The following is a 72,089-nucleotide window of genomic DNA, read 5'->3' on the forward strand; positions in this document are numbered from 1 at the left end:
AAGATCACAATATTTCCCATATTTTTATACAAGGAGATAATTTGAATGTGATTAACATTTTAGAGGGCCATTTCAGCTTCCCATGAAAGCTTCAACTCCTAATGGAAGACATCAAGACTATCTTGAATTCCTTTTTGGCCTTAAATTCCCAGCACATCTTTCGTGAAAAAAAAATAAAAATAAAAAAAGCACATTATGTGGCCTCTCTAGGATACTCTACTCCGACCCACCAAGATATCGATCCGTTCATGGACAACAAGGTTTTTTTTTAACTATAAGACAGATTAGGGCACTGTCTTGTCGTTCCTAATTCTTTCTTTGTATCTTACTTTTAAACATAATTAAATAAATAATTAAATCTGCATATTTAAGGGCTTGTTTGGTTCACCTTATTTTTGTTTAGAATAAGTCTTGTGTACAACGGGTATACATTAATTTTATTGTAAAACGATCGGTTTGAGCGTAATTTTAACTATTTTTATTGTAACTTTAACCACTTAATCGGTAACTTTTAATTTGTTGTTGTTTTAAACTTTATTTTAATGTGTAATTTCTTATAGATACGTGATTACATACTATAAAGACTAATATGATTAGTAAAAGGCAAAATTGACCGCAACAACATGAACTATTGACAAGTTGCATTCGACAACACAAACTTTGGCTAGAAGCTTAAATCAAACAGCACGACCTATAACATAAGGTGCATGAAACATCATTAAAAGGGATTGTCTCTTGAGAATCTCTCGGAAACAACCCATACATAATATTTTATAATTTTTTTATTTTTTTTATTAATTTTTTAATGCTAGCCTTTATATATATGTGAGAATAAAGTCATATGTGAGAATTCATACTTATATGAGAACTGATCTATAATTTAGAACACGTGAGTAAAAATTTAGAACATACGAGTAAAAATTTAGAATATGCGACTCAAATTTAAATTTAGAACATATGACTAATAATTTAGAAATATGACTAATAATTTTGAACATGTGTGTGAGCAATAATTTAGAACATCTAATTCAAGAATTAGAACATGAGAGTAAAAATTTTAAAAATTTGCTTTATGAAATTTAGAACATATGATTAAAATTTAGAACATCTGATTGGGGAGGGATCCGGTGAGAACATGTCCATATGTGAGAATTCATACTTATATGAGAACTGATTTAAAATTTAGAACATAGTGAGTATAAATTTAGAACATGTGACTCAAATTAAAATTTTAAACATATGAGTAATAATTTAGAACACTTGTGTGAGTAATATGTTTAGAACATCTTATTTAAGAATTAGAACAAGTGATTAAAAATTTATAAAATTTGCTTTATGAAATTTTAAACATATGAGTAAAATTAGACATCTGATTTAAGATTATGGAAATATGAATAAAAATTTAGAACAAACTGGTATAGAATATAGAAAGTGTGAGTAAAGAATTTAGAACATACGAGTAAAAAAAAATAGAACATACGCTTTAAAATCTGGAGCATATAAATAAAAATCTTAAAACACACGGTTTAAAATTTAGAACATATAAGTTAAAATTTTGGAACAAGTTATTTAAAATTTATGACATCAAACTTAAATAATTTATGGTTTAGAACATGTGAGTACTAAATTAGAACATTTGATTTAATTTAGAACACCTAAGTTTAGAACATCATATTTAAAATTTAGAACATACGAGTAAAAATTTAGAACATAAAGAGTGTTCTCACATAAGAAAATTTCTCACGAGAGTGTCGATCGGAACACCACCTCACCCAACCCCAAAACTAAGGGCATGTTCTCTTACGTTGAAATTCAGTTCAGTTCAGTTCAGTTCAGCTCAGCTCAGTTTAGTTCAGCTCAGTTCAGTTCATTTCAGCTCAACTCCTAATTTCCTTCTCTTATAAAATATTCAGTTCAGTTCAGCTAAGTTCAGTCAATGAAAACAAGCCCTAAATTGTAAAGGGTAATTGAAGATGAAGCGAAAAGGTGCCTGAAAAGATCTCCAAGTAATCGAAAATCAGAAAGAAAGAAAAAAAGGTGATATTTGGTATGACTTTAGCTGTGTAATTGGATTGCTTCGCCATAACCAAATTCATGAAATAGATTGCTTGTTTTGGGTGGGTATTGAACGCCGAGAAAGGGGCGGGGAAAGGGTTGCGATTCGGTGGGGTACGATGAGGCTACTTTGGCAGGGAACATAGTTGATTTGTGGGTCGGGAAGAAGGAAAGGGGAAAATGAGGATGGTCGTTTAGGGGTGGCGAGCGGATTTCCAGTGGGGCTAGTTGGGTTAAACCTTGCCTAGGGTGGTCGTTGTTTAGGCAAGGGTGGCAGCAGAGCGGGGTCGTCTTTTTTTTATTATTATTATTTGCTTTTGTTTTTTAATTATTTAAAAATATAAGCCTAACTAAATGGCATTAAAAAAAATTTAAAAAAAAAGAAAAGGAAAAATAAAAATATATTACGTATGGGTGGTTTTCGGGAGAATCTCGGGTGGCAAAACTCACTAATAATATTTCGTGCACCTTATGTTATAGATCGTGCAACTCGTGCTATTTTGGCTACAAGTCAAAGTTTGTGCTGCTGAGTGCAACTTGTTAACAATTCATGTTGTTGCTGCCAATTTTACCTTAGGCCCCGTTTGGTTTAATGTAAAACATTTTTAATGGAAAATTAGTTTTCATGAAAAATATATTTTCAAAGAAAAACACAATTGCATACTAGTTTTCCTTTGTTTGGTTGCATACAAGAAAAGTCCAAGAAAATAAAAAAATAAGAGTGGAAATGTAAGGATGAATGAGAGGAGAGTAAAAAAAGGAGGTAAGGAGAAGAGAGGAAAATGTGGCTTCCCTTGTTTTGGAAAGGAAAATGTTTTCCATCATTAAGGATGAAATTTTCCATCCTTGGAAAATTGTTTTCCACCCCTTAACAAACCAAACAAAGGAAAATGGGAAAAAATGGAAAATTCATTTTCCATGAAAACCTTTTACATCAAACCAAACAGGGCCTTAATATAATACATTATAAATTTTTTTTAGATAAAATTTATTAATAGTAAAATAATAACTTTTTTAGTATAAAGCATAACTTTAAGTACTTTTAACATAACTTTTAATCCGTTTAACAATAAAAAAATGTACACTCGTCTATTTGGAGAATTTGTGTTTTGTTTATCTGATATGATCTAGTATGATCTTATTGTCAAAGTTAACCAAACTTTGACCTTATGTGTACAATAATCTATAAAGAAAAATGTATCAAATAAGATCTTGTTATATTTGTAATAATGTGTTTTTTCTTAATGTGTAATTTTTTCATGATTTTTTTATAACGAAATTATAAATAATTAATGACAAAACCGCATATAAAACAATGATCTAATTATATTTTTTATAATCTGATATGATATGATCTAAACTCATTTTTTTGAAATAAGTAAAGATAAGTAAAACATAACAAGACCTAAGTCCACACAGACACAGATTTTTAGAACAAAGTATGAAACTATCAATTTGCATTTGTGCTTCATTTATAGTGTTGAATTGCAACAAAAGAATACAAACAATATCACTTTCTTTCTTCTATACACTCAAGGTGAATAATACACGTTAGTACCAAACTTCAAGCACACCATATAACATCGTATAAGAGCTGGGAACACCTTTTGACGAATTGCCATTCGCTTCTCTAATCCCTATTATTGGTTTGATAAGTTTACCTCGGTTATGGTTCACTTTTCGAGATTATGATCTAAGGCTACAAAAACCGCTAAAGGAATTAGAACCACTCCAACTCCCTTACTGTCAAATCCTCGATACATTCCCTAATGTTTATTACTATTAGTTGCCTCTGACAACCTTCTAAAGAAAAGGAAAGAAAAAGAAAATAAATAAATAAATAAAAGCGCAAGCTCTTTTCCTCAAACCCTCACCAAGTCACCTCAAATCTTAGATCCAATACAGTACATATATATCCACTCACGGCTGAAGCAGCCAATTATCATCCACAAGACATCTGAGTTAGATGATTATATTTGATGCAGACAAGAATGAAAACAGGAGTCTTACTCGATCATCTTATCAGGATTAAACTTTAGGGTCTCCCGCCATACAAGCTCCTTTATATCTTCTTCATCCAAGGTTGATTGCTCAAAATCAAATTGAAAAGGTTTTGGGCAGGTAGGCTCCTCATTGATTTCATGAAGGCTCGATAAATATGGGTGATTCAATGCTTCGTCAACTGTTAGTTCACATATTCAAAAATCCATTAGCATACCAGAGGACAAACCAGCAATGGACTTGTTGGAAAATAAGCAAGCATTGAGATGATAACAGCATACCTGTTATTCGTTTGCTGGGATCAAATACAAGCATCTTCTCAGCTAGATCAAGCACCACAGGAGATACACTTGGAAATTTATGTGAAAATGGCTGTTTTGGAACACGTGGCAGCTGTTTAATGTACATTTTAGCATTTTCACTTCTCAAAAATCCAAGGTCGGAATCTTCAGGAGAGCCTAGCAGCTGACATATTAAGTTGTAAAGAAATAGATCAGATATAATATATTGGATATTGACGCAATTCAAGAGACATTCAATCTGCAAGACTTGTTCAAATATCCATATGCAAGCTGCAAGTAGATAAGGACTATTCCAGAAATATACTACCGACCTTGACAAATCTACATTTGAAAAAACAAAATCTCCAAAGATGCGTGCACACACAGAGAGCCCCACACACACACACACACAAGTACATGATACACCACGAAAATGTGGCGAAGATATAATCAGAAATCAAACTGAAATATTAATCCACTCAATGAGACATTTAATCTTCGAAACTTCTTCAAATTTCCATACATAAGCAGTTGATGTTCATTCCAGAAATAAACTGATCCATTTATGAGAAAGCAAACTAACCCACAATGACTACACTCACACCATAGAATTGCTCCAGTATTTAAGTATTATGGATAAAGGATAAAGATACATACATGCTGCATTTCCAAGTACTTATAGCTCATAAATTCCTATTCGTCGTGGTACAGTTCCACTTTAAAAAATAAACAAGCTTTCTCACTATACAGTATTCACTTCTCATATCAACCAATGCATCTATAAATACTAATACCCTTCAGGCCTTTAACACGTCTTCTACTAAAACTAAAAGCGTACAACCACCTTGAGTATTAATACTAACATGCTTTCTTTTTTTTTTTTTTAAATATGCCACATTTAATGATAACAAATACTGTAAACAGGGACTAAATAGAATAACCTCATTTATGAGCTGTAATTGCTGCAAGTAGTCTTTTCCAGGAAAAAGAGGTTCCCTCTTAATGATCTCCATCATGATGCAACCGACTGACCACATATCAATCGCTGCAGTATACTCTGAACAATTAAGCAACAACTCGGGAGCTCGATACCATCTAGTCACAACATATTCTGTCATAAAATCTGTCTCTGCAGTAGTTCTTGCAAGCCCAAAGTCACATATTTTGAGATCACAATTAGCATTTAGAAGCAAATTGCTTGGTTTCAGATCCCGGTGCAGAACATTTGCTGAGTGTATATATTTTAGCCCGCGTAATATTTGATATAAGAAGTACTGCCAAGGAAAACATACTAAAATTTTTAGACACATTGGATCATCTGATGCACGGGGTAAGATATATCACAAGACTTTAACTACCTGACATGAGAGTTGTAACAAACATAACTGATCAAATCGTAGCAGCAAATTTGTAAAAGAACAGCAAAAGGTGGCAAGAATACAAGTATCCGTAAGACAAAATGGTCTAGAACAGATAACTAAGCCCAAATTGTGGTCATTTCTCAAGTCAGAAATAGGATTATATTTTGATTGTAACAAAATACTATTACGGTCACCAATGTCTTTAATCATGTATCATTGAATTTTGGTTGTAACATAAAAGGCTGTTTTCTTAATTTTTTTTAATTTATTGCGACAAGAGCTTTTTTATGGTCACCAATTTACCTTTTACCAGCACTATCTTTAATCATGTATCAAATAAAAAAAATTAAGAAACACAACGTAACATATCAAAGATCACCTATGATGATATATTTTATCACACATTACCGGAAAAAGAAAAGGTCAAAACTTGTGAAGATTGACCACCAAAATCAATGTCCCAAAAGTTAAAGAATGGAAGGAGAATATTTTCACTTTACTCAAGTACAGGGACCGAATATAAAGAAGCAAAGTTCACAGAATTTCACATTACATTTAGACCATCCCAACAAATGTTATATTGAAATCTTGGTTTTAAAAAGCGTGCCTTGCTCCCAGGCTCTAGAAATGGGCTTTAGCTAGGCAAGGCTCTGTCACCAACGGAAGGTACGCCTCGTGCGCCTTTGGTAAGGCGCGCCTTTGAGCCTCAAGGAAAATAACTAAGATTTAAGTTATAAATTGAAGAATGATGGACATTTTTTCAAATTCTACCTTAGCTTTACATATATCAATATTTAATTTATTATGAATCTTTTTTATTGGTATTAAGTACAATCAAAGTAAAAAATAATTTGAAATAAATATATAAATACATGCGCCTTGCATAAAAAAGGCGCACGCGCTTCGCGCCTAGGCTGCAAGGACCATTTGCGCCTTGCGCCTTTTAAAACTAAGATTGAAATAAAATGAGCAAAATATCAACACTAATCCATCCACATTTTTATGCCTCCTAATGCTATTCGACTTTATTGTTTCAAGTAATTAAATTTGCCCCATCTATAGAACAAAATAAAAATATAATTTCTTTTTTTCGCTTACTATTTTCATTTGTTTGGAAGACAAAGTCTATCTAAAAATAAAACAAAATATCCATCCACCATTAAGAATCCCTTATAAAGGCCCCTTAGAAATTTCCACAACTCAATAATCGCATTATCACATGGAAACTAAAACTACCATTTCTCACAAACAGCATGTGATCTGACAATTTAAGAGCAACATAACCCCTTATCCACAAATTATATATCCATCAAATGGGTGGTTACAAACTCCTGGTTATAATTAATGTTTTCACTAATGGGCTTAACCATCTTCTTAACAATCCATATAGCCCCAAAATTATCCACTTTGAGCTTTTAACATGACAACACTAGTCCCCTTCATCACCAAAACTGGGCCCACAAACAAACACAAATCAAGAACTTTTTTCTTCTTCTTATAAATCCCAACAAAAACTCTGAAGGACACCACTGATTCCTAAAACTCACAACAATGGGATTCTTTCCACATTAGCTTCTACCTATTTTCATTATAGGTAACACCATATATTTGTCTTTGGCATTCTAGCCAAAAGTATTCCAATGTGTGCAAAAGCAGTAGGAATTAAGTCAGGTAGTTTGTATAATAAACTAAGGGATATGAATTATCAACAACTGGACATATTGGAGCTGGCATTTGGGTTGGGCTCTTAGATGCTTAGAAAATGTGTACTTTCAACAAAACTACCATGAATAGAAAATGTGTAGTTTCTACAAACCTACCTAATCAAATCCATAGAAATTGGACTAAGCTACATAACTGTTAGTATTGAATACATTTATACATGTGAATTGCATCAAACTAAAACAATATGCAGCACCATCTTCTAATTCATGCAGCCGATACCGGGTAGGCAGGTACCATGTTAATCATCAAACTCATATACATAGGCATAACCAAGTATGGTCAATAATATCAACTAAGGACTTCATTTCTCTCCCTCTTGAACCATAAAGATTATATAGGGAATGAATTAACTCATCATCCATTTCGAAATGAACAATAATATATGAAACACAATTGTGAGTTCCTTCAGGCCCGCTTTGCTGCAAATGGCAAATAGCAATGAACTATTAATACATTTTATGAGTCAAGGATCACCTGGCAATGATCTTCAGTGAGTTCCTGGGTGGAGCGGATAATTTGATGAAGATCGGTATCCAGTAATTCATAAACAATATAGACATCATTAAAATTTTCTCTTTCAGGTGGTCGTATAATGTCCTTTATCTTGATAACCTGCATTAGCAGCATATAAGCATATCAATTATCAATATACATTCAGACAGTATAGACTTAGTAATAAAATTTTCTCAAAGAATATTGAGGAATTCTGTTATTTCTAAAGTTCAAATATAGACACCATATTGACCATAACTACAACTACAAGACTGGGAAAAAGGGGAAAAGAACTACAAAATGAGACAGTGTGCTGAAAAAGAATCAATCTGAAATAGCAAAAGAAAGTTAAAACATGCTACCCCAATAAATTATAAGCAATTACTGGAATTACATTATCATGGTCCATGTGACATAGCAGTTTGATTTCCCGCAGAGTCCTTTTAGCGTCAATTCTATTGTTAAACGCATCTGCAATTTTCTTAATAGCGACATCTTCATTTGTCTCTGAATTTCGTGCACAACTGCCATCAAGAAAAGAAATGAAGCCACACAGTAAATATTGTAGACAAAGAAATCTGCAAGCATCATGCAGAGCCACAACATACAATAAAAGCTTATCTTTTTCCAGCTTTTTCATAGAAGGACAAGGAAATAGAATATCATCAAAATTAACACTAATCCTCAAATACAACAAAGAACAGAAAATGAAATACAAGGAAAAGAAAGAAACCATGAGGCACATACCAATAAAATTATACAAGAAAGTGTCAACTCAATTTATTTGTGCACAAATCTGAAAAGAATGTAATAAACAAAGGGGTACCCAGGAAAATTGCAATTTGATCTATTCCAATAAAAAGAGACATCCCTACAGTTTTATTTATTCCCCCCAAGCTATCTTCTGATCATGTATAGAAAACTATTATGTTTACCCTGTAATTCAGGGAGTTATACCTTTTTTACATATAAGAAATCAGAATTATATTTGCAGCTGAAAAGAGTTGTACAAACAACAAAGACAAGGGGTCCTCTAAACTGATTAAAAAAATTACAGATGAGCCCAATTTTATTTAAATCTCCCAAACTGAGTAATTCTTATATGCCCTAGCTGCATTGGCCCATAACAATGCTGGATAAATAACCTAATATCAGACTATCAGGTATCACTACATACTAGAAGACAAAGAAACTCATGAAAAGATCGGGGAGTTTGCCCCAACTACACATTTTCATGAACACATTTTCATGAATATTATGACATAACTTCATCTCCATTACCTAACCAAATACCCTATTAAAAAAAAATTGCATACAATCCATATCCTCAATTTAAAAAAACATCACTTTGCATTTCTTTCTTCTCTTCATCACTATTACCACCATAATCCTTTTCACTCACTCCCTATCCCCCCCCCTCAGCACCTTCACCATCACCAAATTCACCGGCACAGTGAACCCACTCTCCCCCCCCCCCCAACACCTTCACCATCACCAAATTCACCGGCACAGTGAACCCGCTCTCTCTTTTTATTATATAATGCCCACCAGGCCCACCAGGCCCACAACCCTACAATTTGACCAAATTCAATTTCTCAACCAAAATATACAGACTTAATTCTATGACACCCCCCCCCCAAAAAAAAAAAAAAAAACAAAAAAAAAAAAAAGTACGACAGCATAATGAACTACTAATGAGGGACTGAGGGGTAAGGAATTTGGGTAAGAAAAATAGGGGAAACTTAGGATGAGAACTGATAGGTGTTGTGGCTAAGTTAGAGGAAAATGAGGAACAAACGAGGGAGGCAAAGGTGTCTAAAACTAGAGGGTTTTAAAGAGGGGGCAACGGTATTTAGGGTGTTGATGATCCAAAAAGACATGGGATAGAGGCAAGTGCAAAACAGAGAAGAGTTGGGTTGGAGATCTCTTTCATGGGTATGGACAAGGGAGGAAAAGAAAAAGAAAATAAGTTTGGACGGTGAGGGAGGAAAGGTCAAGGATGGCAGCTAGAAAAAGGAGATGATAGGTAAATAAATAGGACACTGGGGTCATCTTATTAATGAAGACGATCAGATAGTGATGGTGTTGATAAAGGTGATTTGAAGGTGATTAAAACGGTTTAAAAGCAACAAGATGGTTGTGGCGGTGACGGGAACGGTTAGTAGGCAACAGAGTTTAGAGGCAGCAAGATGGTTGTGGAGGTGGAAGTGGAGGTGGAGGTGGTGACTGGATAGAATGTAAGTTAGTAATGTTAGGATTAGGTGGTAATAGATGAATAGAAAATTATTAAAAAGAAAAAAAAAAAAAAAAAAAAAAAAAAAAAAAGAATAGCATAGAGAAAGGAAGGTGGAATAACATCAAAGTTATTGTCATTAACGTCATTAGATATTTTTGTCCAATTTAACAAGGTCTTCTTTGGGAAAAATCTGTGGATGATTGAGTATTGACCTAAGGAGCAAGGATATATGTGATAATTTGCCGAAAGTTACATGGTTTTTTATATCAGTTTAAACTTCTAAATCTCTCAAAATTTAGCAACCAATTGACAGCACGGAGATAAGAAAATAAGCTTCTTTATGAAATATGAGAAGAGAACCCATATCATCAGTTGATGGCAGAGTACTTCTAATTTAGCACCGCAATCAGTAAACCATTCTTATACCTCTACACATGCTCACAGCTCAAGCCTCAAAGAACTTCATAGCAAATGGAATTGGAATATACTCTTGACTAAACTATATAGAGAAGGAAGCTACTAAGCCTGCTATTTTAAGGTCATATTCTTGCTCTAGATTTTCCTGTCAGTTACCTGTCTTTCTAAAGCCACAAATACAGAACCTTCAGGTGGACACCAGCTGCCTGTATATAGATTAATTTATACCTTAATCAACTAAAACAGAAATGTGTGCACATGTCCAGCCGGTGATGTAGGATTCAAAGTTTAATTTATTAATCAAACTGTACCGTTAATGAATAAAAAACTCATCATCAAATCCCGTCTATTCAACCCTTCACGTGACTTTACAAACACCAAATTATTCCCAAGAATTCTGAAAAATAAAACTCAATGCCAAATCTAAATGTACCCTTAGTTCTATGTCTCAGAAGCAAAAGATGTTTTTTATTTGAATCCTCTTAGAAAGTCATTCTTGGTAAAACATTTTCCTGAAATAAATCTGCTCACAAAAACTTAACAGCGAAGATAATGGTATTAATTATACATTAAAAAGTTAAATCAATAACAATAAAAAAAAAATTCTTCTCAGAAAAATATATGAGCCCCTTTTCTAGCCTCGATCAAGTAGGATAAGGCCGAACACATTTAAACCTACCCAAAAACGGCAACAATAATCAATACTACAACGAATGTAACAATTATTGGCGTCATCATTGTTTAGTATTACTAATCATGCAGAATAGTGTAGTACTCATATCACAGAAAGGACAATAACTCAGAAATTCAAATTTCTGCAGCTCTTAAAATTTTGAAAACACCAAATCAAATCAGTTGATCATCAATAAAACGATCAATTTGAATTATTACAATTTCGTACCAGAAAATAAATATCAGAACATGCTATTCAATACAATCACGAAAAACAAAATGCATCAATCATTAGACCTTTACCAACCTAACAAAACAACTACTTCATCAAATTTTAGGTGGGTACAAGTACAACGACAAATCGATACAATCAGCTAGCAAAACCTCATCAAAAACACGAACACAAAACAATCAACAATAACATAAAACCCTAATTACTCAAATTAATCCATCATCATAATAAACAACAACAAACTCAAATCATTTCAAATTTGCAATCAAATTCAAACAATTAACCTTAATCAAAAACACAAATCCCAGTAAAACAAATCAAATTCCTCAAATAAACCCCAAAAATGAAAACGAAAGAGGAGAGAGAAAGTACCAAACAATGCCATAAGCACCACGACCGACGGGTTGAATAGGAGGAGCATACTTAGAAGAGACCTCGAAAAGGGTACCAAGGATATTGTACATGGTGTAAGTTCCGCCATAAGTAGGAATTCCTCGAACTTCCTTTGATTTTGCTGAGTTTTCCATGTTTGTGTGTTTGTGTTTCTCTCTCTAAACAGTAGAAGGAGTGTGAGAAGATGAAGAAGTATGTATAGTAGTGCAAAATGACGTCGGGTTTCTTTGCTTTTTTGGGGGATTTTGAAATTTGAACAAAACGCCTTTCTCTTCTTGTTTTTCTAATCAAACCTCTAACGGGTGGGGCTGGTCGTCGTTGAAAATTTTGGATACCAAGGCAAGAGGTGTCAATTCGGGTTGATGAGTCGAGTTAAGTTGATTTGGATTAATTCGGGTTAATGAGTCGAGTTAAGTTGATTTGGATTAAATTGAATCTATTTCAATTTTGAATTGTGTAGGGGTGTAAAAATTACTCGGGATTGAGCTTAGTTAAAGCTCGTTTATGTTCGTTTATTTAATAAACTAGTATAGCACCCGTGCGATGCACGGCTTACAAATCTTGATACTCATATTCATTTCACAAAAATTTTAAAATAAAATGATTTAATGACTAATAATGAATTTACTTATAAATATGTCTTAATCATATATTTTTAACCCTCAAATTAATGATATACGAAGTACTACTTGAAAATAACTTTTTTTTTTAAAAAAATTCTTAAATTGTATGGAAAGATTTGCAAAATAATTTAACTCAATGAACAAACAACCAATACCCACATGAAGTCATATTTTTCCCTCATTTCTATTTGCGCCACTGACCACCTCATTTTTAAATGGGAGGAATTTTTTGTGTGGCTAGTCACACCGTGTGGCCGAGGTTACTCTAGTTACTTGGTCAACGGTTACTCTAGTTACTTCTAACCAAGTAACCTCTTAAATAACCCCTGACCGAGTAACTCGTAACTCCTGACCGAACCCCTCGAGGTAAACCCCTGACCGAGTGACTCGAGTAACTCATGATCGAGTAACCTCTGGAGTAACCTATGACCGAATAACCCTTAATCTGTAATACCCCGTATTTTCATACGTATTTTCCTAATTAATTATTATCTTCTAAAAAGGGTATTTTAGTAATTCAACTTACTATTTAAATCTTGGAGCCAAAATGATATTTGAATTTTGGCGTCAAAAGTATTTTGAAAACTAATCATTATTTTGGGATAAGATTTATTATCCATTTATTCTATTTTAAAAACCGGATTATTTATATTTCAGATATTTTAATTAAGGCAAAAGCTATATATTATTATTATTTTAATAGGTCCAAAAATCCCAATTAATTAGCTAATAATTTCAGTTTTTCCTATGTGAAAATCTTATTTTTATTTAGTTAAATTATTTGGTGAATATTCGGTATTTTATTATTTTATTATTTATTACAATAAATATTATTTACACAATTATTTTTAATTCCTTAAAACTAGCAAAATATATTTCTAAATACTAAATAGGAGGGCTGAAAATATGAGCTTAGGAAAGCTCAAAAATTTCGGCCGAAGGGGTTATAGCCTCTGAAAGTTCTGCCTATTATTTCCTACGCAAATCCAATTCTTTTCTTCTCGAAAAGAATACGATTTATACATTGTTTGATGAGATTTCGATCTTTCTGTTTTGGTTGTGGAGTTATCGATAACCTAACTTGCTGAGATTTGGGACAGTTGGATTTCTAACTTAGGTGTGCATTTTTTTTTATTATATATATATATGATTATTATGATATTATTTTAAAAATAATATTTAAGCATTATAATTTTTTTTTCCCATTAGGGCCCATTTTATAGTTTAGAACAGGGCCCCAAAATTAAACAGGATGACCCTGATCTTAAGCTATTGTTAGTTTATAACTCTTAATTGATTTGCATGATCCAATAATATCTAGCGTGTTTTTCTTCAAATGAATTTTTTGTGAGTTTTGGCCATACAGAGTAATAATATATGAAATATTTGTTGTAGCCAGAAACTTAATCATGTAAGTTCTTTAATGTTCCACGACCATCTAATATCTATATTTATATCTAATACTAAAGCATTAACCACTTAGTTATATTTTTCCTCTTAAATTCTCTCCATAAATAATTCAGTTTTTGTTTTTTTTTTTTTTTTTTTTTTTTAATTTCTCTTGATTTTAAGTTTTTTAAGTGCTTTATACCTCATGATACATTTGCTCAAATATCACTATTATTTATGAATCTCATCCAAATTCTATAACGTTGATTATGTACCATCAAACAATGTACAATTCAAAAGCTAATAAAACTTAACAATAGTTGCAATTAAAGGACGATCAGATTGTAAATAAGAAGAGCAACCACGAAGGAGTAAAAATAAACAATCTCTTAATTATAAACAATCTCTTTGTACATACAATTTTTTTTCTTTTTAAATAATAATAATAACATATGAAGTATAATGTCTTATTAAAAAAAAGGCATTAACTTTGAATAATTGATGATGTGTTTGATGAAAAAATTATTAAATAGGAAATTTTGTCAAAAACTACCAATTAAAGCACGTGTTTTGAAAACAACTACCTATTAAGTTTTTTTTTTTTAAAAAAAAAATAATTACCACAAAGTTGTAAAAAGTTTAACTAGCACTACCACTCTAATAATTCCAACTTGAAAATTGGGCATGTAGGTTTTACTTTTTACCTTTACCTCATAAAATCACTATCTAAATTGACTAAATTACCTTTCATAAAGGTAAAAAGTGATAAAAAGTGAGACCCAAATGCCGGAAATTCTAGCCAAAATTGTTAGAGTGGTAGTGCTACTTAAACTTTTTACAACTTTGTGATAGTTCTTTTTTTAAATAAATAAATAAATAATAGGCAGTTGTTTTCAAAACACGTGCTTTAATTGGTGGTTGTTGACAAAATTTCCTATTGAATATAGTAATGAGAGTAAACATATTAATAAGGGTAAAAAAAAAGTATATACACATTTTTGTATATATTATATACAGTCTCTTCGTACATGCAATTTTTTTTTCTTTTTAAATAATAATAATAACATATGAATTGAAGTGTAATTTTTTTATTAAAAAAAAAGGCATTACAAGTTTTTTGTTTAAAAAACTTTGAATTAATTGATGATATGTTAAATGAAAAAAAACATTAAATATATTAATGAAAGTAAACATATTAATGAAGGTAAAAAAAGTAATACACATTTTTGTACACATTTTTTAGGGTATAATTGGTATCACACTATTTCTAAGAGTTATCTTCTACTTTTTGTAAGGAAGGAATGATATGTAAGTTTATAATTAAGATTTAAATATTATGCTACTTTTGAGATCCTCAAATTTCTAAAGTAAAAAAGTCGTTTATTATAAAGAAACACATTTATTATTAAGATGGTTCATGAAATACTCGTTTAATAAACGAGCTATTTATGAACACTACTAGAAAATGGCCAGTTTCCGACCGAATTATGCCGACGGACCAGTTTTTCCGTTGCAAAACCTATCATCAACGACGGAACTACGTTTATCGTTAAATTCCGTCGAAAAATCGTTGTTCCGACGGAAATTTTCTCGCAAATTTTCCGACGGAATTAATTTCGGTCGGAAAATTAAATTTCCGATAGAGTCAGAAATTTAATTTTCCGACCAAAATTAATTCCGTCGGAAAATTTGGAAGACAAAGTCAGGGTTTTCAATTTTAAATCCATTTGCTACTAAAGGAAAAAAAAGGGGAAGAGAGAGAAAGAAAGAAAGGGAGAAGCAGCAAGATCCGCCGCCGTCGAAGAGAAAACGCCGCCCAGCCCTAGGTCGAAGCCGGAGATCCGCCACCGGAGGTAAACGTCGACCAGCCCTTCCGTTGGTCGGCCGCCGGTAAGTGTAGGTTTGGTTTTTTTTTTAATTATAAAAACGCCTCCATTCACCACCGTATGCTTTGAACAGCTACCACTGCGCCGGTCAGAGGTCCCGCGTCGCCCAACCACGCAGTTCTCCGTCGCCGGTAAGTATTGTTTTGTGTTTTATTTTTTTATTTATTTTTTTTAATTTTAATTAAAAAATGCAACCTTTGCTTTGTACAGCCACCACCGCCGTCGGTATCCAGTCGGCGCCTTTACAATAGCCACCACCGTCGGTATCTTTTGGTTTTTATTTATTTTTTTAAATTTCTGGTTATTTATTTATTATTTTAAAAATTTCTGGTTTTTTTTTAAAACCCTAACCACCACCACCCTTTTTGGACAGGTTTCTCCAACATTGTCCTCGCTCCGACCAGAACCACCACCATCTTCACCACCCGCCGTTCTACAGCTAGTAATTGTACCTTTATTATTATTATTATTATTATTATTATTATATATATATATATATTATTTTCGAATAAAAATTGACATATTAATTTTTACTATTTGTAGGATTTGAACATTTACTTGCTTTGAATCTCAATAAAAAGTGCAGATCTTGAGGTTAGTGACATTATAAATTTAAAAATTCTTAGTTTAGTTTATTCAAGTTTTTATTTTAAGTTACTTTAGTTTGGTTTATTTTATTATAATAATGGTTGATATGTTAGTTTAATTTGGTTTATCATAATAATATAAGACATGACATGTGAAATTGCTTTGATTTAGTATAATAATGTATGACATGATATGTTAGTTTAGGTTGATATTTTATTATAATAATGCACGGGATTATATGTTAGTTTATATTGGTTTAGTTTAGTATAATGATGTATGTTAGCTTAGTTTAATTTGTGATAATTTTATAATGTATGTTAGTTTTGTTTTATTTAATGTAATGTTCATTAGTTTTGTTTAGTTAATGTAATGATTAATAATTTTTTGTATCAATTTAATTATAAATATTAATTGTTTTTATATGATTATTTATATTAATTTAATGATGATTATGATATATTTGGTTTACTTATAATTATTATTTTAATTTAATTAATTGTGTTCTTTACTTTATAATGGTTGTGTTATTTGCTTGGCATATTTTAAAATGAGCGTGTTATAATGATGGATGTGTTATAATGAATGTGTTATAACAATGGATGTGTTTTTGGCTTTATATATTTTTGAATGAATCATTTGCATAATCATTTGCCTAGATACCCGTTCAAGTCATACTCATTAGGAGTATGTCTTGAATAGTCCCCGGTTGGGACTGTCCTTAGACGTTTATTCTCACTTAGGTGGTGAATGTATGCCTTGTTATTGATTCTAGGGATTATCCTGCTTTTTTATTTCTCTACAATGTTCTCTGGGTACATATGACGGGTTATCTAATAGCCTTGATCGTGTACTTGGAGAACTTAAGGGAAATGCTGCCGGATTTTCATAGAATTGAAAACCTGGCATACATTCGCTAGTGAGATTAAATGTCCAAGGATGGGTTAGGTTGGAGTGATAAGGACCTTTGGACATCATTTACAATCTTATTTGCATTTTCATAACATTTTTATGGATAATGAATATTCAATACGCATTGTGACTAATGTAATTATACATATTCGTGAGTTGTGTAGAAGTTATAATCATGAAACGAACCGAACGTAGCTGGATGTATGAAAGGAAGGTTGGACATTCTATTAATCCGGATTTTGTGAAAGGGGTAGATGAATTCCTTAAATACGTGGAAGATCATCCCGAGAGCAGCAACCCGAATGAAGTTAGGTGTCCATGTTTTAAATGTAAGAACAAGCAGCTATGGGATGCGGAAACGATTAAAATTCATTTGTATCGCAAGGGTTTTATGCCTAATTACTATGAGTGGATGTGTCATGGGGAAGGGTTTCCGGGAGTTCCTGAAGGGCCGTCAAATGAATACCATGAAATGGTTTTCGATGCTTTTAGTCATAATGAAGATCAAGGGCATTCTGAAGAGGCAGAGGAGGAGCCTAATGCACAAGCTAAGCATTTCTTGGATTTGTTAAAAGCTTCCGAACAACCATTATACGAAGGGAGTTCATTGTCTATCTTATAGATGGCTGCCCGAATTACTAGTCTTAAGTGCGAGTATAATTTGCCCCATAGATGTGTTGATGGGTTTGCTTCTTTGGTCAATGAGGTTATTCCTAACAACAACCATATGGCCGGTACATTCTATGAGGTGAAGAAGATTGTAAAGGGGTTGGAGTTTCCTCATGAAAAGATTCATGCATGCCCGAAAGGATGTATGCTATTTTGGAAGGATGATGTTCAGCTATCTACATGTCGGGTGTGTGGTAGCGACCGATACAAGAAGACTTCCAAAGGTAGCTTAGTGCCTTTGAATGTTTTAATTTACTTTCCGATCACACCGAGATTGCAAAGGCTCTATGCAACCAAGAACATTTCGGAGGAAATGACATGGCATTCGAAAAATCCTCGAGTTCAAGGCACAATGGCGCACCCTAGTGATAGTGAGGCTTGGAAACACCTCGACAATTGCTTCCCAGAATTTTCCAATGAGCCTCGTAATGTTCGACTTGGCTTGTGTACAGATGGTTTTGCTCCTCATGGTAAGTTTGGGGGACAATATTCTTGTTGTCTTGTCATATTGACCCCTTATAACTTACCTCCCTCAATGTGTATGAAAAGACAATTCATGTTTCTTTCATTTCTCGTTCCTGGTCCTAAGAACCCTAAGGGCAATTTGGATGTGTATATGCAACCGTTGGTAGAAGAGTTGAAGCATTTATGGGAAGTTGGTGCAAATACTTATGATATTTCAAGGAACCAAAATTTTAATCTTCGAGCAGCCATCCTTTGGACCATTAGTGACTTCCCAGCTTACGGTATGTTGTCTGGTTGGACCACAGCGGGTAAGAAGGCTTGTCCTTATTGTATGGATAAAAGCAAAGCATTTTGGCTTGAACACGGTGGCAAAGTTTCTTGGTTTGATTGCCATCGCCAATTCCTTCCAACAGATCACCCTTTTCGAAAAAGCAAAATTGCATTTTGTAAAAACAAAGTCGAAAAAGGTTCACCGCCACACATCATGTCAGGTGAGGAATTGTGGGAATGTGTGAGACACCTTCCAAAGGCAACTGATGGACCGGAGGCATTGAAACACCTCAAAAAAGAAAAAAAAAAAGGGTGGTTCAAGCAAACCTCATTGTGGGAACTTCCTTATTGGAAGCATTTGCTCATCCGTCACAACTTGGATGTCATGCACATTGAAAAGAACTTCTTTGATTAGCTAATCCACACCATAATGGATGTGAAAAGGCATACATGTGACACGCCATCGGCTCGAAATGACATTGCCAAATATTGTAAACGGCCACAACTTCATATGCATGAAGATGATAGAGGAAAAGAGTTCATGCCAAAAGCCCCATTCGCTCTTGACAAGGATCAAAGAAAAGTGTTGTGTGAATGGGTTAAACAGTTGCGTTTTCCAGATGGATATGCCTCCAATTTGAGCAGATGCGTAGATTTACAAAGCTTCATGGAATGAAAAGCCACGATTGTCACGTGTTCATGGAGAGGTTGTTGCCCACTGCTTTGAGGGAATTGCTCCCTACCCATATTTGGGATGCGGTTACAAGAGATCAGTAAATTCTTTCGTGATTTGTGTTGTTACACAATCACAGTTAGTGACATGGAGCGATTAGAGAAAAACATAGCTGAAATCCTTTGCAAGCTTGAGAAGGTTTTCCCTCCTGCATTCTTCAACTCTATGGAGCATTTACCTATTCATTTGCCATATGAGGGCAAGTTATGTGGTCCTGTTCAATATAGATGGATGTATCCCTTCGAAAGGTAAATCAAAGTCCCATTAACTTCTTTCATACAAACCCTTCATAGTCATGACCTATTTACGCAATTAATTATACTATTTTAAATGCAGGTTCCTTAATCACTTGAAACGTAAAATTAGGAACAAGGCTCGAGTTGAAGGTTCAATATGCAATGTTTATCTCACCGAAGAGATAGCAAACTTTTGCTCAAATTATTTCCAGGCGTCAGTTGACACAAAAACTCGAGATCTTGGTCGAAATGTGAATGTAGACGTGGAATCCACATTGGACAACGCTGACTTATCGGAGTTTTTCTCGGTGGATAGCGGTCGTGTCTCATCTGAGGGTAAAACTCGGTACTTAGATGAAAAGGAACTCGAGTGTGCTCATTTGTTCGTTTTACGAAACTGCGGCATTCTTGGTGAATACGAAAGGTATACGTGGTCAGGATTGAAATTTATTCATAGTTTTGAAGAATTAATTTGGTTGAATTACTAATTTATCTCGTGTCATTGACCTAAAGGAAGTTTGAGGACTACGTTCTTAGTACCCGACCTTTTTTGCGCAGAGAGGAAGTCATGGAGAAATGTGACGTCGAATTCTCTGATTGGTTTCACCATAAGGTGATAGAATTGTTCTACTTGTTCTTTAAATATGGCTTTTAGATATTGCAATTCTCTTTAATTAATTCTTCTATTCTTACGTAAATAGGTTGTTGAAGAGAAACCAAATTCGGATGTCCTCCAAGCATTGTGCATGCGTCCTTTCAAGCGTGTTCGAACTTGGGGGCGGATTTTTGTTGGTGGATTTAATTTCCATACACATTCCTATGGTAAACACAAGTCTAAGATGAATTACGGTGTTTGTGTGTCTAGTGAGGACGGTGGAGAGTACTTTGGCATTCTAGACGATGTAATTGAACTTGTCTACACTGGTCCAAAAAAAGAGTATAAGACTACACTCTTTAAGTGTAGTTGGATGGATTTTGGTAGGGGTATGAACATACATGAACAGTACAAGCTTGTCGAAGTGAATCATACTAAGAAATACCCCAAGTATGATCCCTTCGTATTATCTTATCAAGTGACCCAAGTGTACTACACATCCTACCCTAGCCTAAAACGGGATCGAGTTCAATGGTGGTCTGTGTTTAAAACACAAGCAAGGCCTGGTTGATGCTCCAGTAGACCTTGAGTTTTTGAAGGCACCGTCCCCAGAAGTTCATGCAACGCTTTGTCCACCGAATGACATTCCTGACTACGACCCAGTTGAGGTTGACGACGAAGATGATGATGGCGACTTAATAATCTCAAGCGAATCAAATGATGAATCCAACGTCGACTCTAGTGATAGTGACGAGGATGATGACATCGATGTTTTTTTTAAATTATAGTAGTGATAATACCAATAGTGATAGTAGCGATGAAAGCCACGAGTAGGAAAATGTGGTTGTTATTGTAAAATAAATAGGATGCAGTTGCTTGTACTTTGAATGTAATTGTCGGTTTAATTTGATTGTTATTGTAAAACCAATTAAAGAGTTGGTCGTTCTATTTAATTACTTTTACATCTCATTGTACTTCTAATTTTTGTAATGTTAATAATATCATAGCATGTTACTAACGTTTTTTTCAGGTTGCAATGGTGGGAGGGAAAAAAGGAGAAACGTCGAAGAGAAGAAAGGGAAAGGAGAAAAGACAAGTTTTGATATATGATGATGACGAGGACATGGAGGACGCGGAGGACGCGGAAGATTTGGGTGACGACGAGGATCCTCAAACACAGATGCAGATTGAGCATCATGAGCAACAGCTTCAGGCGCAACAACTTCAGGAGCAACAAGCCTCACAGTCTTCTCAGAGGGTGGTAATAGACCCTGCCACGTGCTGGTAGACCTGGAAAACGGGTCATTCGGGTCGGGTCAAATTCGGGTCATCAAATGTTCGGGTCGGGTCGGGTCATTTCGGGTTTCGGGTCGAGTTCAGGTCAATAAATTATCCGATCGGGTCGGGTTTCGGGTCAATACTCCGGGTCAACTTTGGGTCGGGTCGAGTTAGGGTCGAGTCAAGTTTGGGTCGGGTCATTTCGAGTCAGGTCAGTTTTTGAGTCCATATATTGGGTCAAGTTCGGGTCGGGTCATTTCGGGTCGATAATTTGAGTCAAGCAATTAAGGTGAAATTAGTAGATTTGTAATTTTTATACGGATTAATTATTAGTTTTGTTTTTTTAATAGGAAATATAGTTGTTTGTGTTAATATCATTGTTATTGTTGTCATAATAATAATAATAATAATAATAATAATAATAATAATAATAATAATAATAATAATAATAATAATAATAATAATAATAATAATAATATTATTATTATTATTATTATTATTATATATCAAAAATAGAAAAAATCATACAACCTACAAACAATTAGTGGGAAACCAAGATACAATATGGGCCCCTAATCCTCTAGGCTCTAGCTACATCAAACTCAATTATTATTTATTTTATTTATTTATTTATAATAATCCCTTTGTTTTTAGTTATATACTCCATTTTCATTGGACATTTATGCAATAATACAGATGAGTGCAAAACTTGGACATAAATTTTGTAATTATCAATAAGTATACAAATAAAATAGTTGAATCTTAACAAGCTATTCAATGTGACAATCTCATTATCTCAATAAGTATTTACAAAGTAGAGTTTAGTAGATTATATTTTTTTTCTTATGAGTAAATCACTAACATTGATTATAAACTCAAATTATAATATAGTATGAAATCCCAATTTAGATGTAAAAAGAAAAAAGAAAGTTCTAGTTAAGCACTTAAAAAAAAAAAAAGCAAAGTGGGTAACAATAGCAATACACAAAGTCTTATATGTGGTTGGTCACACCGTGTGGCAACTGGCAAGGGTTACTTGGTCAGTGTAATAGGGGTTACTTGGTCAGTGTAAAGGGGTTGCTTGGTCAGTATTATGGGGTTACTCAGTTAGTGTTAGTAATAGGGGTTACTCGTTAGCATTATAGGGGTTACTTGGCCAATTTTATAGGTGTTACTTTATTCTTTTATAAGTGGTCACACGGTGTGGCTAGCCACACACAAGACAAGCTGATAACAATAAGCATCAACTCTAATAAAGTGGAACTATTTATGAATTAAAAATAAAAACATGTTATCGCGTAAGATGATGTTTTTGTATGATTTGAGTAATAATAAAGCAAATTAACACCATTAAGGTATTATTAGCTTATTGTAAAAACCTATTCAATCAATCTAATTCTGTTTATTTATAACGAGTCAAAATCATAATAAGATTGTTAAATTTAGTTTAAGTCATGTCTTCAGTATAGGTTACTTCATAGGTTGTCGGTTGTCCTATGCTCAGTTCAGTTCAGCTCCAATCAGTTCAGTTTAGTTCAACTCCTAATTTTCTTCTCTCATAAAATATTCATTTCAGCTCTATTCAGTTCAGTTTAGCTCCAATAAGTTCAGTTCAATTCAGTTCATCTCTGTTCAATAAATGTGAACAAACCCTATATTACATTTTTAAATTTCATTTGCAAGAAATTCGAATATAAAGTTACAATTAGATATGTTTATCATTATAAACAAAAGTTAAAAATGAAAATTTAGGAGGGAAACTTACCACCATAATGAAATAATGAACAAAGCATCTATCTAAGGTTATTTTTTTTTTTTTTTTTGAAATTCAGCCCGCCAAAAGCAAAATTCTAGCGGTAAAACTCCCTCCTTGAATCCTTGTCTATTACTCCAAATTTACCAAAAAAAAAATAAAAAAAAAATAAAAAAATCAAACAAAAAAGAGTAAAAATATGAAAATATCTTACTCTAGTACTCCACTAACTATTACTAAGACTCTAAGAGAGGCAAAAATCATTGAGGCATGATGGACCACTACCAGGTATGGACTCCTTTGGTCCATACCTAGGGGCAAAAATGTACTTTCAAGTAAATATTTAGACAGTAATTATTTTGTTACCAGCTGTAAAAAAATACTCTCTCTCCTCTTTTCCCTTCTCTCTCCTCTTTCCCCCCCTCTCTCCTCTTTCTCCACCGGAAACCTTTTTTTTTTTAAAAAAAAATTCTCACCTCTTTTCCTTTGTAATTCGAAGACCTCAAGGCTAGTTTGTATCTCGACCAAAATTTTCACCGGAAAATCAATTTGAAAACCTTTAAGTGAGAGGAGAGAGAAATCACCATCACCATCATCATCTTCGTCTTCATCAACAACAATGTCGGTGGGTTACTACATCGTTCTCACCACCACCGCTATCGAATATGTAATAATAATATCCAGAGCTACAATAACAGTATAAAATCATATGATAACAGTATATAAATCAACCATAGTAGTATAAAAATCAATAACAACAGTATAGTCAAACCTACAATAATCATATACCCAAAAAGTATACAAAACAATTCAACAATAACGGTATACAAATAAGAATTAATAGTATACAAAATAAAATAACAGTATACACGTTAATGATAACAGAGCACCGACAAACAATTAATGTCGTCATCTTCAACTCCTTCACATCCAAATTGTTTCGAACTTCGACAACACCAAACAAAGAACTCACCGTTTTTCATGGAGAAAGTCGTAAATTTGCACACCAGTGGTGAATTCATCGTCTCTCGTGACCAAAACAAGATGTTTAAAGAGCTTGAAAATCCTTCTCCGCCCTCCATTTATACTACCTTTTATCAACCACAAAATTTGCTGCTCCGGTCCGGCGCCGGTCATTTTTTCACAGGAAACAACAACAAAGAGGGGAAAGTAATTTCTCTCTCCTCCTTTTTCTTTTTTACCCACCCCTCGTTCTCATTTTACCCCCTATTTTATTTTGCCTTTTTTTAATTCATAAATATTATTTTTTTTATTCAGGTATTGGACAGGGGGGTCCATACCGGGTAACGGGCTATAGTTTCTCAAAATCATTTTACGGAGTACATTTCTAAAATCAACCAAAACCCCTGATTTATTCAGTCCTTCTTGTTTTTCACTCCATTCTCTCTCTCTTCTATACTCACTCCATCTCACTTACCAATCTAAATCCTCACCAATTCTACTTCACCTCAAGATAAGTGTTTTCGTCATTTATTGTGGGGAAATCTAAGGTATTTTTTTCTATTTTATATCTGAAATTTGATTATTCTCTATAATTAGGTTTTTTAAATTAATTTTGTGTAAATTCGGTTTTTTAATCGGTTTGATTTTTTTTTAGTGATGTAGTATTGGTTTATGTCATGAAATGATATTGTAAATTGTAATGTTATTATTTAAAGTTGGAAACTTTTGCTTGGTTTAGGATTTTTTAAGTGTACTGTAGTTACGTTTTTTATTTAGCAATGAAATTGATTAGTTTTTTATGCTCCTATGTATGAATGGTCTGTGTAGTCGAATTCGTAGCTGATAGTATATATTGAGACGTTGTTATTGAAGTTGGCTGCCTTTTGAGAATTGGTGAATGTTTATGAATGTAGCATTGATCAATTTATTAGCTTGCTGTAGAAGTTTTGAGTGTTTAGTTGGAGTTATCAATGCTTCTTGGTGTGAGTGGCACAGGTTCATAGCCGAAGGAAATATGGATTTTAAAACTATGAAATTATTGAAATTGGTAGCTTTAAGGAATTCTATCATTTTTTGTGTTGCTTGAAACATCCCCTCTTACTATCCTACCAACTATAGTACTCTATTTTTGCTCCTATAATCTGTCCTAGTATAAGGTCTGAGTATTTTGGTATACCCCTGCTCTTGGTTTATTCAAAAATCATTTCCATTTTGTTTTTATGTGGATGGTGCTTAAACGCTAGTTAATTGTAATTACAAGTTGATTTTAAGGTTGTCTACAATACTCTTAACCAATAGCTAGCTTCGTTTGCGTTTCTTATATTTCTCGACTAAACTGAGTTATGCTTATTTAGTTATCTTATCAAATCATGGTTTTATTCTCTTTTAACTTGAATTTGTGGCAATATGATGTACTCTAAATATACTCACAATATATACTCTTTCTTTGTATCATGAAAATTTTGTCAATTCAATTAAAAGTGGACTAATGATCTTATTCTTTTTTTTTTTTTTTTTTTTTTTTTACAGCATGGATCATATTATTTATGATGAACCTCCTGTTCATTCACCAGACGAAATATTCTATGAAACTCCACCAGAGGAAGAAGCTGAAGTTCCTATTACACCTGTAGCTACAATTGAACGCAATAATGTGGATGATGACACTATACAATTAGCTTTTTGGAAAGAAAATGAACATCGATATAAAGAGCTTTCCCATCTTGCTAGAGATATTTTGGCTGTGCCCTTGACAACCGTTGCTTCGGAATCAACTTTTAGCATAGGCAGTCGAATATTGAATAAATGGAAAAGTTCTTACATTCCTGAAAATGTGGAGGCTTTAATAACAACTCGTAGTTGGATGTTCTCTTATGAAAGTAAGTATTTTTTACTTTTTTTTAAACACATGTATACCTTTATTGTTGCACTTATAGACTTACAGTGTTTAGTTATATTATTGATTTTAAGTTATATATTTTATGTTATATTTATAGTAATTTTTGTTTTTATATTTATGTAGCAAATGAAGATGATGGATTTGTTGGTTCTTATGTGGATTGGGCTCCAACCAAAACACTTGCTTGATGTCAAAAAATTTAAAGGGTGGAATATTGGAGTACGATAGTATCGGATAGTTAGAATATTAGTGTGGTTGCTATCTTTTTCAATGAGATCTTATAGTATTGAACATTTTGTTATGAACAAGTTGATGTAGAAATTATTGTACCACTTTTATTTCAACACTTGTGAAAGTTGTGACTATTAGTAATTAGCATTAATTTGCTATTGAAAATGTTTTGGAGCTTAATTTCAAGTTAACTTATGCATACAATTATTCACTGAAATTTTAGTAACTTTTTATTAATCTTGTGGTGAAACACTGAAACTCCGCAAGTTTGGTGTATGGATCTTATAGTATGGCCGTAAATTTTCAATAATTTTACCAATTTATTATAAGTTTAAACACAATGGTGGAAAAGGAATGCAAAATATATGTAAATTATTTACTTACAATGTTACACATTACTAACAAAGTTTTAATAACCAAGTCGGTTGGTTCAAGCTATTTCGATTTAGTCATGTTCGGGTCACACACGTAGTAGAGGCTTAAATCGATTTAGGTTATTTTGCGTATAAGGTAGTTTTAGTTCGGGTCAGTTTAGGTTTTGGCCTTTTGGGTATGTTCGAGTCAATTAATTCGGGTTAAATCCAGGCCAAGTTGATTCGGTTATCAGGTCGATTATGGCCGGGTCATTTCGGGTATCGGGTCAAATTCGGGTCGGGTCACTTAGGGTCGGGTCATTTCGGGTATTGGGTCAACTTCGGGTCGGGTCATTTCGGGTAACGGGTCAATTTCGGGTCGGGTCAATTTGGGTATCGGGTCAACATTGAGTCGAGTATAATCGGGTCGGGTCAACATCGGGTTTCGGGTCAGGGCCGGGTCAACTCCACATCGGGTCGGGTGTGGGTCGGGTCGGGTTAATTCGGGTTTCGGGTCATTATTTTTGGGTCAATTTTGGGTCATGGGTCGGGTCATTCGGGTCGGGTCATCGGGTCTGGGTCAGGATTGCCAGGTCTACGTGCTGGTATGTATTTAGTTGTTATTTCAATCCCTTTGTATCCATATTTTATATCACGACATATGGATTACTCTAACATGAACTACTTATTTTCTTTTTGATCTTGATGTACATTAAAATAGGTTTGATGATAAACCCGTGGTAAAGGCCATCTCCGGTACCCTAACATGCTACTATCGAAAGCCTTGGAGGACTTACGGAGAGGTTGATGCTAAAACAAAGGAGCATTGGTGGAACTTGTTTTGCGTATGAAATTTTATACTTACAACTATGTATTACTAATTGCGAAGTTTGAGATTTGGTTGTTAACTTTAAATGTTTGTCAATTGCAGAAGCAATGCACATGGGCACCCGATTTGGAGGACCATGTGAAGAGAACCTTCGAATCCAAGTTCGCATATAGGCTAAAGGACATGTTTCTTACAATCACACACAAGATGAAAGGTGAGAAGCCGAGCTGGCTTATCGATGATGTCCACCGGAAGATGATGCACATTGTTGCCAATGATGATACGTACAAGAAACGGTCCGAACAAAACAAGAAGAACAGAAGAGGCGGATCGATGGACAATGTGGTTGAACCAACCCACTACCAGGGTTCAATTTCATCTGTACAACATGCAAAAAGGATGGTTAGTTTCTTTATAAGGCAAGTAAATAGGTAACAATTGTGGTTTACAATGAAATGACAAGTTTTATTTGTTTTTGTGCATGTACATTCAAAGACGGCGAAAAACAAAGGGCAATTACCTACTGCACATGAGCTTTTCATGAAGACGCACTTCAAGGAGGTCCCTAAGAAAGGAATGGTGCCTTCAAATGCCAAATCCAAAAACATAGCGGTAACAACTTTAATATAATTTTGTATGGTTTACTTATTATGTTGGCTTAAACTTAGAAATATGCTTCTTTTATGTGATTTAAACCCATAATCTGTTATAACTATGTAAATATGAGATGGTTTGACAAAGAATGAGTTCAAAAGTTAAGAAATAAAGAAAATAGGCATGTATCAAGCCATATTGGCTTGAAATGGCTTCATTTTGAGGATATAGACCCATAAACTTAGAAATATGCTTCTTTTTTTGTGATTTCAACCCATAATCTGTTATAACTATGTAAATATGAGATGGTTTGAGAAAGAATGAGTTCAAAAGTTATGAAATAAAGAATATAGGCATGTAACAAGCCATATTGGCTTGAAATGGCTTCATTTTGAGGATATGGACCCATAAACTTAGAAATATGCTTCTTTTATGTGATTTCAACCCATATTCACTCATATGTTTATTGCTTTACTTGTAACTGATGTTGTTGGTAAATTATTAAAACCATATATAACTGTATAATGTATTTCTTGTAGGAGTCCTACCAGAAGAAGGTTGAAGAAGCCACCACCCAAGGGATTAAAAAGAGTCCCAATGAGTTGTACTGGGAGACTGTGGGTGGTCGCAACAAGAAGGGTCGGGTGGGGGGACTTGGCCAAAGCGCAGAGCTGTACTATGGCAAACGGATGGGTCGGGTGTCTAGGTCTTCACAACAGTACACACCATCCGTTGTTTCTCAGATGTAGGATCAGATGGAGCATAGGGTCGAGGCTCTTCGTAGTGAGATCTGCAGTGAACTCCGGAGTGAAATAGGGAGTGAACTTCAGAGTGAAATGGAAGTTGAGATGCAAGCTCAAATTCGAGCTGAAGTGGCCCAACTGGAGAGGAGAGCCGAGGAGAGGTGAAATGACTTCATGAGACGATTCGGCAACAACACCGACACATGTTCCACCATTCAGCCTCAGCGTCGAGACCCTAGGGATGATCCGGGTAGTGGAGGAGCAAGCCAGGGTACCCCTGCAGTTTTTTAGCCTAGCTTAAGTTTGTGTAGTATGGACATGTACTTAATTTGAATTTATGTAGCGTTTGATTATGTTCCCGCTTTTGTAGAACTTACTATATATTATGTAGCTTTTGGATATGTTCTACTTAAGCATATAGCTTTTGTGAAAATATATTTATTAATATTTTCGCAATTCGATAATATTTTTAATTATCACAGGTATTAGGTGCAGGAACATACGCAATTAATGATATTTGTTATTATTGAAATCTATTGGATTTTGTTCGAAAGAAAAAACAATTTGCGACGGAAATGAATAGGTCGGAAAACAGCATTTGCGACGGAAAAACTAGCATAAAGTCCGTCGGAACGTACTACCATTTGCGACGGAATATATATCCGTCGCTAGCCTAACGACCGAATATTCCGTCGTAAGCCAGCGACGGATTTATATTCGTCGCAAGATACATCAACAACGACGGAAAAATTCGGTCGTAAGGTTCTTATTGCGACGGAAAAGTTCGGTCGTAAGGTTTCTGTTGCGACGGAATTTTGCGTCGTTGTGGTACAACCAACGACGGAATTTTCCGTCGTAAATTAGCGACGGAATACTCACAAAAGTCAGTATGTTCAGCGACGGATTATTTTCGGTCGGAAAATCCGTCGGAATACTCCTTCCCGACGGAATTTTCCTCGAAAATGCATAATTTTCCTACCAAAGGTTTTTCGACGGAATACAACGACGGAATTCCGTCGTAAACTTGATTTGCGACGAAAAATTTCGGTCGAAAACTGGCCATTTTCTTGTTGTGGAACCGTTCACGAACATATAATAATGTACTAAATGAGCTGAGCTTGAACAAATTTTTAAGCTCCCTTGAAAGCTCGGTTTGTGCTTAGACTCACCAAAGCTAAGTTAAATAAGATTGAACATGAACAAGGTAGTACTCAGCTCGACTAGGCTCATTTATTGTATTCATACATGTTGAAATTTGGTTATAAAAGTAATTAATAGTTTTGGACTTGTTATGATGTTATCTATAACTAATACGTACATAGTATTAAAATAGCAAGTGTTAACATCATCATAGTTTAAAATTAGACACATGTCGTGTCTTCATTAAGAGTTTTATTATTATTAAAAGTTTTAAAATTAGACACATGTGATGCCATCCTCTAAAACTATAAATGATCTCATGATTTTATGAATTTTATTTTATTTTATTAAAATTTTGGTAAGCTATATTATTATTAGTATTAATTTTTGAAAAAAATCTATTTTCTCAAACAATAATAATTTAATATTTCTTCCTCAGCTACCCCTTTCATCATTCAATTTTTGTATGAGCTCTGTTTTTTTTTTTTAATATTTCATGTATTATTTGTTTCGGGATTTTTTATTTATTTTTATTTTGTATATAAAAAACAAATTTAAAAAATTTTATTTGTTCAAATTGTGCATCGCACGAAAGATGGATCTAAATGCTAAAGGATGCAAATGCTAAGGTTTTTACAAAAAAAAAAAAAAAAGGTAATCAAGGTAGCAGATTGGGATGGAGAGCTGGATCCAAACATGACTTGCTTATCAATGAAGAATTGCTCCTTAAGAGTGGCCAAAGAGGTCTTAATTAAGGGAATCAAGGGGGGGGGGGGGGGGGGGGGGGGGGGAACTTCAATGCAACGAGATACTTTGTGGTGGAATGAAGAGTTGAAAGCAGTAATTAAGCAAAAAAAGGGAATGTTATCAAGCCTTGGGAAAATGTATGGGCGATGGAACCTTTACAACATATAAGGAGGCTAAGAGTAAGGAAAAGGCAGCGGTTTGCCAAGCGAAAGAAAAGGCTTATCAGGAGGTTTATGAAAAGCTTGAATCCAAGGAGGGACGAGAAAAGATCATTTATAAGATGGCGAAGAGAAAGCAAGATTAAAGGAAGGATATTGGCATGGTAAAGTGTGTCAAAGATAAGAACCAAGTTGTTCCAGTACAAGATGAGGTTATCAAGGACAAGTGGAAGAAAGAGTACTTCGATGAGCTATTTAATAGAAGTAATGAAGGGGTGATAGGAGATACGACCTCTATGAGTGATGAAGAAAGCAACATGGAGTATGTGCGGAGGATTAGGAGAGTAGAGGTGGAGACTGCACTGAAGAAGATGAAGCCTAAGAAGGCAGTTGGGCCGGATGGTATATTGATAGAGGTGTGGAAGTGCTTGAGTAAGATTAACATTGATTAATTAATAGATCTCTTTACCATGATTTGGAGAGCTACAAGGATCCTGTAAGGACGCAAGATTGGATGAAGAGCACTTTGGTCCCGGTCTATAAAAAACAAAGGAGACACTCAAAGATTGTTCAAATTATCCATGAGCCACACTATGAAGTTGTGGGAAAGAGTGATTAATTATAGACTGAGGGAATACACAAGCATTCCGGATAAGAAATTTGGTTTTATGCTAGGGGATCCACTATGGAAGCAATCTGTTTGATAAGACAAGTGATAGAGTTTGATAGGGTAAAGAAGAAGGATCTGCATATGGTCTTTATTGATTTAGAGAAGGCATATGACAAGGTGCCAAGAGTGGTACTTTGGTGGGCAATGTTGAATAAAGGTATCCCATGAAGGTATGTGGACCTAGTTAAGGATATGTATCGGGACGTGTCAACAAATGTAAGGACATGTAGAGGGTTGACAAAAGATTTTCCTACTATAGTTAAGGATAGGTATGCGGAGGATTGCAACAAGGGTGTGCATTAAACCCTTTCCTTTTTGCAATGGTTCTAGATGAAGTATCTAGACCAATTCAAGATGAAGTCCAATGGTGTATGTTGTTTGCGAATGGTATCATTTTTGCAGATGAAACTAAAGATATGGTTAATGCCAAGTTAGAGCAAAGGAAGCAAATATTGGAATATAGAGGCCGGGTTTAAGCTAAGTCGGAGTAAGACTGAATATTTGAAATGTTGCTTTGGTACTTAGTGAAAGAGTTATGTCTTCGATAAGTGCAATTACTAGATCTATCAAGGATCACTATTATGGAGATAATAAGTTCATTCTTTAGGGTCGTCATTGTTTGTTTCTAGATATGACAAATGACCTTTGGGCTAGTTAAATAGTCCAAAGCCCAATAGAATGGATCCTATGAGGTCACACAACAAGGGTATTGAGTTAAACAAGTAATAGGCCCATTAATGGGCCTCATGAGATTATGATATACCATGTAGAGTGTTGGGCTAGAGTAGTGTGTTTAGGATAATGTGTTTGGGCTCGACATGGACTCTTATTTAGAGATATGATCTATAAATAAGATCCATGCCTAGGGTTGTAGTAAGTCATAATTAACTTACAGTAAATTTGACATCAAGGCAACCATGTTCCAAAACCCTTAACACTCTCCTCACCTCATGGCCCTCCCCTCTCCCCACACATCCGTACGGCCGGCGCCCATGGGTGGTGGTTTGTGGTGGTTCTTGGTTAGTTTGTCTCTTTTCTCCGTTGAAGGTTGATTGAAGCGTTCAATCACGACTAACTAGCGTTAGTGGAGGTTTAATTCGTGCTCATGGACAAATTAGAGGAATCACGCTTGGGGTTCTTTATCTCCCATTGTTCTTGCTCGATCTCACGTGGAATCACGCTTCAAAGGTACAATTATAAGTTCTTTATGTGTTATGCATTAGATCTTGGGATTAGGTACTGTATGAATATGATTCATGTTTTTCCACAATTAGTACCTATAAACTCCTACAGTGGTATCAGTTAGCCTATTGCATTAACGCATATTGACAATAATTCTTTGATAATCCACAATTTAAATTCAATTAGGAGGGAGATTAATTTAATTATGGTTCAATTGTTATATTTAATGTGATTAAACTTTTGGAATTAATTAAATGTGATTTAACTATGCTCAAAATAGCCATGAAGAGGACCGAATTAGGCCCTAAACCATTCGAAAATTTCAAACCCTAGAACCCTAGTTTTAGATTTTCAAAAACCCTAACCCTAATTTCAAATTATTTCGAAAATTACTAGCCCTAAAATGTGATTTTTGTGCTTGATTTTGATTTAATTCGATTTGTTTTATGTTTGTAATTCCTAGCCCTAAAATGTGATGTATGTTTGTAATCTTAGTACGGTCTACGTACCAATAAAGTATTTTTGTAATTTTATTTCATTTTATTTAAGTAGTAGTAGAATAAAGTAAAATTACAGGTTGCAGTTAATCCAAGAAGCCCATGAAGTGAAGGCCCAAAGGAGCAAGGTAGATGAGATCCATGATGATTCAAGTGGGAGCATTTACTTTATTAGTTTTCTTAGAATTAGGGGTCATGCTATGTCTTGTTTATGCATTCAGTTTATTATGCATGTTAGATTTTTTTGATGTTTTGTGATGATGCGTTAGAGTTCACTAAATAATCACAACATAATAAATCTAGGTCCCAGTAATATTGAGGTTGATTTTCCAATTAAAAACCCGATGAAACCTTTGATATTTATGATGGGTCATGCCAAAGCTGGGTGTCATATTATATCTTTGGGGAGTGAGGGTAAATTAAAATTTTCAATTTTAATTGGTTATACTCAACAAGGTTACCTAAAGAGTTTAGAACCTTGAAGAAAAGGGTAATAATTAAACATGTGATGGATAATTATTCAACCAAGAATTACAAAGAGTTGTAATCAGTAAAGAGTTTACTCACCTTGAAAATGGAATGGTTGATGGTATGGCCAAAGTCCGGTCAATCATTGCACAAGTAAAGGATCTTGGAATCACTTAATTCAAGTTGGGATCATTTAAATTGAATAAAGTGTTTTAAATTTACCAATTTAATTCGCTTATGGTACTTTAAATGTTATTAAACATAATTGAATTTTGCATTTACTTATAAGTAACATGTCGTTCTAATTTTATTTTATATATAATCTCCTCGATTGAAAATAAATTTGAGAAATGTTCTCAAAAGGTTAAAAGATAATCCATAAACCTATATTCCAATTTTGCTAAGATGATTCTAAAAGGCAAGTTTTAGAAATCCATGTCACATGTCTAAGGTTGGTTTGATTCATAATATTTGAGTAAAATGCCAACACATCTTCATTTTGAAATGTGTTTCAAGGGATATAATGAGGTAGGAGGTACAAACCCTATAAAAGACAAGTATAGAAGTCCAATAAAATCTCTTATCTTCAATATGATTGAATATAAGAAAGTGATTGGAAATCTTTATTATCAAAAGTTGATCAAATGACGCTATTCTTCATCCACTTTATATAAGAGTTAAATAGTTGATTAAAATCTAATATGAATAATGATAGAATAGACTTAGCAAAATCATGAAATGTGGTTAAAGTAATTAAGCAAAGCATCATTTTGAACCTAAGAGAAATGTTCTAAGTGGCTCAAATGGGAAAGGTTTAGGAATATATATGAGGATTGCATTAAAAAGTTATAGGCCAAGAAATGCAGACAAGGTTCTACTTCTCAGACCTAGAACTACTTACATGCTAAACGTTGTTATGAACAACAAATGTTTCAAAATTAAATGGACCAATTCCAATTGATTAGAAACTGCCTCGTATAGTTGGAAGGTAAAAGAATGGAAATGTTCCAAATTAAGAATTATATTATAGAAAATGATTTAGCTAAAGGAGGAATTAATCTACAAGTTTAGAAGCAAATGTTGATACTTCACAAGTAGAATCTACAAGTCTGTAAGCAAAAGTTGCAACTTTACAAGTAGAACCTATATTTCACCTTACCTTGTTATTGGCTAGAATTAAGTAAATTTTATTCATTCTTGCCATTATCAAAACACCATTCAATGTTAGTAATGACTAAGCATCGGAGATTTAAAAACGTGGAATAAATGTTATTCTATGCTTCATTGAGTCATAATGTGTTTTGAGATTGCTAAATAGGTTTAAAGTTCTATATGATATAATTAATTAAACCATTTCTATATATGAATTGTCTCTAAAATGTCAATTAATTCGAATAAAAATGAACATTGCATGCGGAAGATCCAAAGGGATGGACTTTCAATATCATTGGATTATGAATCCATTGATATATGTAAATATCATTCTAATTTGAAAGTATTGACAAAGTCACCATTTAGAGAAATGATGATGTGAACTCGAGGTCGAATACATATCAATGTAAGAAAACCATAAGGTTCAAAGGCTAGAGATGGACAATGAAACTTCATTTGTGATATGATCACTATTTATGCTTAGATGAAGCATGGTAGTGAAAATTTTGAAAAGTTCAAAATGTTCAGTATGAAGTTCAGTATCAACTTGATAAGATAATGTTTACATTACAATATGATTGTAATTGTGAAAATTTAAGTCGGGACATGTACTTGGCAACACATTCAAAGTATTGCGATATGATTGTAATAATGAGAATTTAACCAAGACTTTGATAAACATCCAAGAGTTGTGAAATCGTTTTACAACAAACTCCATTACAAAACCTTGTGAAGTGTCTATGAAGGGAGCTATCAATCTATATAAGATATATTTTGATAATGGATGTAAATTACCTATCTTCCAACCATTGTTCAAGGGATATACTTTTAAGATAAGCTACAAAACTAAACAAACTATATATGTCAAATCAAATGTACAAAGACTTCATATATGATATGGATAAAAAGAGTTCTTATAAAGTCTTTATACAAAGCAAGGAATAAAAGTTGTATTAAATCGTTTAATGCATGATCTATTCTAATACGGAGCACAGGGTACTACTACCTTATGAGATTTGGTAGATGGATTTCAAAACACTTTCTTGAAATTGTTCATGAAATAAGATTTGTATATGATACAATCAAAAGTTTGAAAAACAATAATCCTAGGGATGCATAAAAGATCCTTAATGGATTGAAGTTAGCATCAGGGAGTTAATGTCTTATTTTTGTGAGTTAATCAAATCGTTCGATGTTCTCGTAAAATGAAGAAAAGGTCTTGTGTGTACAAGATGTTTAGTGGGAGCTATGAAGTCTTCTTGGTCTAGTATAAAGAGCAAATTATTCATTGCTTGAAGAGTCAAGTTGTGGGTAGTACATTTTGTATGAAAAACCTTAAAGAGGATGATGAGTACATTTAGGATTCAAGATCTATAGAGATAGGTCTCGAAGGATGTTTGAGTTTGGTTAAGAAGCTTATATTGATAAGATCTTATAAGGTCCAACATTATATTGAAAGGAGTTTCAATCCCATGTAACATGACACGTTGCTTAATGATTCAATGCTTTGAGATTGGTTGATGAAATTAAGGTGTTGAGTGATGATCCTCATGCAATATTCAAAGGATGCATCATGCATGTTATGGACTATACTCGTCTATTTGATTCACGCGTTTTAAGAACAAGTGATGATAGATTTCAATCGAAATCCAATGTGATGGTGGAATACAAATTAGAAATTCCTAAGTTAGTTCCTTGTATAAGAACGAAGGAAAATCCTTAGTGAATGGAGATGAATATGATTATAAAATTTAGAAATTGCAAAAATTTATGTTTATGAGAATGTCTCATGAACTCTACTTACTAAACCCCTTCCATGACCAAGATATGAGAGTCATACTAAGATTCTTGGATTGTAGCAAGTTATGTAATTTGAGTTGTGTATGTTTTGAGAAAACATGTCACAAAAGTAATACATTAAATGCATAATTATGTTTATCAATTGAAACAAAGTTTCAATCTTTTTTAATTATGGTTTTTTGATATTAAATAAAATGTCCAAAATAGTTATGGATTGATGGGCTCATCAGGTTGATGACCTGGTGAATAAACCCCACAAGTGAACAAAACCCATTTATTATTTAAGTTCCTAGTTCGAAATCATTAAAATGGACATAAATGATTTCAATAAATGGACTAGCATGCTAAGATTGATTGGATAGCGCAGTTTCATGGGCTATAGGAGCGTAGTGAAGCTCGGTCAATCACATGGGTATGCATGAATGATGCATGATCGAACTATAGACCTACTTTGAAGTTCAAGTATAGAGCTTCCGGATATATTAGTGGATTCCTTTGACATGAGTGGAACACTGATTCCATTCAATGATTGATTTAGCTGTGGTACACTCAAACGTCTAGCCGTAACTGGAGATTATAAAGGGTGTTTCCCGGCTGCTTCATGAGTTGAGTAGGAGCTTTGGTTGCCACAAGATTGGATAGAGTCTACCTATTAATTAGGAATGTGTCTTGACCCCTTGAAGAGGGAGAATTCAGAAAATGCATGACCGTGCTCAAATACATTACATAGTAATCATTTGTTATGTGAATCTAACTCAGTTTTTTCAAGAAAAGATTTGTAGACTAATATGATCACGACATGAGATGCAATCATATTATCAAATCGACACACATTGACTTAAGGAATTTGAATATTGTGCACTTATCTCAGACATGTGGGAGATTGAAGGAGTTATGTCTTCGATAAGTGCAATTACTAGATATATCAAGGATCACTATTATGGAAAAAATAAGTTCATTCTTTTGGGTCGTCATTGTTTGTTGCTAGATATGACAAATAATCTTTGTTCTAGTTAAATAGTCCAAAGCCCAATAGAATGGATCCTATGAGGTCACACAACAAGGGTATTGGGCTAAACAAGTAAGAGGCCCATTAATGGGCCTCATGAGATTATGATATACCATGTAGAGTGTTGGGCTAGAGTAGTGTGTTTAGGATAATGTGTTTGGGCTCGACATGGACTCTTATTTAGAGATATGATCTATAAATAAGATCCATGCCTAGGGTTGTAGTAAGTCATAATTAACTTACAGTAAATTTGACATCAAGGCAACCATGTTCCAAAACCCTAAACACTCTCCTCACCTTATGGCCCTCCCCTCTCCCCACACATCCGTACGGCCGGCGCCCATGGGTGGTGGTTTGTGGTGGTTCTTGGTTAGTTTGTCTCTTTTCTCCGTTGAAAGTTGATTGAAGCGTTCAATCACGACTAACTAGCATTAGTGGAGGTTTAATTCGTGCTCGTGGACTAAGTAGAAGAATCACGCTTGGGATTATTTATCTCCCATTTTTCTTGCTCGATCTCACGTGGAATCACGCTTCAAAGGTACAATTATATGTTCTTTATGTGTTATGCATTAGATCTTGGGATTAGGTATTGCATGAATATGATTCATGTTTTTTCGCAATTAGTACCTATAAACTCCTACACTTAGAGAGGGACAAGCAATAAGGTGGTGAGTTTGGATGGAAAGGACTTGACCATGAGCGAATGCTTTAAATATATTTGGTCAATCATCCAGAAAAATAGTGACATTAATCAAGACGTGGCCCACATTTATGATTAAGTCGGGGTGACTTAAGTGAAGAGAGACCACGGGAGTGTTATGTGACCGAAGCATTCCCTTATAGCTGAAGGGAAAATTCTACACGACTGCCATAAGACCAGTGTTGCTTTATGGCAGAATGTTGGGCTTCTAAGAATGAGCACATTAAAAAGATGGAGGTACGAAAATGTGGATGTACGGGAACCTTCTTAAGAGATGGAAACAGAAACGAGGTTATTCGCAAGAAGGTAGGTGTGGCAGGCATTGCAGACAAAGTAAGAGAAAAATTTGTATGCGTTTGTTTGGGCATGTAAGACGGAGACTCGAGGGTGCACCGGTATGAAGAGTGGAAGGGGGGGACCATGGAGGGGTTAAATGAGAGAGAGGGAGACCGAAAATGACTTGGTTGGAAGGGGTTAGGAAGGATATAAAATATTTGGATTTGTATGAGGATGAGGAATTGGATAGTAAGGGATGGAGAAGGAGGATCTTTGTCGATGTTACACGGAATAATAATCAAATTTGGTTTGTGTAGCCGATCTCACTTATGGGATTAAGGCTTGATTGAATGTGCATCGCACGAGACTAGTAAACGTCCCATAAATCGATTCACTTGCTGTTAAAACACATGAAATATATTAAACACAATAAAAACATGTAAGAGAAAATATTTAAATAAGTACTTTTTTTTTTGAAATAAATATTTAAATAAGTGATTCGTGATAGTTATAATATGCAAGTAATTTTTTTTTTTGTAAATAATGTGCAAGTGAATTGTTGATAAAAAAAATGTGCAAATTGGTATTTTAGGAAGTACGAAGTATATGTTAGATTTTATTTATATATTAAGGAAATTTTAGAAAATAACACCACAAAAAAACACAAATTTTGATTATAACACCACAAAATTTAAAATTTTGTTTGTAACACCACCAAAAAACCAAAAAATTTGATTTCACCACCACTTTCTAACACCATCCAAAAAACCGTTAGTGAGCCCCACAAAGTACACGTGTCAGATATATATTGGATTAAAAAAAAGAAAAATAAAAAAAAACAAAAAAAATGAAAAACCCTAAAATCCAAACCCAACCACCGTACTCACCACCGGCGTCGGTTTCTCCTGCCCACCGCCGCTACTGGTTCGCCCAGTTGACCACCCTCGACCCCCGACCACCTGAACGACGCACCTCCCTAACCTTAAACGCCGTACCCAGCTTGGCCTCACCCCTACTCCGATTTAATTCGAAATCTGGAAACAGGTTAGGGTTCAGGTGAGGGTGGTTTTCGACGACGGTTTTGGGTAAGAGAGAGGATAATCGGCGACGATGATGGTGTGGGAGAGGATTTCGGCGACGTGGGTGGTTTTCGGGTTGTGTGGGAGTTGATTTCGTCGAAGCTGGTGGTTTTTGGGTTGGTGCGGGTGAGAATTTCGGCGACGTGGGTGGTTTTCGAAGAGGGGGAAGGCAAAATACGGCAGCGTGGGTGGTTTCGCCGGTTTTGGTGGACGCAAATGGGTGCCGGCGACCATGGTTACGGTGTCGGCGGCTGAGGTAAGGTGGCGCCGGTGGTGGAGCTAGCTGCGTTAGGGATTTTCTTTTTTTTTTTATTATTATTTTTTTTCTTTTTATTAATTCAATTTTTAAACCTATAGGCTATTGACACGTGTCAAATTATGGCCCCACTAACGGATTTCATCCAAGAATCCGTTAAGTGGTGGTGAAATCAAATTTGTGAGTTTTTTTGTGGTGTTACAAACAAAATTTTAAATTTTGTGGTGTTATAATCAAAATTTGTGTTTTTTTGTGGTGTTATTTTCTAAAATTTCCATATATTAATTTAAATTTATAATGTAAATAAAATATGGACCTTATTTTTATATAACAATGAATTTCTCTTAAGAAAGTAATTTTGAATGAAAAATATTTAATGATATGTTGTCAAATGTCCTCTTAGTTTCGCTTTTAGTAGTATGTAATAGATAGATGAAAAAAAATAGCTTATACAAATGTATTGCGTAATATCTACAATGAATGTATTGAGGTAAGAGAAGATGACTATATTACATAATTACTCGTTTGTTATTTTTATTATTTATCACCTTTTAGTCTCTCTTTTTTGTTTTGAGTGCTTATTTTTTTATTTTAGGCCCTTCTTTTTTGTTCTACTCACTTTGCTTTATAATTTATCTTAGTGTATCCCTTATCATTTTACCCCTTCAGCCCCTTTAGGTTACAGTTGAGCACTTGAGCGCACTTCCAACTTGTGTTGGATCACATTGAATTTAGAGGAAAAAAATGTCCAACTCTAACTCACAAGGAAGGGCAGGATTTAAATGCTAATGTATTATCCAATGTCCATGCTCATCTTGTACCCATTTCTAAACAACTTATACATGTATAGATAAATAGAGAAAAACTAGTTATTGATCCGGGCGATGCCCCGAATCATCATAAATTATAAGTTTGATTAAATTAATTTAGAAGAGTTAATGTTCAACAATATTAATAACTAAATGAAAATGTAATTAGAGGTCAATATGAAAAGTTTTTCAATTAAATTAAATACTACTGTATTATACGAAGTATATCATTACAGTTAGACCAATGAAGAGTTTTTCTAAAGAAACTAAAGATTAATACAATTCAATATGGTGAGAGAAGAGGGATGACACATAGGATAATGTGTAGTGCACATGTGACATATGAGTAACACATGTCGTTAGCATATTATCCCCATGAGTTTTAATTTTAATAATATTATACTCCCTCCGTCCCAAAAAGAACGATCCATTTGAGTTGATTACGCGGGTATTAAGGAAGTTAAGTAAAAAGAAGTAAAAGTATATTGGAAAGATAAATTTACATGGGGTTTGTAAAAAAATAGAGAGAAAGTAATAAAATAACAAGGAAATGAAATTTTTATGTGGGGAAGCTAATTTTGCACAAATATTGTTGCAAATTGGTGGTGTTTTAATGCAAATGGGTCATTCTTTTTGGGATAAAGTTTTGGCCAAATGGGTCGTTCTTTTGGGACGGAGGGAGTAGATATTTACTTTGTAATACTTGCAACCTCTCTGGCATGCTATCTCATGGACTGATTAGAGAAGATTAACAGACAAATTAATCTAATAATAATTTAAACCACAGTAAACGAAACCTTTCCTCTTATTGTTGATAAAACTTAATTTTCCCGTTTATTTTTTCTAATCACTGTCTCGAATAGCATGCCAAAGAGGTACGAGTAGTAGTATATGGTAATTTTGATAGGGTAGTCCGTCAAGTAGCTATCATATATTTACAGTTTACTTGTCAAGCTGTTAATTCTACTGCTCTACACATAGTATACCATGCCAACTTCAAGCAGAGAAGTATGAGGAACGTTTAAGGCAACATCTGGTCCCCTGCAGTTCTTGCTTAGAAAAGCATACAGGATATTGATAGCAAATTTCTTGAAGATCGAAGATGATTTCTTCGCTTTTGCATAAGAATGACTGAAAATGTACGCAACACCTGATTCCCTTGCTCTCAAGATTTTGATCGACTCATCTCTGTGGATAAAAGTATCCAAGTTACCAAGGTTGAGATCCATTAACTTCGAATCCAGTGCACCAGCTTCATGATTTTGGTATTCTATCATGTGTGTAGATGTATCAGCTTCTTGCATAATACCTTTTCCAGGGTCATGTTCTTCTGTTTCTACGAACCTAATGAGCTCGGAAACCACTCTGTTTTCAAAATCATAGTTCTCCTGCAGTAAATCCTTGTAACCATACTGAACAACACAACGGAACATGCCATATTCTTTGGGGCCAATTCTCCCAACAATAAATCTCTCATCTTCCGTAACATAGGGGGCATGCACAGACTTTACACAAACGATAACCAGGATTTGGTGAAACGCTGGTAGATTTGTCACAAAATGTCCAAAGACAGCTGGTACTCCTGTGCCAAGGTTAGTGTATAGAAAACCAATACCTGGTACCCGAACCATGCCCAAACTAGGGCCTAAAGCAACTATCCGGTCTACAGAAACCTTGTTCTCCATGTCGAATTGGTGTTTCTTTGATGTACCATAGTTCCAAACGTACATTACCACCATCAGGATTGAAGATAAAGCTAGAGGAATCCAACCACTCTCGGGAACCTTGAAAAGGCAAGCTGAGAAATAAAGGAGCTCTATGGATCCAAAAAACAATAAAAATGATACTGCAATAACTATCCTCTTTCTCCACACTACAACTATAACCAATGCCATCAAGCATGTAGTCACGAACATCACTGTGGTGACAGCTAGACCTGTACTTCAGCACACCAGACACTAGTATTTAGTCATAATCAAGCAAATGTCAATTTTCATAGAAGCTGTATCATAGTTTAGAAAGAATCCGACTCATACCATAAGCATGACCTATCATATTTGTATCTCTCAATCCAATTGTTACAGCCAGACATAGGCACATTAGCATCCAATTCACTTCTGGAATGTAGATCTGCCCATATATTTCACTTGAAGTATGAATGATTTTGACTCGAGGAAAACAGTTTAAAGCACAACACTGGCTTATGATAGAGAACGTTGCTGTTATTACAGCTTGGCTTCCTACTACTGCCGCAAATGTGGCCACTATGAAAACTGGCCAGAAAACGGGTTCTTGGCAAAACAAGGAGGAAAAAAAAAAGTAAGATAACAAAATTCAATAATGTGAGGTATTAAGAGAAGCATTTTTATATTTACCTGGAATGGCTTTGTAGAAGCTCCTCTGGATATCTTCATGGTGGCGAGAGAGGAAGGCAGCCTCACCCATATAAGCCAAAACCAAACAAGGGTACACCAAAAAAGTAAAAGCTATCTAGAAAAAGTGAATTGCCAAAGTATTAATAAGCATGCCCAAGATATGGAGGAAAAGAAGAGGAAAATGCAAGAGATACCTTAATTGAACAAGCAGAAAAGTGACCCAAATCAGCAAACATAGTCTCCACACCTGTTATAAAACTACCAGAATATCATGTTTTCAGTGATTCTTATATAAGCAAAAACGAAACCATGAGTGAAAATACCTGTAATAGAGAGAACAACTCCGCCTAGGGACATCCATCCTGCCATGCCTGTGTTTCTAAGTAGCTTAAACATATAAACAGGAGATAGCGCATTAACAACACTTGGATTCCATCTTACTATATTATAAACCCCGATGCTGCTGATACAAAGAAGCCATGCTGTGACAATTGGTGCAAACATGAAAGAAACTCTGTGTGTTCCATGGTGTTGGAGAGAAAATAGGACTATCAAAATGATGCATGAAATCACAACAACATAATCTGCGAAAAGAAGAATTTTGTAAGAAATGAAAGCATTTCAAATCACAATGGAGTTGAATTGCATATTTCTAAAACACTTTTTGGTACTGCTTTTTTTCTCCCTATCTTTTCCTTTGCCTTCTGAAAGAAGTTGAACTTACTTTCATGAAGTCCAGTGAATTTCAGACGAACTCCTGACACTGCTGAAAGAACTGAAAGAATATATGATATTCTTAGATGACTAGTAAACGAGTTTACATAAAGTAAAATAATCACAGAAAAGGAACAAGTAAACAGGTCAAAAAATTGTAAGGCCTTCTAATGTGTAAGCTCCAAAAGATACGTCGGCAAAACGTCGGATTAGAAGATAGTAAATTACTGTGGCACTTTAAATTTTGCTCTGCTGATGATTAGTGGTTGGCTGGTTGCCTCTATTGAATATGTTGTCAGATAAAAATGAGAAGTTTTTTTTTGTTTCGCATACATAATCACTCGTCAATATGCATAGTAAAAATATAATATAAGAAACTTAACCAAATAGCATGATAAACTGCCAATACCAGGTAGGCTACACAGTTACACAGGTTTCAGCAAAAAGAAAGTGACTGTTACCTGAGATTGCAGGTGTGAGTACACCATCCCCGATAGCCATACATGTCCCCAGAAGAACAAAGATCAGCAAAGCTTTATGAAATCGTTCGTGCTTCTCAATTGGTAGCTTGAAACTCCTTGCTGTGTGCTCTGAATTCTCAATGGCATATGCAGATAACTTCTCATCGTTTGGTTGAATACCAAGATTTGCATGCCGACATAACAATGAGTACAATGCAAAAGTGCCGCCTAGGTACAAGTAAAAAACTGGCATTAATAATCATTTTACGGTCCACTTAATATCAATTTTGCAATGGTCCATTTTCAGACAGTGATTCATAAACTCCTAAAAAGAAATACCGAAATAAATTAAAAAGAGATATAGGACATAAAAGATGTTGATCATTGACAATGATAATCCGATGAATGCTCACCTTCGCCATTATCATTAGCTGACATAACAACAAAAATATATTTGAAAAGGGCAACCAGCGTAAATGTCCAGAATATGAAGGAAAGCACCCCATAAATGTCTTCATCATCTTCACGAAGGCTTAATTTCTCCGAGAATGTGGTTTTGTACACATACAAAGGTGAGGTACTAAGATCACCATAAACTACTCCAAGACTCTGATATGCCAGAGTAAGCACAGCTGAACACCAAACACGCTTAAAGTTCTGAATCAAAACACCATCATATCAGGAAAGTTAAGGCAACAATCATGCTAATTTAGTGCCATAATTCAAAGATTTCCAATGAAAGTATACACTGAAATACAAAGTATAATACTAACAATTCAATTAAAACAACACCAAACAATAAAATTGCTAATTTAACATAAAATTCCATTTCAAAAAATTAACTTTAACATCAAATTCATTTTCAATCACTTTAAATTAACTTAAAATCAACTAAAAGTCAGGTGAATAAAAATAAGTCATTATGACATAAATTATTTTCTAAGCTTGTATGGAAAAGTTGGTATGAATGTATGATCATCGTGTACATGTGTCCATAGTCTAATTTGCGAGTCTAAAACTACATCAAACTTCTTAATTTTCACCATATTTTGACCAAAACAAAACATTTTTCTTCATTATCATTATCTATAATCTATTCCACTGTATGAACAGTAGCATGTTAGTTCATTCCCTAACCATGAATCAAAATTTTCAGACTATACCCACGTACTAAAAAAAAAAAAAAAAAAAAAAAAAAAACCTTAATATGGAAAAATTTATACGAAGTATATATATTTAAGAACTTCATATCATCAAACACCCATTTACAATTGATCCCACAACAAAGAAATCCAAATACTCTCATCATAGTTACCAAACACTAATAAACTATCACCCCGTTCAAATTTAATTGTCACATTACTAGTTCAAAGTATGCCCACTTATAGTTATAACTTATAATGCTGTTACGACTATTAATTCCGGACAAAGGGAGCAAATAAACTGCATTGTAGAATGACCCAAAAGGCAAAAACGCAAAAACCAAAGAAAACAATAAAAAAAAGGCTATAAAAAATTTCTAAAAAAAGAAAATTATACAATGTAGATTGGTAAGAAAAGAAAAGGAAACAAACCTGATGTGATACTCCCTCTTCAACTGATTCTACAGAAGACCTCTGATTCATTGTAAATGAGGCAGAATTTTTATTAATTAATTATAAATAATAAATACTTATATTTTTGATAGGAAAATATATAGAGAAGAAAAAAGAAGGGAAAAGAGGAGAGAGAAAAAGGGGAATAAAGGAGGGAATGTGGAGTGTATGAAGGAATAAGGCAGTGGGTAGTAAACAATACAAGGGCTGCAAAATGATGTGTCTTTAAGGGAGTTGGGCAACGCATTCAATGCTCTTTCTTTCGCTCTTTGTTATATCTTTCTTTGTCATTTCTTTAACAAATTTATATTTTGCCTTATGAATGAAGTGGGTAGCAGTGTAGTTCTCGACTCGACCCAACCCGATTCGATCCAACTCGAATTAATCAAATCGATTGTAGTCCTAATCGAATGATATATCATTTAAATGATTTTTTTTATTATTTATTTCATATATATATATATATATATATATATATATATATATATATATATATATATATATATATATATATATATATATATATATATATATACCACTCCTCCTTTCCTCACTTCTCTAAAGTTGATTTAGGTTTGATATAAACATAAACAATAAAAACGGTCATTTAATTTGCTTAATAATGCTTTTTGATCTATGTGGTTATAAAAGAACCGTTATATCTTTATGGAACCAATGAAGTACATACATAATTGTTTATTAATTTGTCTAGTCATATAGTAATATATTATAATTTTTTTAAGGTAAAACGACATGGGGTAAAACCTCTTACAAATCAATCAGGCCTAGAAAACAAAGAAAAGGAAATCCCAAAGCACCCCTAGCGAGTTGTGATCCCACATTTCCACAATCTTGAGATTGTGACTTGTGAGGTGCAAACCGTATCACTAGATCAAATTTTAGTTGGCAACTTGTATAGCATAATGGCCAAATTCCGTTCCCCCTTCCCTCCCCCCCCCCCCCAAAAAAAAAAAAATAAAAAAAAAAACTCACGTCTAATAAAATACTTCGACTATGGAGTACATCACTTCACACTGTTGACAGTATTAGTTAAGTACGGATAATCATCATAATTACTTACGAATTATGTAGTAATCAGTACTTGACATTCAACGCAGTAATTGACGTAGGAAGTTCAAGCTGTCAATTCACCACCAGTTGTTCGTGTGCACCTTTTTTTACTAGTCCAAGTACACACAGCTGTGATGCTTTAAAGTACAACCAATCAAGTTCATCCTCTCTTTTTCTTACTTCTTACTGTGCTGTGGCGGCTGTGCAAATATCTCACTTATCAAATCTAGTCACATAACTAACAAACGTTATATTAGCGTAGAGGTAGCCTATGTTACTCGGACTCGGGTATTCATGTCCGACACGAGTATCTATATAAGTGTCTGACTCAGCTATTTTGTGAAAAAATTCTATAATTTTGAACTAAAATAAAGTATCCAAGTGTCATATCCACGTCTGAGTGTTGAGGGTCTGACACTGGTACTTGAGTAAAATAAAGAGTCTGAGTAACATAGGAGGTAGCAAACGAGTCATTTATATAATCACACTAGATGAAGCCTGTGCGATGCACGGTTTGTTTGATTTTTTTTAAATAATGTTTTTTTTTTTGTATTTATGAGCCTAAAATTTGTTATATATTTAGATAAAATTCCTAATATTAAAAGATAATATATAATATTTAATTAATTTAAACTTAAAAATCTCATTCTCCAATTTTGTTTACATGGCATTTAAATTATTTAATTCTAAAAGAAATTAATAATCTCTTATTTAATTGGCTACTACTAAGATTTATAATTCTACATGGCGCGTTGAAAAAATTAGATCCTACGTGGCTCTCTAAAAACACTGGAAAAAAACCCCCCTTTGTGTATATATATATATATTAGATTGATTTTTATTTTTATCAAATCATTTTGGTTCAAGTTGGATTAATTATTAGATTACGGTCAACTTTAGTAGTATAATTTTAAATCGAATTAGTTTTGAATTATTAAGCTAAGTACAATTTGGTTTTAAGTGTGTTCGATTCTATCAAATCAGGTCAATTTTGCATTGGACCATGTAATTTTAAGCTGCTCAAATCACATCAAACACAGTGATCAAATTGTCTGGCATTGCATGTATTCCATGAACAAGGGGCCATATGTTGGGCTAACTAACATTGGAGTAGGTTGGACCATCACCCTCACATATAAGTATATAACCAAATAGTCCAAATATCAAGGATGATAGTAATGAAATCCTGGATATGTTAATCTCAACTAGAAAGAAATATCTAATGCAAACGCCAAACTAATCAGAAGAGACTCGTCTAATTACGAAAAATAACTCTTGATATAATTAGGAATGATAATAGAACGGACTAAGTTTGCATACCTCTGGGATCAGGTAGCTAATTACCTAAGTCAAGCTCAAGTAATGAGCTATGACCGATCAAGCACAGATCAATGTACGAGATGGTGTTGATATCGATATGATTTCCTGATTGCATCCACTCAGCTTATTAGTTTTGCGTTAAGATTCAAAGCATTATCTTTTTTTTTTTTCTTCTTCTTTTCTGTCGCGGGTGGGTGGTGAAGAGGGGTAAAGGCCATCGAGCAGATAATAGAAGGTCTCGCCACCATGAAGTTCCTGCATCAATTTATCAGATAGAAGCTGCATATATAATTTCATCACTATTCTCCATTGTAAATATGTAATTGTTACTATAATCAAACCTAGTGATATCTGACCAACGAAGCAGAGAAAAGCCAGCAGTAAACCTCGAAACTTCTGTTCTGAAAACATACTAAACTGAAGTAAACCTCGAAACTCATGATCTGACAACATACTACACTATATATTCAGATCAAATTGAAGTATAACTGAAGCTCTAATACAAATTTACTCACTGTTGTATATAGCTCTAATACAAAATTACTCACTATTGTATTTGTATATAGGTATAATGTATGTACCAAGATTTCACAACTAATTCTGCAAAGAAAACCTAAGACTTTTCATTTTATTAACAAAGCAGACAATATTTTCAGCACATGAACTTTGAAATGATGATATACAGGCTTGGTTCACAATTTGATCCGAGAGTTCCACTGTCTCAGGAAAGATAAGTGCAGAGTGCAAACAATAAGCCTTAGACCAAAATTGTAGTAGTATGGCAAGATGTAAACCGGGGATTACATCCACAGTGATGCTGTCAACTTTTATCAGTCCAGTTCCCACCTTCCTTACTGCAAAATGGAAATCGGATTGCAAAACATAATCATCCACCTTCTGCTGCTTATGCCATATTTCTAGTAATAGTTAGGATTTAAACAAGCACTGCTTTATTCCTAAATAATTACTAACACTAGTGTTTCCTTGTAGTCCTAAGAGAGCTAGTGGAAAATGAAATCAGCACAATTTTATGGAAGACATTGGTTAACTTCAAGCCTTCAAGTACAAATTCAAATGTTCGAGATCTATGAAGCCATTGAGGCTATTTACCATTTAAGTTATTCTAACATAGTAACATACAGAGCAGATCACAGATATGGGAAATGTAGGAGTGGAATAAAAATCCTCAAACTATACGGATGTGGTACTAAATGTGAAGGTACTTGGATAACAACACGCACAGAATTTCTTGTAATATCTTAGCTTGCATGCTATGAAGTATGAAAGAATAGGTTATATTACTGTAATAGACAACATTACACTTTTTTTTTATCTATCTAAACAAGTAAAAGTTACAGAGTTCCAAAGAGAAGGTCCATATCAGATTATTATCACATATTCACAATTCGAATATATCATTGAATCTCTCCATCCACGGGAGGAAAAAATGCATGTACTTTGTAGTGTTTACTGAAGACAATATTGTACAAGACTAACAGTAAAATCACAAGGAAAAAGAGGTAATTTATAATGGGTGGTTTAAAAGTCTAAAGCATCAACGGGTAGTGAAGTTGTTCTTTGAAGAGAATGTGGAAGCATGGCTGCTCCCGTATAATAGTTGTTAGCAGCCCCCATATTATCTGGGCTGCAACACTCACTTTGAAGCATTCGAGTGCGCAAATTGGGGATCTTCCTCTTACCATAGGCTGAAGGAAATTGAGGCGTAAAATGCTTTTCCAATGCTTTCTTCAGATCTTTCACATCTAATCCTCTTTCCAATGGATGAAAGGATATCTTCATGCTCCTTTTCAAATTGTAGTCCTTTTCTGCAGCTAAGTAACGTGTCTTCATATCTGCACCGGAGTTTTCATCATTCAGTTCTCTTAGCTGTATCTCATACTTGGTTTTCAGCCATCTAAGCTCCTTCATTGCCTCATTCTCATACTCCCTCTCGTCTAAAATGGAGCTTGTGGGGGAGTTATAAGGCGTTTGAGTTTGAATATAAGTAATTGTGGCCCTCTTATCTTTCTCTAAACTTGATTGATCTTGTGATTCAAAGGTTTCACCAAAATGGAAGTTTAAGCTGGGTCGTCGATGATGATGACCCACTGTCTCTGTGTTCAGTTTCACACCAGAATCTGTTAGATCAGCTTCGGATGGATAAGTTATCTCCTCAAAACGTCCACGCATAGATGTTGACCCATGACTAGCACAACGAAGGAGTTGGAGATTGCGGGGCCTGGGGCTGCCAAAGGAAAGATAATCTGCTAAAGAAAAATGCTCAGTCAAACGATCATTGTCCTCATTTACGCTTTCACACTCGGCGGCCTCGTCTATGCTTCTACATTCAACAGCCTCGTTTACACTTTCACACTCGGCAGCTTCTTCTACATATGAACTCTTCTTCCAGTCAGGGACTAAGGAAGTAATCTCGCAATCAATCATATCTGCTATTCTCTTCATGTCATCTTCCTTTATACTCAGCTCAGAAACCATTTCCGTTGTAACACTCATAGCAGTATCCGTCTCAACATCGAAAGGGAAGTAGATATTTCGCACTCGCCCTGTAAGAAAATAAGTAATCATATAAGCTTCCTAAAGAAGCTATTTGACAAAACAGAAAATAAAAGTCAAAACCCTTACCTTCTTTATCAGTGATTCTGAGTCTTAAGAATATATCACCATTTGCTCTTTTCTTCCCCTTGATGCTGATGTCCATATCTTTCAGATCATCATCTTCAAGAAAAGTAAATAGCTCAATTTCGTTGGCTGCCAACTCTAGTGTTTGGTACTCATGTTCATGGTCAGGTTCGTAGCCAGCATAGTCACAGCCACTACTACTATTCCTGTCATTTTGGCAAGGTATTTGAACAATTGGACTTATTTTGTCAAAATCAATTGGCCTAAAATCATATCCGTCATCATCACATCGCAAAAATGGGTCTTCTAGTAGCTCCTTTGCAGACAATCTAGCTGAAACAGTTGCTAAACATTTATCAACAAAGAGCCGCACTTCCAGGTTCTTCACTTTGTAAAGAGCATCTGGCTTTTTACCCTATAACAAAAAAATACACTAATTAATTAAGTTAATTCAAAATACAAACTAGTCCGGAAGTAAACATAAGAGGGTGTTCCTGGGTTCTTACAGAAACTACTTTCTTGTAGATTTGAGCAGGGTGTGTGCATTCACTATAAGGATAATCAAAGGTAACCATTTCTAGGACACACATCCCAAAGGAGTAAATGTCAACTAGTTCATTGTATTCCTCGGCATAAACCTCTGGGGCCATGAATTCAGGCGTACCTGAAATAATAGATGTAGCATTTGCATAATTTGGTAGCATTAGTAAAGAGACTACTAATCGCCTTCCATCAATTATCATGTGAATTATTAATTGAGACTCCGGAATCACCCAATAGCAAGAACAATGATCAGCACTATTTGAATAAGATAGTATGTGAAATCTGCTATAAACAAATGTATGAATAATAGCAGTCGCTATTATTTTTGAGAACTAATGAAGCTATTATTAGACAAAAAGGGCAATCATTGCATTGACAATACTATATACCATAAATAAAAAATTATAATTACCATCCAAGGCAGTTTCAATAATTAAGAGTACAGCTCAAACTTACCAACACAACGGGCCGCATGGGATTTCCTGAGTATGGCAGCTAGGCCAAGATCTCCAATCTTGACTTCGCCTTGATTCCCATTAATGAAAATGTTATCGCATTTGAGATCTCTATGTATCACCGGCGGGTTATGACTATGAAGATACAATAACCCTTCTAGGATCTGCCTACACCAATGTTTTACTGCTCTAATATTAACCTTCTTATGCTTCACCCTATACCTATCATCAAACATATCCACCAACAACAATTAAAAATTTACCACATAGGTAAAAACAGCACATATGAAGCAAAAAATCGAAAGACTAGAATTAATAGTCACGCTGATAGTGTAATTTGAATTCATGACGACATCCATCCAAATGAAAAGACTAGTAGATAAGCATTGGAATATGATATGATTTGATATAATTGACTAAATAAAATCGAATCCGTAAAAGTAAGAAACTTACTGTCTGAGAGTACCAGAGGTGAACATTTCAGTGACAAAATTGATGTTCCTGTTGTTAATGTCAACCCAAGAAGTATAAAACTTCATAATATTTTTATGTTTTAAGGTTTTGAGTAAATGGATTTCACTGTAAAGCCTTTCAAGATCTTCAGGTCTTTGCAGAAAATCTGTAAGCTTAACTTGATTCCATGCCACTTCAGTTCCATTATATTCATCAAACCCTTTGTACCTGCAAAAAATCAACGCAAAAGGAAACATTCTTTTTAGGAAAATGCAGAGAATAATTATTAAATATCTTGAATTGGATTTATTTTAAATGTTTTTGCAAATTAAATACAAAATCTTGACCAAAACAACTTACCCAATTAAATAAAATTGTAGATAAGCTCAAGTTAATGCAAGAAACCCCAATTTCCAGATTTTTTTTTTTTTTTGGCTGATTAAGCTCAATTATTAACAAATGAGAAATACCCAATGAAATAAAATGCAAATTAAGCTCAATATCTGGACAATTAAAATTACCCAAATTCCAAAATTGAGTTTTTTTTTAACAAAAATTGGCAAATTAAAGCTACAATTCTTGACAATCGAAAAAGACCCAGATTAGAACATATGCAAATCAAGCTCAAATTCTTGAAAAAAAAATTGTTTTGCATAATTAAGATTAAAATAAGACAATCCCAGAAAAAAGAAAAATAAAAATAAAAATTGATTGCTTACACTATCTTTGAAGACCCTTTGCCCAGAATTTCATTATACTGCAGGAAAAAAAATACAGTAATTAATTAAAATGGCATTAATTAATCAAAAAAATGAAAAAAAAAAGTCATCAGATTAGGGGGACATACTCTTCCATATCTTCCAGTGGGATCACGCTCAACATAATCAGAGGAATCTTCAGAATCATCATCATGATCAATTACAGCATTCATTCCCTCTAGTTTTTCAACCATAAACATTCATCAACTTTAATTGACAGACATGAGGCTGTAAGTAATCAAATAATTTTTTTTTTTTTTAAAAAAAACAGTTTTTTAATAGAAAAATAATTGATTAATATAGTAGTATAATTATAGAAGGACAATAAAAAGGATGGTGGGATGAGAGGAGAGAGATGATAGAAAGAAATGAGGGAATGTGGAATGTGGAGTGTATGAAGGGAAGGGAGTACAAAACCAAGGGTTGCAAATGATGTGTCCCCTATGGACTTGGGCATCGTATTCATTGTTTGTTCTTTCTTTCTTTGTCATTTCCTTCCTTTTTTTTTTTTTTTTAATTTTGATTTGGATTATTTTTATCGGGGTGGATAGGGACATTCGGACATAAGGTAATATCAACCCGACTCAAGTTAGTCTGATTTAGTCATCAGTCATAACTGATGTTAGATGATGATACTTTACATCTCTTCGAAATGAATTGTTTTCCACTAAGTCTTGCAAAAATGATAATGAAAGATCTTGACTTTCAAATATAAGAGTGAATGATCTTATAATGGATAAGATTACTTATCTAGTTAACAAGTGTTCATTTAAGGTACTTAAGGCATTACCACGGTTGAAAGAATGCATTTAAAGCAACTTTTGGCATCTCTGTCTCACTACCATTTTTTTTTAGCTCATACGGTAAAATGAAGGTTATTTTGACGAGATTCCATCGTACCCTTATATCTTCCACTAAACTTACCAAAGAAAACGCACACACACACACAAAAAAAAATAAAAAGAAAAAAGTTATAGAAGTTGATGAGCAATAATTTTTTGAAAAATAGAAGAACAAAATTTTGTCTTTGCAAAAGTATGGTCCAAATTACTTTTTATTTGTTCCCGATTCCACTCTTTTATTGGTATCTTCACTATCTATTATGGCTTGTTTGGAAACAGACATTTCATTTGAAATGCTAGAATTGGGGCAAATATAATATTTGGCTAGCCCAAGAATTTGGATTTAGAATCGGTCCAATTTCATGCCTTTTTAAAAAATTAGTCAATCTTTCAAAATTTAAAATCCAACCCAAAATTTTGTCATTTCAAATTCGCTCTCCTCTCTCACATACTGTCTACTCCTTCTCTCTCCTCAACCCAACAAATTCTCCTCTCTTACGTACTCTCTTCTCCTGCTCTCCTCCTCTCTCTTGAACCACCGATGGACCGATCCAGCCACCAAAATTCTACCTTTGTTACCATCGTCGCTTTGCCACTGCGATAATTCCTTATCCATTATTGTTGATCGTAATTGTTAAGGTAGTGTTTCGTCACTTAATTGCCGCAAAAAACCCATATTTTTGATGATTTTTAAAAACAAGCCTTGATGTTTATAAGGTATTAGTTCGATCTAATGTACATTTCAAGTTTAACCTTTTGATTTCATATAAATTATTATTTTCTATCCAAGTATTAATTTTGGGGCAAAATTTAGGGTTTGTAATTTTAATTAGAATTTTAAATATTATCCGCTTTATATAGACAGGGAGATTCATTTAAAAAATCATTTTTTTATTGGAAAATATCACATTATCTCCCGAAAATTTAATTCGAACAATTTGAATGCTCAAAGAACATGGTGATATTGTGCTACACATACAAACATCACTCCCAAAGTCTCCATCATTGAAAGACTAAATTTAGGGGACTTTATCTATTTTAAAATTTTTTGGTAATTTTTTTGGTTTGGGGCTTTACTTCCTTCTAAATCAAATATAATCAGAGGATATTACTAGTTTAAGTTGATTTTTTTCCCTTTATTTATGTGCTTTAATAAATTATCCATAATACAAGTCTAATAAGTGATACTATGGACATTAAATTTTTTGATTCCATCCTTACAAATTCTACTCACCCCTAAACATCATTTCTAATTTCAAACTGAATTATGAAATTTCAAATTTTGAATTTGAAACCAGTTATTTGAAATGAAATATGTGTATCCAAACGTAACCTTACGGATTTTCAAGGGAACATACATCATGAATACTTTTGTCACCACGTAAGCGAGTATATATTTTAATTATAATAACTTTTTCTAAAACTCTGATAAGGAAATTATGCAAAGAGTTCTTAAGTGTTTCAGTAAATCTATCTCAACAATCAAGGGCTAATAAAAGAAATTTCTACTACATTTAGTGCTTTAGTTTAGCTTAATGTGTGATTAATGTAATTGGTTAACCTTGTTTTTATTTACAGTATTTCTATGAAACGCCCTTGAATTTTTCATTAATTATGAAATACCCTCAATAATTTTGAAATTCATCAAAGATTCCTTAGTTATGCATAAATTCACAAACGCCCTTACTGAATAATGGTTGCTACCTTCTTAGTCATTATTACTTAACTAAACGTTAAACCTCAATTAAATGAACCATAGGGTATGGATTAAGATTTTTTTTGGTGGGTGTGCTTTATGTCGATAAAGATTTTACGAACAAATATGTTGGAGTCCAAGCTTAAAGTGTCGAAGCCGAGCGTCGTAAGTCGAGTCGAATTTAGGAATCAACGAGACGAAAAAATCAGTCAAACAACAAGTCAACACTTGTGAAAATCTTAGCCTTGGAATGGCCTAACAATAGAGGGCTAGGTGCGCAAGCACTTCTAGCCAAAGCCCTTGCCTCAAGGCAAGGCTCGGCCGCAAGCTTAGCATGCACCGCATGGCCGAGCGTACTGGCCGAGCAAGCCTTGCGAGCAACGCAAGCCAGCAAGGGCCAAGCAAGCATGGCGCACCATCGAGGCTTGCGAGCCATGCGCGCACAGCGCACCAGCAAGGCCAGCAACCAGCCATGGCGTGCTGAGCCTTGCAGGCGCATAGCAGCGCCTAGCAGCAGCCCACTTTGGTGCATGGCATGCTAGTTGGGCCACGCGCACAAGCGAGCCACACTAGAAGGCGTAGTCGAGCACTAGGTTGCTAGCTAGGCGCGCCTTGGTGCCCAAGGTCGGGCGCCAGCTGGCGCGTGTTGGTTGGTGCATGTTGATTAACTGGGGAGCAAGGGGAAGGTGGTCTCCCCCTTGTGGTCCTCACCTAACCCCTTACTTTCCATGTGACACATGTTGCTTGGTGATTATTTTGGCCTTTTAATTTAATATGGAATTAAATTAAATCTTATTTTGCCTGTTTACCAACTATCCCGCATTAAAAGATGATGGGAATTCTTGGGCACTATTCCCTATAAATACTAATCATTTGGCATTGGGATTTGACACTTGAGTTGGTGAACTTTGAGGGATCTCCAAAGAGAGAAAACCTTTGTTCGTAAACTCTAAGTTATTTTGGTCTAGCCTCAACTAAGCTTCGGGGTAGGGGCTGGTTTGGTTCGGTAGTGAGGGTGTGAGTCGTTGGAGATTCTCGCACTTGCAAAACTTGAAACTTTCAAGTCCGAGCTCGTCGGTTGATCGAATTAAAGCACACTTCTAGGGTGAGTATTCTTTCTTTATTCTCTCTCTTCTCTTGTGTTTTGTTTATTTGCATGCTTTTGTTTATGTTGTAATTATTATGCATGCGATCTGATTATCAAGTATTGTTTCCGTGCGGTATCGGACACCGCAAATCCTAACATTGTAACACTCCAATAATTCTCTCTTAAAAACCTGTGAGAAACATGTATATAACCTGAACAATTTCAAGAGAATTACTGGCGTGCTACCGCCACGTGTTCAAATGTTAAGGCTATCTCAGAAATTAGCAGCGGAAAACAAAAACAGTTATAAATAAACTTCAAAACAAAAGAATTAAATCAAAATAAGTGTTACATGTTGGAACCATTAAGGCCCTTATTCAAAACCCAATAAAAGTAGTAAGTGATTAAATCCAGTGTTCAAATAAATTCAAACCCAAAAGAATTAGTGTCAAATAAAATCGAATTAAAATAAATTCAAACTTGCAAAAGAAATAAAATGCAAACAACCAACTCTCTACTTAAGATCCCACAACCCTGATGAATGGTGCATGTGTAAGAATCTGTGGTTATTCTGCTCCCCAATATTACAAGTGTAAAAATTGGATCGTCACATGGTCATTGAAAGGCGAAGGCCATGACCAAAGAAAGACACACACAAAAGCACGCAGTCAGCAAAGCTGAGTACATACAAGTTGCGAAATAAATTAAGAAAATATCTAACATGCTACTACTAATCAATCACAAGCATCATTAAATACAGACTCAATTCATGACTCGATTATCAAATTTATTAAGACCTCACTAATTGATATTAACTGACTCATTTATTTATTTCATTGGATTTAGCAATGACAAGGTTGTCCAACCCATGTCCCATTTGGAACATCAATAAAAGAAAAACCCCATGCCTCCTTTCGGAAACATCAATAAACATCCAATGACCACGGGCGCGACTCCGTGACCGTAGTTAGTATGAGATCTCACCTAACTCCTAGTTTTAGAAAAATAATATTTGAAATAGGAGACTCGTAGATCAGACGGCCTCGATAAAAGTACACGGCTAATACTGAAGGAGTTATGTCTTCGATAAGTGCAATTACTAGATATATCAAGGATCACAATTATGGAGATAATTAGTCTATTCTATAGGGTCGTCAATGTTTGGTGCTAGATATGACAATTGATCTTTGGGCTAGCTTAATAGCCCAAAGCCTTATAGAATGGATCCTACAAGGTCACACATAAGAGTATTGGGTTAAACAAGTTAGAGGCCCATTATTGGGCCTCATGAGTTCATGACATACCATATTGATGATTGGGCTTGGATAGTTAGAAGGGTCTAATGGGTTTTGGACTTGACATGGTTTGATTTCTAGATATGATCTATAAATATAAACCATGCCTAGGGTTGCATAAAAAAACAACAGTTGACATACAGTAAATTGACACACAAGCAACCAAGCTTCCCAAAACCCTAACTCTCTCTCTCTACTCGGCCCTCTCTCTCTCCTCCCTGTCCCTTGTGGGTGGCGCGTGTGGTGGCGCGTGGGTGGTGTTGTGGTGTGTTCGTGGCTCAAATCTCCGTTGAAGTTTGATTGAAGTGTTCAGTCACAACTAACTAGCATTAGTAGAGGTTTAATCCATGCTCGTGGACTAAGTAGAGAATCACGCTTGGGGTTCTTTATCTCCCATTGTTCTTGCTCGATCGCACGTGGAATCACGCTTCAAAGGTACGATTATATGTTCTTTATGTGTTATGCATTAGATCTTGGGATTAGGTACTGTATGAATATGATTCATGTATTTCCGCTGCGTAGTACCTATAAACCCCTACAGTGTTATCAGTTAGCCTATTGCATTTACACATATTGACTATAATTCTTTGATAGTCCACAATTTTAATTCAATTACGAGGGAGAATAACTTAATTATGGGTCAATTATTATATTAAATGTGATTTAACTCTTGGAATTGATTAAATTTGATTTAATAATGCTCAAAATAGCCATGAAGAGATCCGAATTTTGCCCCTAATCACTCAAAAATTTCGAAACCCTAACCCTAAATTATGAATTTTGTGTTTTGGTTTTGATTAAATTCGTTTTAAATATGCTTCATGATTTTAATACCATTGATTTCATGTATAAATTATGAATTTTGCATGATTAATGATTTAATTTAAGAGTTAAATTAAATTGGGGATTATTTTTTTTCATGAAGAACCCTAGTTTTAAAATTAGATTGTGAATTTAATTTTAATAGGATGAATTAGCATAAAAGTTATGCTTTAATTTATCATGGACCACACTAATTTTATTTAACAAAAGTTGTTAATTAAAATTGAAAAAAAAAGGGGTTTTAGCAGCGACAACCGCGGCTGGGTGGCGCAGCCACAGTGGCTGCCGCTGAAGGTGGTCTGGAGGGAGGGGCGGGGTGGGGCAGGAGGACGGGTCAGCAAAGGCAGCAACAGAAGCACCGTGCAAGGGTTGCGCGGCACTACTGTTGCTGCTGTGCACCGCTGCAGAGCAGCGTACACCTCACGCTGTACGGCCACCGTGGCCGACTTTGGCTGGCCACACCACGGTGGCTGGTGCACGGTTTTCAAAAAAAATTATTATTATTTTATTTCAAGATCAATATGATTTATTTTGGATGAGATAAAATATTTTAAAAATATGATCTTTTATTTTGAAAGATAAAATCGGTTATATTTGGATAAAATCTTTTATTTTAGGATAAAATCAAATATTCAAAAGTTGTTATATTTGATATTATCCATATTTAAAGTTGTTAATTTGATAATTATCCATAATTAAAGTGGTTAATTTTGGATAAGATTTGTTAGGATATTTTGATCATATTCCAAAAGGATAATAATTGATTTAAATAATGTGATTATCCCATAATTAATTTTGGATATAATTAATTTAAAATTTTGTGATTGGCTAGTAATTAGGATAGAATTTTCTAACTTTGTTAGGATAATCTTTGAGGATAAATATGATTTATCTTTTAAGATTAAAATAAGATTTGATTCTATCTCATGACTAATTTAGAATATATGATATTTTATTGATGGTCATGAATAATATATGATATTATCTAATTGCATTAATTAAAATATGAGATATTTTGGTGCCATGTTTCCTTAATTGTGAACATTCGATTTTGTAGTTTAGGAAAGCATGATGAGTGATTTATTATGTGGCAATTTTATAATATATGATGTTATTTATTGCTATATAATGACTAGTATGGCCCAGTAGATTACTAAATACGATCTGCGTATCGTGATGTATTTTTGTAATTTTAGTACGGTCTACGTACCGATAAAGTATTTTTGTAATTTTATTTCAATTTATTTAAGTAGTAGATAGAATAGAGTAAAATTACAGGTTGCAGTTAATCCAAGAAATCCATGGAGTGAAGGCCCAAAGGAGCAAGATGGATGAGATCCATGAAGGTTCAAGTGGGAGCTTTTTGCTTTATTAGTTTCTTAGGATTAGGGGCCATGCTATGTCTTTTTTATGCATTCAGTTTATTATGCATGTTAGATTTTATTGATGTTTTGTGATGATGCGCTAGAGTTCACTATTTAATCACAACATAATAAATCTAGGTCCCAGTAATATTGAGGTTGATTTTCCAATTAAAAACCTGATGAAACCTTTGATATTTATGATAGGTCATGCCTCAGCTGGGTTTCATATTATATCTTAGGGGAGTGGGGGTAACTCACGTTTTACAATTTTAATTGGTTATACTCAACAAGGTTACCTAAAGCGTTTAGAACCTTGAAGCTAAGGGTAATAATTAAACATGTGATGTGTAATTATTCAACCAAGAGTTACAAAGAGTTGTAATCAGTAAAGAGTTTACTCACCTTGAAAATGCAATACTTGATGGTAGGGCCTCAGTCCGGTCAATTATTGCACAAATAAAGGATCTTGGAATCATTTTATTCAATAGGGATCAATTAAAATTGAATAAATGCTTTAAAGTTGCCAATTTAATTCGCTTATGGCACTTTAAACTTTTATTAAACATAATTGAATTTTGCGTTTACTTACAAGTAACATGTCGTTCTAATTTTATTATTATATATAATCTCCTCGATTGAAAATAAGGTTGAGAAACGTTCTCAAAAGTTTAAAAGATAATCCATAAACCTATTCCAATTTTGCTAAGATGGTTCTAAAAGGCAATTTTTAGAAATCCATGTCACATGTCTAAGGTTGGTTTGATTCAAAATGTTTGAGTAAAATGCCAACACATCTTCATTTTGAAAAGTGTTTCAAGGGATATAATGAGATGGGAGGTACAAACCCTCTAAAAGACAAGTATAGAAGTCCAATAAAATCTCTTATCTTCAATATGATTGAATATAAGAAAGTGATTGGAAATCTTTATTATCAAAAGTTGATCAAATGACGCTATTCTTCATCCACTTTATATAAGAGTTAAATAGTTGATTAAACTCTAATATGAATGATGATTGAATAGACTTAGAAAAATCATGAAATGTGCTTAAAGTAGTTAAGCAAAGCATCATTTTGAACCTAAGAGAAGTGTTCTAAGTGGCTCAAATGGGAAAGGTTTAGGAATATATGAGGATTGCATTAAGAAGTTATAGGCCAAGAAATGCAAACAAGTTGCTACATCTCAAACCTAGAACTGCTTACATGCTAAAAGTTGTTATGAACAGCAAATGTTTCAAATTAAATAGACCAATTCAAATTGATTAGAAACTACCTCATATAGTTGGAAGGTAACATAATGGAAATGTTCCTAATTTAAGAAGTATATTATAGAAATTGATTTAGCACATTGCTACTTCTTGGACATATGATGTCTTGTTTATTTCTCTCTCATTGAGAATGAGGTTGAACTAAATGAAGAAGTATGGCTAAAGGAGAAATAAATCTACAAGTTTAGAAGCAAATGTTGCTACTTCACAAGTAGAATCTACGAGTCTGGAAGCAAAAGTTGCAACTTAACAAGTAGAACCTATATTTCACCTTACCTTGTTATTGGCTAGAATTAAATAAATGTTATTCATTCTTGCCATTATCAAAACACCATTCTAGGAGTTATGTCTTCGATAAGTGCAATTACTAGATATATCAAGGATCACGATTATGGAGATAATTAGTTCATTCTACAGGGTCGTCAATGTTTGGTGCTAGATATGACAATTGATCTTTGGGCTAGCTTAATAGCCCAAAGCCTTATAGAATGGATCCTACAAGGTCACACATAAGAGTATTGGGTTAAACAAGTTAGAGGCCCATTATTGGGCCTCATGAGTTCATGACATACCATATTGATAATTGGGCTTGGATAGTTAGAAGAGTCTAATTGGTTTTGGACTTGACATGGTTTGATTTCTAGATATGATCTATAAATATAAACCATGCCAAGGGTTGCATAAAAAAACAACAGTTGACATACAGTAAATTGACACACAAGCAACCAAGCTTCCCAAAACCCTAACTCTCTCTCTCTCTCTCTCTCTCTCTCTACTCTGCCCTCTCTCTCTCTCTACTCTGCCCTCTCTCTCTCCTCCCTGTCCGTACAACCCTCCCTTGTGGGTGGCGCGTGTGGTGGCGCGTGGGTGGTGTTGTGGTGTGTTCGTGGCTTAAATCTCCGTTGAAGGTTGATTGAAGTGTTCAGTCACAACTAACTAGCATTAGTGGAGGTTTAATTCATGCTCGTGGACTAAGTAGAGGAATCACGCTTGGGGTTCTTTATCTCCCATTGTTCTTGCTCGATCGCACGTGGAATCACGCTTCAAAGGTACGATTATATGTTCTTTATGTGTTATGCATTAGATCTTGGGATTAGGTACTGTATGAATATGATTCATGTTTTTCCGCTGCGTAGTACCTATAAACCCCTACAAATACCCCATGTACCCCAACCCCTGATTGTCATTACTCCAGATGTGCACCATTCCAGAGTTTTATTGCTCATCCATCTTGCACTTTACGTGATTTACAGGTTTAGATTTTGTGATGACTCATATACATTACAATACAAACATCCCAAAGACAATTCAATCAAACATGGCAAATTCTCAATTTAAATTCTTGATTTATTAGTGACAAACAACATTTATTAATTATTCCTTTACTACCTTGGTGTATAAACACCTTGAGTGCATAAGGCACCCCAAAACCTTAACCTCGTCTTACAAGACTTGAATTTCTCCTTTACTCATCCTGTTTGCATAATCATGAATGAGTAATTAATAATTTAATCTTTACACCAATCACATACCTTTGCCTTTAAGCGCACCTTGCATAATTAGAGCACAATTAATACTACTTGCATTATAAACTAGTGCACATCATTTGAAATTCATAATGTATAACTAGACAATTTAACCCAGTCAATCCTATACATGATACTAAGTTATCGATCCGTCTTTAAACATGCAACTACAAGCAAGGTTTCGTAACTTGTATGTACCTTGTGTAAACAATCCGGTTGGCCTCTTTAAAACTAGAAGTCGCCTTCTACAAAGTCCTCTCCTAAACCAAACAATTAGAAATAAATCAATACCAAAACAATTAAATTTACAGAAATACTAAATTACTTTAAAACCTATTAAATCATCAAAATAAAGCCTTTAAATTGTCCCCAATAATCAAAGTTAATAATATAACATCCCAACTTTAAGTTTATATGTTAGAATTATGAAAATATAGTGTTTTATATCAAATTACAGCAACTTTAAAGTAAGTAAATAGATCTGAAAATTTGTTTTAAGTATATAAAATAACCCCATAAGCATAATTACTTGAAATAATCATTATATAGCAAGTTAGCGTGTTAAAAACCCAAAAATATATCAATTCAATGCAATTAGAGGCTTCAAAATAAAAAGAATTAAATCTGAAAATTATTTTTAAAATAAGAATTTAAAGTTCAAAGCTTTTTTAATTATAACATACCCACAATAATTATTTTATAGGTTTAGAAGCATAAAAACATGAAACTAACATCACTTCCTCATAAAAATTGAAACTTTAATAATCTGAAAATTTATATATGATCAAAATAATTATACTTTAACAAAATTTAAGCATAGTATAATTAGATAACTTGATTAGCACGTTTTCAAGCCCTAAAACATGAAAAAGTTGAGGTTTAAACCCTAAAATATACAAAATACATAATCTGAAATTTTATTTCATAAGTTAGACATACTAAACCCATAAATTTATAATCTTTTGTAATTTAAACATACTATTGAAGCGTAATAACAATAAATTTATAATTGAAATCAAACAAAAATTGAAGCTTTAATCAAAATAACAAAAATAAAGGAAGAGAAAACAAGAGAAAGGAGAAGAGAGGAGGGCGAACTGCTGGGCGGCTGGCTGTGGCGCGGCGGCAGAAAGGGTTTGCAATTATTATTATTTTTTCTCTTCTTGTGGTGTTGTACGTGAGAGAGGAGGAAGGAGTAAGGGAAATAAGGTGGGTATGATTAATAAGAATTGAGTTTGAGGGTATCCTAATCCAAATATAATTAGTATAACTTGTTTAGGCCCAAATATATACCAAAGCTTAAAAAAACATGTGGTGTAAGGTTGGGCTTTGAGGTAACTTGGACTAGGCTCTTAGTTTGTATAGGTAAAATGATTATTGTCAATAGTTAGTAATGGCTAAATAGCTTAAAACTAATTTATTATTTTCGAAATATTTATAAAACTATACAATTATCGTAAAATAATCATATAATTAATGATAAAATATAACTATTATAATTACAAAATCATGGGGGATTACAAACATGTAGTATTATATATCATAATTAAACGAAAATAATATGATATAAATTTGAATTATATGATATGATATTTCAATTATAACTAAAGTGAAGGGAGCAACACTAATTAAAGTGGATGCATAGGGCATCATATGATATGATATAGTGTTGGTTGATGCCTAATAATATACTGCCATAATTTTGTTCGAATTTCAATATATATTTGGATCTTTAAAAAAAATCGATAGATGCCATATCTTCATTATAAACTATCAAGGGGTCCCGCACCCACTGCACGCCTGTGAAGAGTATTCTATAATTAAGGTGGGAATAATTCTATTGTAAAAATTAAAAAAAAAAAAAATTAAAAAAAAAAAGGTGAGAAATGGCATGAGCTAGTTAATTAGACTAGTTATAATAAGTGAGCAAAACTATATATTTTAACAACTTAAATTAGCAAGCTTAAAAAATTTGACAAGTAATAATAACTAGTAGTATTATGCAAAAAAGAACTATCATTCTTTATCTCTTAATTTACAAAATAAGCTCTTAACAATAACTGACTGTACGCCTTACTACAACACCTTTGATACAATTCACATTATATTTGAGACATCTACCATAACATTGACCCTATGTGATCCCACACCAACAAATATATGCCCATACTCGCTTCGTCACAAACACTGTCCATCTACATTGACATACATTAATGGAACTAGCTCTTAAAATACATGAGATTAAGCTAATGGAATTGTGACATTGCTCCCTACCTCGTTCAATCTCTTTGTGACTGTGTGTGAGGATCAAATCTTATGGGACTTATATGCATATACTACAAGAAACAGTCTTGGCTCAGGCAGTCTCGGAAACATAAAAAGACCACGCCCATGATTTTTTTTCAAATTTATAAGTGATCAAAATGGTTGGTTTTGGGCTTAAGCTAGCTCGACCAAATTTTTTCGAATCTATATGCCGAAAAATTACTTTTTATATGACCTAAGAGTAACATAGCACAACTTTTTCGGCTCGAAGATTCAACCCGAAATGTCCAACAGTTTTTAATCTAAGATTGGCCTGCCATGGCCCATGATCAACCGCACAATGACCGAAACCACTATAGCAGCCTTCTTTACAACTAGCTAATCTTCCCCGTGAATTGTTGTCTCTAAAAAATCATTACAATTTCGCCAAGCAATAACATAACAAATTTGTCCTCATCTCCATTCAAAGCTCCAAAAGATCAATCTAAGCAGTTATTTTACCTTCACTACACTAAAACTTCATTATTTTTATTCTAGTTATGCATATTTTCCTTTTCTATTTTAATTATCAAACAATACTATTGTCCTTTATTATCCCTTTATACTTGGTTTTTTTTTTTTTTTTTTTTTTTTTTTTTTTTTGTTGTTGTTGTTGTTGTTGTTGTATTCATCTTTTAGGTTTCTTTTTGTTTTGTTTTTCTTCTCTTTAGACTTTTAAGTTTTTCAAAGCTATTCAGGATACTTTAAGAACTCAAAGAGTAGAGTTTAAAACACAAAACCAAGGAATAAAGACTTGCACCAGACATCTCATTCAAATTTAGAGAATCGAAAAAGACTTAATTGGTAGCACAATTGTCTAATCAACCACATCACTTGCACCATGACAATTACACTTTTTTTTTAAACCCAAAGCACTATACAATTAGGAAATCGACTTTATAAGAGAAATGACAAATTAATAATCATGGGTAAAAAAAAAATATTTAAGTGTCAATTTGGTGGAAATATTAAGAAAAAATAGGTCACAAAACTCACAATGGCGGGCAAGGCAAAATTCCCCATGGGAATTGGGAAAGGAGGAACAGCCCAAAATACAAGGATATGGTCTAAAAAGACCCCACAAAGGGATACTTTCTTTTAGTTGTCTATAGACTAAAACGACATTATTGTTTTGGGGTTTATATAATGTGTCATTTTGCTTGCTTGCAAAAATAAAATATACTCCATCCGTTTTTATTTAAGTGCCTTAGTTTGACTTTGGCACTATTCACATGCACCGCTTTGGCTAAAACTTTTGCTTTATAAATACTCTCCTTATCCCCTTTTTTTCCCCATTGCAAATTATTGGGTCAACCTTTATAAACACTAGCATAGTGCCAGTGTGATGCACGGTTTATAAATCAAATTATTAACTATAAATCCCGTAAAAAATAAAAAAGACAATTCAATTAGTAATAAAGGGCTCATTTACTAATGGTCAATACAAAAATAAAGGAATGTAATTTGAATAGTATTTTAAGTTATTACTATTTTTTATAATTTCGTTTTATTAATTGAAAAATAAATGAATATTGCTCCACATATTATATAAGAGAAGTAGATTCATTCATTTTCCATCTCCCTTAGAAAAAATAATTAAAATTTTTCTTGTCATACCTTCTGTTTCAGTAAGCTACATTCTAATACGAAGTCTATTTTTTACCCGTCGTATTCACCAAAATCTTTAATTATTATTATTATTATTATTATTATTATTATTATTATTAATACTACTACTATTACTATTTTTTTTAACTTTTAGATGTATATTTTTAATCTAAGTTAATTTAATTTTACTATAGGTTTGTACATTAAACATTTAGAAACTCTATATATATTTAAAATTACATTAGATAGTAGTCTAAAATTACATACCTACAATGGAAAATATTAATTACATAAATGGAAAGTATATGAATCAAAATAATCACAATTATATTATATGATTTGGTGAATTTTTTGTGTATAACTTATAATAGGTAATTAATGGCATTGGCTTAAAAAAAGAAAGGGAATTTGGAGAGAAAAAACAACACTTGGATATGACACGTGTCATTCCTGATGTATGTTTTAAAACTATGTAATTGATTGTAATTCTCATTAATCTATAGAAAATTTTGCAATATAATACCACAAAAAGATGAAAAATGGACTAAAACACCACAAAAAAAAATTATTATAACACCATAAAAAAAACCCAAAATATTGAATTTTACCACCACTTAACGGATTCATGGATGGAATCCGTTAGTGGGGTCCACAATTGACGTGTCACAAATCTATTGGTTTAAAAAATTGACAAATTAAAATAAAAAAAAGGAAAAAAAAAACTAATACCTAACCTAGCCACCACCCCCACCACCGGCTTCCCTACATGTCACCGCCGACAAGCCCACTGCCGCTAGCCCAACCAAGCCGCCGGAACCCCTTATCCTCCTACAAACCCATCACCAGCCCCACCACCACGAGCCCTAACATGGTCGCCACCACCACATACCACAACAACATCACCACCACCCTACCCAAGTCACCGAACTCTTTTTCCCTACCCACAACCGTCGCCAAAACCCAACCCACACCAAAACCCAAAAACCACCCTACTCCTCTCACCCTCACCCTTACCTGAACCTAAACTAGCACCAAAACCAAATCGGGGTTGAGGTTCGTTTGAGTTAAGTTGGTTTGGTTTCGACGATCAAGGGTCGATTGGGCTGGTTTCGACGGTTGAGGATAAGGCAGGGAGCTGCCTGGGAGGGTTAGGGTGACGGTAGTGGAGTAAATATAATGTAAAATTAAAGTTAGGTACTAAAGTATGGGCATTGTTGCAAATAGGGTACCCAACTTTGGGAAGTTGCAAATTGGGTACTATTACCTGCCCGAGCTCCGTTTTAGGGCCATTTACCTGCTAAACCGGTTTATTACAAGTAATTGAAATAATTAAAAAAAAAAAAACTTAAATGCAAAAGTCTGCCAAATTGTAATGATGATTATTTTTGGGGAACAATAGTTAGGCTTCACACCTCCCTAAGAAGCAGAGCAAAAGGGCGAGAAATTAGACGATCTAGATTAATAGTTGAGAAGATTATTTGAGAAGCTTGTTGGAGAAGCTTCAGCATACCTCCACGTCTATATAATGCCTTGTGTACTTCGTGAATGTACTTCGAAATTTACTACAACTTTTTTTAAAAAAAAAAAAAAAAAGATGAGAGAAAACAGAGCTCGGCATTAATATTAATGTGGCCAAACTGTAGGTTAGCTGAAGGTTACGCAAGCAAGGTAGCTAAATTGACTTCTACAGAAGGTATATTCTCCAAATTTGTTTGTTTTGAGTACGTTCTTGTTAGTACATGGTTGGAAAGTTGACTTTTGTTGTTTGTTCTTAAAGTTATGGTCGAAAATGGAAAGTATTTTTTGTTTGTTTTCATGCCTTTTGTGAAAGTTGATTCCTTTTTTATAATTTTCTATAATGATGTTGACAGTTGATTTTATTATTTTAATATCAAATGGCGTCTGTTGATTGAATATAAATATGGTTATAGCATGTTTTTGTTGTTTAATATGTTATTAGCTATAGGGAAAACCTATAAGTAGATGTCAAGCCATTTTTGAACCATGGCTAATGATGTTGTTGACCTTATACCTAGGTATGGAAGCATTACCTGAAGCACACCCACCGATGAGCCAACACGAGGTTCTAGTGACCCACATTTTCCCTAAGCTGGACTAGTAGGGAAAGGTGGTCATCGAGCAGATGTGCAAGAGGTGGAAGATGTGGTGGCATCTTCGCCACCTAACTGCACTTTGAGTACCCATTTCACGGGCCTAGGGCAGCAATTCAAGAGTGGGTCCTCAGGGATTTTCTCTACAACAATGGTCGTGATCTCCATGCATAGATGAACAAGGATATGACTGTCTACTTTGATGGTTTTCCCTTGCTTTATGGAGAGGAGATGCCATAGGGGGGTCGTAGGTGCAGGGTGCAGTAGGGTTAGGCTTGTTTTTAGGTGTATCTGCTGCTAGTTTAAGCTAATTATGTTTAAGTTTTTAGTTGTTTAAAGTTGTATTTAGTAGTTGCCTTTCCATTGTCAGGTTGAAGCTTATCCTTTTGAATATGGTTCTATATATATACATGTATATATATATATACATATATATATATATATATATACATATATATACATAGAGGAAGGCTCATGTAAGAACCCTCCTCTATATAAGAACTCAATCTTATATAAGAACCAATCTCAACCATTTATTAGTTTTGATCCAACCATCTAAAACCATCCTTTAGTAATGGCATTTCTGTAATTCTTTTTTTATGTTCTAAATTTTTTTGCCTACTCTTATGTTCTAAATCTAGTCTACCTATTTTCTAATTTTTTTTTTCTATGTTCCAAATTTAGTCTACTTATATACTAAAGTTTTTTTTTTTTTTTTTTTTTTTTTTTTTTTTTTTTTTTTTTTCTTCCTATGTTCTAAATTTTTCCAACCTATGTTCTAAAGTTTTTTTTCTTCTTCTTATGTTCTAAATATTCTTTTACCTATGTTCTAAATTCTTTTGCCTATGATCTAAATTCAGTCTACTTATGTTCTAAAGTTTTTTTTTTCCTAAGTTCTAAATTTTTACTACCTATGTTCTAAAGTTTCTTTAGTAATGGCATTTCTGTAATTCTTTTTTTATGTTCTAAATTTTTTTGCCTACTCCTATGTTCTAAATTTAGTCTATTTATGCTCTAATTTTTTTTCCCTATGTTATAAATTTAGTCTACTTATGTTCTAAAGTTTTGTTTTCTACGTTCTAAATTTTTTCTACCTATGTTCTAAAGTTTTTTTTCCTATGTTCTAAATATTCTTTTACCTTTTGCCTATGTTCTAAATTCAGTCTACTTATGTTCTAAAGTTTGTTTTTTCCTATGTTCTAAATTTTTACTACCTATGTTCTAAAGTTTTTTTTTTTCTTATGTTCTAAATATTCTTTTACCTATGTTCTAAATTTGTTTTTTCCTATGTTCTAAATTTAGTCTACTTATGTTCTAAAGTTTTTTTTTTCCTATGTTCAAAATTTAGTCTACTTATTTTCTGCTCATATAACTTAGTGCTAATTTAATTTGTTTTATTGGATTTTTTTTTAAAAAAAAAAACATTTGAAGTTTTTTTTAGTTATTTATAAAGATAACCTATGAAGGAATTGAACCTACATCCTCTATGCATTTGCATAATGCTCTTCCAATTGAGCTAATAGGTTTTATCATATGTTCTAAATATTATTTGCATATGTTCTAAAATTTATTGCTTAAGCTCTAAATTTTTCAATCTAAGCTCTAAATATATGTATGTTCTAAACTATTTTCCTATGTTCTACATTTTATTGTTTATGTTCTAAAGTTTTCTGTCCATGTTCTAAATATATATCTTATATTCAAATTTTTTTGTCTATGTTCTAAATTTATTTCGTATGTTCTAAATTTTTTTCATATGCTCTAAATTTTTTCTGTATGCTCTAAATTTTATCCTATGTTCAAAATTTTTTCTACCTATTTTCTATTTTTTTTTCCGTACGTTCTAAATTTTTTCTATCTATGTTCTAAACTTTATCATATGTTCTAAATTTTTACCTTATGTTCTAATTTTTTTCACCGTATGTTCTAAATTTTTAGTATATGTTCTAAACTTATTTTCTATGCTCTTTTTTTTTTTCCCAATATTCTAAATTTCCAATTTTTTTTCCTATGATCTTTTTTTTTCCCAATGTTCTATATTCCTATGTTCTAAATTTTTACTATGTTGCAAATCATTTTCTTATGTTCCAAATTTTTCCTATGTTCTAAAGTTGTTCGTATATTCTACACCTATGTTCTAAAGTTTTTTCAACCTATGTTCTAAAGTTTTTTTTTTTTCCTATGTTCTAAATATTCTTTTACCTATGTTCTAAATTCTTTTGCCTATATTCTAAATTTAGTCTACTTATGTTCTAAAGTTGTTTTTCTTTTCTATGTTCTAAATTTTTACTAACTATGTTCTAAAGTTTTATTAGTAACAATGTCAATAATTTGTGCAAAATTTGGGATAGTAGAATGTAACGAGTAAGTAACGGCACTCAATGTAGGAATTAGGTGTATTTGAATCAAAGGTTAGCCGTGAATTAACCTTTCCCTAATATGAGACAATGCTCCAATCGTGTCATTACCGTTACATAATCTAGGTTTAGTTAAGCATAATTAAACATGCCGCTCCTGAATGAGCATAATCCCTGCAACACACAACTGAAAGTTTAATTGACAGTTCATTGTGTTTACTGACCCAAGACGGGAAGTCATCACCTTAACCATTGGAATTCCAATAAGAGGCTCAGACTTTCGAATGCACCAGCTTATTTCCTACCAAAACAAGACAGTTGAATGCGAAGAATATCGACAACACAAAAATGAAGGCTAAAGCAGTCCCATAATATAGAATGAACTATACTCTTTATTATTGCCAGAAATGGGGAACAAAAGAAAAGGCCAAAGATAAAATAACAAATAGAAACCAAAACACCAACGCCTAGAAACTGCCAAAAAAAACCCGAACAAAAACAGGAAACAGCAATAACAGCAAGCAGAAACAGCAGCAGCAAGTGGAACCAGCAGCACCAACCTACAACAGCAGCAGCAACCAGAAACAGACCTCAGCAGACCAGCTGCACCA

General features: G+C 33.8%; 3 protein-coding genes across 4 annotated transcripts; all 3 read right to left on the reverse strand.

The window, feature by feature from the left end:
- Nucleotides 1–3,494: 3,494 nt before the first annotated feature.
- On the reverse strand, nucleotides 3,495–12,121 carry LOC110740333 (mitogen-activated protein kinase homolog NTF6-like). The gene is made up of 6 exons (XM_021920824.1): nucleotides 11,845–12,121; nucleotides 8,310–8,439; nucleotides 7,898–8,035; nucleotides 5,279–5,611; nucleotides 4,338–4,521; nucleotides 3,495–4,237 (listed from the first exon to the last, which is right to left on the reverse strand). The coding sequence occupies exons 1-6, from the start codon at nucleotides 11,997–11,999 to the stop codon at nucleotides 4,062–4,064; spliced, it is 1,116 nt and encodes a 371-aa protein (XP_021776516.1). The 5' UTR covers nucleotides 12,000–12,121; the 3' UTR covers nucleotides 3,495–4,061.
- A 29,481-nt stretch (nucleotides 12,122–41,602) lies between these two features.
- On the reverse strand, nucleotides 41,603–46,349 carry LOC110740335 (potassium transporter 1-like). Of its 2 annotated transcripts, none has more exons than XM_021920825.1 (9): nucleotides 45,940–46,339; nucleotides 44,779–45,022; nucleotides 44,366–44,593; nucleotides 43,915–43,965; nucleotides 43,514–43,774; nucleotides 43,385–43,437; nucleotides 43,191–43,305; nucleotides 42,852–43,106; nucleotides 41,603–42,751 (listed from the first exon to the last, which is right to left on the reverse strand). In XM_021920825.1, the coding sequence occupies exons 1-9, from the start codon at nucleotides 45,988–45,990 to the stop codon at nucleotides 41,787–41,789; spliced, it is 2,223 nt and encodes a 740-aa protein (XP_021776517.1). In that variant the 5' UTR covers nucleotides 45,991–46,339; the 3' UTR covers nucleotides 41,603–41,786. The 2 variants fall into 2 exon arrangements, with proteins under 2 accessions (XP_021776517.1, XP_021776518.1); XM_021920826.1 differs by having other exon boundaries at nucleotides 42,331–42,751; nucleotides 42,852–42,945; nucleotides 45,940–46,349.
- A 3,281-nt stretch (nucleotides 46,350–49,630) lies between these two features.
- LOC110740336 (probable serine/threonine-protein kinase WNK9) lies at nucleotides 49,631–54,272 on the reverse strand. Its single transcript, XM_021920827.1, has 7 exons — nucleotides 53,290–54,272; nucleotides 53,162–53,199; nucleotides 52,443–52,670; nucleotides 51,991–52,211; nucleotides 51,498–51,655; nucleotides 50,995–51,406; nucleotides 49,631–50,915 (listed from the first exon to the last, which is right to left on the reverse strand). Exons 1-7 carry the CDS (start codon nucleotides 53,398–53,400, stop codon nucleotides 49,891–49,893), a joined length of 2,193 nt encoding a protein of 730 aa, XP_021776519.1. The 5' UTR covers nucleotides 53,401–54,272; the 3' UTR covers nucleotides 49,631–49,890.
- Between the last annotated feature and the right edge of the window lie 17,817 nt (nucleotides 54,273–72,089).

This window comes from Chenopodium quinoa, unplaced genomic scaffold (assembly GCF_001683475.1).
Source record: "Chenopodium quinoa cultivar QQ74 unplaced genomic scaffold, ASM168347v1, whole genome shotgun sequence".
NCBI classification, from domain to species: domain Eukaryota; kingdom Viridiplantae; phylum Streptophyta; class Magnoliopsida; order Caryophyllales; family Amaranthaceae; genus Chenopodium; species Chenopodium quinoa.

Coding starts and splice junctions, on each gene's coding strand:
- LOC110740333 (XM_021920824.1), bottom strand. CDS start 11,999: ATGGAAAACTCAGCAAAATCAAAGGAAGTTCGAGGAATTCCTACTTAT. Junction 8,036..8,309: donor GTCACATGGACCATGATAAT/GTAATTCCAGTA, acceptor CTGCTAATGCAG/GTTATCAAGATAAAGGACAT. Junction 4,522..5,278: donor AATTACAGCTCATAAATGAG/GTTATTCTATTT, acceptor TTAATATGTCAG/CTGCTAGGCTCTCCTGAAGA.
- LOC110740336 (XM_021920827.1), bottom strand. CDS start 53,400: ATGTTTATGGTTGAAAAACTAGAGGGAATGAATGCTGTAATTGATCAT. Junction 51,656..51,990: donor CCATGCGGCCCGTTGTGTTG/GTAAGTTTGAGC, acceptor CTATTATTTCAG/GTACGCCTGAATTCATGGCC. Junction 51,407..51,497: donor TCTACAAGAAAGTAGTTTCT/GTAAGAACCCAG, acceptor TTTTTGTTATAG/GGTAAAAAGCCAGATGCTCT.
- LOC110740335 (XM_021920825.1), bottom strand. CDS start 45,990: ATGAATCAGAGGTCTTCTGTAGAATCAGTTGAAGAGGGAGTATCACAT. Junction 43,966..44,365: donor ACTCACACCTGCAATCTCAG/GTAACAGTCACT, acceptor ATATTCTTTCAG/TTCTTTCAGCAGTGTCAGGA. Junction 43,775..43,914: donor ATTCACTGGACTTCATGAAA/GTAAGTTCAACT, acceptor TTCTTTTCGCAG/ATTATGTTGTTGTGATTTCA.